The following is a 60,367-nucleotide window of genomic DNA, read 5'->3' on the forward strand; positions in this document are numbered from 1 at the left end:
CCGCACTAGGGAAACCCTGTGTCGCGGGTGCCATGGACACATAGACAACCACAAATTACACCCAAACTCACGAGAGAAACAATTGTAGGCCATACAACTATTTCTCCCGGCACGGGATTCGAACCTGGGAAATATCGGGAAATATCGGGAAAATAAAAAGAAGTCATACCGTGGTAAGAAACCTGATACTAGTGATAATCATTAAGTACAATATTTGGCTTCTTATCAATTAGTTTTGGAAGACTGTTGGCAATATTTTTTTCTTCTTTGTTTTTTGACAGAATAAAAAATTATTACTGAAAAAATAAAAACAATTTGAAAATCGAAGGGGTTGCAGTAAGAGTTGTTTTTATATCAATTCATTAATTGTGAAAGCTTTGTAGTTACTCACGTGTAGCAATTTATCCACGTATAAGATGTTTTGTGATATGTAGCTTCGTAGTAATCTTAATTCAAGTAAAGATTTAATTGATCGATGGTGTACTTGGAGTTTGCTTATCTCTGGAGACCGATCACCTGTTAGTCCTAATTAGATTTAATTAATAAATTAGTTCTGATGTCTCTCCCAAAATCGGCATTAAACTACAACTGCACTTTATCGGGGTTAAAGAATTTAATGTATTGTAGAAGAATGCATTTTATTCTCTAAAACAATAATAATAATAATAATAATAATAATAACGTTTATTCCTCCACAAAAATACGTACATATATATCTTAGTAATTAAGATACATCCAATAACTTATTTTTGGGAGCTGGTGCTTGTTAAAGGCTTAACGCCTGTACTACAAGTCACCAGGCTCTCACCCTTGGAAATGACACATGACAATCTTAAGGTATTACTAAGATTAATTATTTATAAAAAGAAAAACATTTAAATAGCGAAAAAATACATTTGACATTAATACACCTAAAAGATCAAACTTAAATTAAAATTAAATTTAAAAACTTTTTTGCACGTAAAAGATATTTGACCATGAGTGCGTGTTGTATTATGTGTGTGTTTGTGTATGTGTGTGTGTGTATGTACGTGTGTGTGCTCGCGTGTGCGTAGTTACGGATATATATACATATACATATACATATACATATAGAGATCCTACTCTACCCAAAGCTCCAAAAATAAATAAATAAATAAATAAAACGATAGGATCTTATTATTTTTAATGGATAATAGACTCTCGGTTCGATTATTGGCAAAAGTATATATTTTGTTACATATTTCTTTCTTTTTTGTACTATGTTTTCCATTCTTAAACTGGAAAAGGCAAAGGCGCTTGTGCGCCATACAGCCAAGACTGAGAGTAATTTCTTTCTTAACTTTCATTACAAATTTACAAGTCTCCGACAGTGCTTCTTAAAAAATAAAATAAAACTGGATATCATTCTTGATTTTTCAGGAGATTTGGCAAAAGAATGTAATTCTCAGTTTGGGACCATCGGCAAACAGCAAAATTGGAGGTTTTCTCGCTTTGGAAGACATGCCTGCTTTCCAAAGCTTGTACATTTGTTTTAAAAAAGATTCTTAAGGTTTTCAAAATGTTGGTTTTCTTTCCACTAATGTTTTTTTGTTCAAATTCGGAAATATATGAAATTTCTAAGGTACTTACTAAAGACGAGAAATGAACCGGGTGATGCAGTAATTCGAAACCATAATCACGTATTTGAGCCATGATACTGATATACGTGTGAATGCGAGCATTATCCTGATGAAACAACAATTTCTTTCTGAGTAACCCTGGGACTTTTCCGTTCATTTCTTCACGTAAACGGGTCAAAATTGCGCAACAGTACGCTGAGTTTATTATTTCGCCTTTCGCAAAGTTCACCATGATGACATTAACATCCCAAAAAGTGATCTCGCCGGCCGAAAAGTTGCTTTCGTTTCGAGTCGATTCACCAAATTTTTGTTCATTTTTTCGATAGTAGTTTTAACACTGGAGTACAATGATAAACTCAACCAGTGTGTAAAACACTGTCCTAAATCTGACTGTGAAAGAAATCTTACAAACAAAATATATACATATCTATAAAAAGTCGCGAGATATTGCGAGTTATTTCCTCAACTGAAACCAATCTGGGGATCCACCTAATGTTAAAAAATTCGAACCGTTGAATCTCCTCGCTTAATTTTTTTAAAACCTTCAGATGCTTCCACAGTTTAATGTCATACGGCATTTTGTTTTGAAACGTGAGGTTAGGGCAATTTACAATTTGGGCTTTCAGAAATAAGTTTAAAGAGATTAACATTATTACACTAGCGTTACCGTACATTTATAAAAATGTAATTATATGTTAAGAAGAAAAGTAACTTTAAGTAAGTAACTTTTTTAATAAAAACTAGTGACAGACATAACATTAATACGAGGATTTTTTTATAATAAACTAACTGGTCTTGACAGACGTCTTCACAAAGTTACAAATTCATCTAAGGGGCCATGTATATATACCCTTCTATAATTAATAAGATTCCGAGTGATTTTAAAAATTTGCCATATACAATGTGTAAAATTATAGTGAAACAAAAACTTTATACTAAAGGTTATTATATAGCTTCCGCGTACTAGAATGACAAGAATTTGTGGTAATTACCCGTTTAGCTCTTGCAGGCAGTCTCAATCTAAGATGTTTGAAATAAATATTGTAAATGATAAATGTATATTTACAAAGAGCAACCCCTGACGTTTATTGTTCATTCTTTTCAGGGGAATCTGCCTCACGAATGAGCGGTAGAGTTTAATCAGTATGATGATTTTGTTAGGAAATATGAACTTTTAAAATGAAACTAAGCTCTTAACGTATTAACTATATTCCAATCAATAGAGAAACCAAAATCACAAGTAGTTTTTTGAAAAAACAGAGACGGTTACAGGCGGTTGTAGGCGGCATGTAAGGCTGTAATAACATGCCACCTACACCGAGCTTACTTGCATCACAGTGTACTTCGGTCAAGTACATTGGGTCATACAAAGCCAAAATTGGTCTTTGAATAAGTTTAGTTTTTACAGTCTGAAAAGCCTGTTCTTGCTCTTGTCCCCACTTCCAAAGGACATTGGATTTAGTAAAGGTGGTAAGCGGTTTTACAATACTTGCGAAGCGTGGTATGAACCTACGGAAAAAGCTAACCAAGCCTACGAACTGTCATATCTGATGTACATTTATTGGTATAGGGAATGAAGCAACCGCTTCAGTTTTTTTGTTTCCGGGTCGTATCCCTTCTCTCGACACCTCATAACCCAGGTAATCTAGTTTCATCATCATTCAATCAAGTGTTTGTCGGCTATTTGTAGATTTAGCTCGTTTACTACGTCTGTATTGGCTATAGTGCACTGACTCCCAAAATCGATAAAGGCAGTCTTTTCACGATCGTTAAGTCTGACTATTTTGTTATAAATGTTTCCAGTTTCCTCTTGAGCGCAAATGTGTAGACCTTTGTTAATTGCTGCGTTGTCTGAGTTTTCTGTGTCCATTATCGATTTTACGCTGCTGGTGCTGGGTTCTCGCGTACAGTATTGGGCCAGATGACCTCTACGGCTACATTTAGTGCATTTCTGACGTTCCTTGCTATACCTAGGAGCAGAATGACCTGGTAGGGAACAGTCGTAACAAACCATTTTCGAGGTTATAGTAGTGGCTCTCTTATTGTTGTTCCTGTCACTATTCTTTTGTGTAGTCGCCGAAGCGTTGATTAAACTAGACTTTCTATTACCCCTAGTAGGAAACCTTGTCGTTATACTGCGTAGCTATTTAAGGAGCTTACTGGTTTTTTTTTTAAATTAGCTCCCTGGGCATTAAATCTAATATTGGAGTCGAATATACCCTGTATGATGCAGTCGACGGCATCCTTGCCTTTTATATTACAACAGTTCACAAGTTGGGATTTCGCATAAAAATATTCTTCGAGAGATTCCTCTCTGCGACTTTTCCGTGATAACATCTCGGTGAGCCTATCCGCATAATTCCGATCATCTGGGAAAATTTGTAATATTTTGCGCTGCCATTCCTTCCAGGTTAGATTGACAGACGATAGACCCTCATACCACCGACGTGCCAATCCCGCTAACTTCGGTAAAGCATGAAAGATCGTCTGCTTATCACTCCATTTGTAAATGACGGCAGTTTCATTTACTTTTCTCAGCCAAGCCTTACTTGATTGTACCCTTTGTCCCGGATCGAAAGTCGGTATAACGTTGTGAGAATCCTATGAACGTGTTTTGTCCATGATCGCTGAGTGCATTAATAAATCTTTCTATAATGTCACGACCACCACCCCAACGTCCGCGGCGCTGTGCTTCACGGGGTCGACGCTTTGTGTGAGACCGTCGGGTTCTTGAGCGAGATCTGTTTGTACCGTCACTCGAAGAACGATCTGAGCTGGTATGTATGTTAGTCGTTGTAGTATACCTAGAACTACTACCGCGGCGGGCTGTGCTTCCGCTAGACCCCTACGCCGCTCTACGCTAACGCGTACTGCGAAATCGTCGTGTACATCCGGACCGAGATCGGTTGTTGTTAATCCACGAGCGGCAGCGTCGACTTTTGCGCGTTATTCTGGGGTCGTCGGATTTACTCAATTCTCTTCGGGGGGCTGCGCTTCCACTAGAACCGGAAGTCGTCTTATGGCGACGCGTTCTGTGAGACTGTCGTGTACGTCTGGACCGAGATCGGCTTCTACTTAAACGTCGATCGTTCCTATTCTTGGTGCGCGAGCGGCACCGTCTATACCTGCGAAGTGTTCCGCGCGGGGTATCTGATTGGCTCCTGTCGTACGCCGTTGAAGTAGTGGTTGAGTCAGTCGTACTCCGTTTTCTCCGTCGAGCTCCATTAAGCGGAGGGGTGCAGGCGCTACGCTCAGATCGTGGCGTACTGCACGCCCCTCCCTTTGTTTTTTCAACTTCGAGCAAATTTTAATGATAAAAATAAAATACACACATCAAAAGTGGCTAGGGATCAAGGTATTTTTTTTATATTTGATTACCCTATTAAAGTTAAATAAAAATATCTAAATGAATTTATGAAATTATATATTTAGTTATATATTTTATAAATTATGACATTTACAAAAAAAAAAAACCAATGTAAACACCATTGACTTACAATTATATGGACGTCGGGTCCGCGCTAAAAAGTGTCCGAACTTATAGGGCGTTAAAATCGTATACAGAGCGTCATTCACGCTTTAGTCTTCGTTTGTTCGACTGACAGTGAAGCAAGCAAAATTAGACAATACTGCGATGACACTGCAATTTAAATTCAACGTTTTAGCTTTTTCATATTCCTTTACATGTCACTACGTTTAAATAGATTGACTTGGGACATTTTTTTCGTGGTTTTTGTATTAGACCCGTCGTCCATTTATTTGTAAGTCAATGGTAAACACCATTGGTTTTTTTGCAAAAGCCTTAACTTGATTGTCAGTAATTGGCAAAAACTGGACACTTTTGGTGTGTATATTGTAAAAACCTATAAATATATAAAACTATAGGTTTTTAATAGTACAGTCGGTGACCTCACTTATATATCCACTATTTGTACTAAGTACTATACAAATAGTGGATACCTAAATGAGGACACCGACTGTACTATTGAAAACCTACAGTTTTATACATGTATAGGTTGTACCGACTGTACAGTCGGTGCGTTCACTTAGGTATCCATTATTTGTACTAAGTGCTAACGCTATATTGACAACGAAATACTCGAAACAATATCGTTACGAAATAACATAATCCAACGCATTAATAGTTAGGTTATTTCCATATTTCCCCAACTGAAAATGTAGCTTGGTTGTACTGTAAATGAAACAATCCATCAACGCCGCCGTTAGCACGTAAATCAAATGGTTCAAAATTCCGAGCGATTGAGCAAAAGATTAACCTTATAAATGAGGTAGACGTGCAATTTATACTTATTAGCCTTTCAGCTGCAGCATTTAGGTTATAATAACGTTACTTACTTAGATATACGTCTTAACAAAAGGTCAAAAAAGAGCGATTTACTCAGTGCTGTGTAGGATCAATGACCCCAGAATATCGCGTTAGAAAGTAACAGAAATCCTAGGTCAATAGAGTTGGCCAGTAGCAACTTTATAAGATCTGTCACGTTCGATCTATCCATATTTACTAGATATATTGCGTTAGACTTTACTTTAAGTGAAAAGACACAATATGAACTATTAAAAATAAAAAATGTTTTTCCACTATGGACGTCGTTATTATTGCCAGTTGGAAGTTACAAAGCACTTCATGTAAAATTAGTTTATTTTAACCGCTACATTAAACATTTTTGGCAGCATTGAGAATTGCATAGTAAATTTTTTGCCAGTAGTATTTTTTATGATACCTAGTGACGGGACGAACAAGTCGTGTGCCTTGTGGTAAGCGATACGCTTGTCCATAGCATTTCAAGCGCCACTGATAGCTTTAATAACAAAGACTGCCACGGCGCATGTCGCCCTGAGATATAAATATCAAAGTCCATGTATCAATTTCATCAGCGCTATTACCGTTCAAAACCGGAACACAATAACGCTCACATTACAGGTAAATGAAGTAATTAAAACTAGTTTCAATATCAACTCATTTATACGTCTCATTACTGGGCACGGGTCTCCTTTCAGACCTGAGTTTTGGACATAGTCCGCCACGCTAGCCCAGTGGGGTTGAGGACTACATACATTATCCGAGAGTTGTGAACCTTATTCGACATGCAGGTTTTATCACGATGTTTTCCTTTACCGAGAAGGTCACGATATATTTCAAATTAAGTTTCGTCAAAAACTTCTGAGAAACTCAAAAGCTTCGAAAACTCACTCTACCATGGCTTCAAAAACTAGTTTATGAAATTCAACACCGTGTGTTTTATATAAAAACTCGAGTGAGGTCTTTCCTCGGCACAAAAGGTTGTTTAAAGCCGTATGTGAAATCATATACAAATAAATCTACAAAGTACATTCATAGAAGAATCACAATTTGTCACATGTGCGTTGGTAACGTTAAAGATTTGTGTGAACGAAATAGGAGCATGTCCCAAATGTAATATGTCACTTTTGCGACAAAAGGACGAAAAGTAATTTGCATTCGCAATATTCATAGAGACTCACGTAGAAAGGTATCGTCTACGACTATGTCCCGCATTCAGAGCACGTTCCAGCAAATTCTGTTTAGCCAGTCCACAGGCGAAAGAAAGGACTCGGGAAAGTTTATTGCGTGAACAGGCCCGAACAAGAATGTTTTAACAAAGATTCTTGAGATAGTTGTAAATGGATTACAAAAGTCAGTGGCGCGATGAAATTGGAAACGACTTTATATTTACTTACCTTAAGGATTTTTTACCTTATGTAAATATAAAATGTATGCCAATTTTTGTACTAAACGTTCTCGAGCGCTTGATTTTATTGGCAGGCAACTCTTAATTAATCTTTGTATTAAGCTTCGTCTGTGCCAGGAGCACTTGCTTGTAATTAACTTGCTACGTGGAATATTTCCACGTTGAATAAAGCATTATAAAGCTTGTAATGAGGTCGAATAATCGGCGGTGAGATGGTGAAACAATTAAAGAGGAATCATTTCGCACAGTTATTTGTTCTCAATGCTCCAACAAAACAATATGAAACGCACGTCTTCATTGAAAATTTGAAATTCGAATAATTGGTTTATTATCCTCGCACCTAATTAACCAATTAAACTAAAATGTTCCGTGGGATAGTTTCAAGTGGGATTATCAAATGTTCATTAGATGTGAATGCTCCCGGAAATGCGTCTATTAATTTGTGGTTACATGCGCTTCCTCGCTCGGCAATATTGCATTCTATTACGAGTGCACAAAGATCCCATTATCCTCGTTAGATAAATGAACAAATAAAATTAGCAGCATTTTTGTTTTAAAACAGAGTTCTATCTTTCCCAGAAGCTACCTCCTAATGTTTCCGCCTTAGGAAGGTTCCGCCGGATTTACGCAGAACTTACGATACGGCCTCAGATTTCTACTGTAGTTCCGCTATATTAGATAGTAAAACATATTGTTACGACAGCCAGTGGCAGAATGTTTTATCTTCTTACGCCGAAATGAGCTGAATATCAAGTTACAAAACAAGGTATCGGAGACATAATTTGATTTTGATCCAGATCAAATCTCTTTATAAAAATAACTTTTGTTTCGTGTGCGTTATGATTTCAAATAAAAGCAACAAGTTAAATGAACCTTTACACCTGTATTTGGTTTGCTTGTTTTGACATTGAATGAACTCATTTTTTAATAAAGGCAGCTTAATACAGGTTGCCTGATTTTTTAAATTTCTTTTTTAGGTGGAGAACATTGTAAATGGGATCATTTTGAACGCCCTAAGGCCCCGTGTATATCAAAATGTAATTAATAATTATGTGAAGTAATTCAGACTTGGAAAATATTATTCCTATGATCACTTATTCAATTCATTCAAATTTAGCGCTAATATTCTCTGTGATCATAGAAGAACTAGAAAGATACGGTTTTCATATAAAACTGAGGGCATACTTGCTTGGATCTGATGCATGAAATTATATTTAGTACATTTTGATGTGGCAGTTAGCGCTTTTCTTTTTTCATGGTAGTTTGCTGGAAGCTCTGAGGAGGTCAGCGTAAAACAAACATTACTTCTGTGAAAAGTAATGTTCAGAAGTTACAGTATTTTTGTATTCTAATTAAAAAATTATTCTTCTAATTCAAATGAATTTAATATGCAAGTATTCTGGTAATGTTGCGAGCATTCAGCAGACCATATTTATTTTTAGATGATAAAGTTGTTTTACCTTCCCGACATTTTTTATTTCTTCAAAAAAAAATCAATTCAATAAAAATTCCTATCGAAAAAATGTCTGTCTGTAATAGTGAAACTACTGCCACATCTATAGAAATTAGCATCAAGAATACTAAGTCACTTAAAATATTAATTAATAGTTTATACCATTTCCTTAAATAAAAAAAAATACTAAAAAATAATAATATAGTTCTTAAAAAAACCTTAGTTCAGATTTTTCTTCAGAATGTCAAATTTTATCCATAAAAAGATTTGTGTAATAGTTATTATGATAACTTCTAAACGATTGATATTTACTGAACTAATTTTATTTTAAATGTATAATTACGACATCCTTTAAATAAAAAAAAATTGAACCGCTGTAAATTGGCCAGCCTGTATACAAGTTAATAAAAATATACTTTATCTAAAAAATAACAACGACATGTAAGTACTACTGATTCTATTAACTTTGCTCACTCAATTATCCTACAACGAAATCAACTTTTTTTAAACAAAAAATTTGAATTTTTTCTCAATTTGGGTTATAAATAAGGTGAGATTAAAAACGTTGTCAATATCAATGACCCCACACAAAGGTATGGCTCGGTGTAAATTTAATTGAATAATGACTTCGTAAACAAAAGCTTAGTAAGCTATTAATTCAGCAGATAATGAAAACAGATGACTATCGCATGCTTCATTGTATTAGACAATCTTTTGTGCTCTATTTCTGGGCAATTTGCACCTTAGCTTTGTTTAAATTATGTAACAGTTAATTATTTTCATAATTTACCTTTTACACACCAGCGAGGGTATCATAATTGACATAAACTCATCACACAGATTCGGTTTCATTCATAACATTTGCAGCATTCAAATGTGACATTACAACATTAAAAATGACATTTCTTTTTAGCATCACCATCAACGTCGAGACGTCGAGAGGGAACGCAGGGCTTTGGCGGTCCGCGGGAATATGCTGGCCCGCAGGTTTGCCCGCTGTACGGACCAAGTAAAAATTACGCTTTTTAAAGCGTATTGTCAGGGTCTGTACACGGGCGGCTTGTGGTTTAGCTGTTCACAAAGGTCGCTGAATTCCCTTCGCGTCCAGTACAACAACGTGTTCAGGATGATGTTGGGACTACCCCGGTACTGCAGTGCCTCTGCAATGTTTTGCTCTTTCCCATACAAGCTGCTTTAATGCGGTCTTGCGGAGAAAGGTAGCATCTTTGGTTAGTAGGCTCCGGGGTAGTGACAACAGCATTCTGAGAGTTGTTGCAAGCGACCACAGAGCGCCTGTATTGAGGCATCTCGTACGGACAATGATTCCGCACGAGATGCCTCGTAAGTACATGACATTTTAGTTTCTAAGTAATTTATAATTTGTAATTTCATACTAACAATAGTCTATAAGTTTGTTTTCTTTATTTTTACTAACACCAATGGATCCTGTTATCTGAGAAAAATAAATAATTTGAATTTGAATTAATCAACACATTTATATGTTCCACTGCTAGGCACGGATCTATTCTCACAGTGCTTCTGGGACTTCACACGTTTTCCGGGAGTGAACCTTTGTGAATTTTCTTCAGAGTTCATGTTTTCTTCAACATCACCAAAATTTCAAATTAAGTTTCGCACATAAATCCCGAAAAACTCTGAGTGCCCAGATTCGAACCCACACCCCCTTTTTGGCATAATGAAACTATTCATTTTGTTACTGTCAACTCGGTTTTTCTCAAATAAATTAGTTATGAGTAAAATTTTAACCACTGTACTGTTCCACAAATTTAATTTTTTTTCGTCACGTACTATTTAAGTGTAACATTTTTATTTTTTTAATTTAGATGCTTGCCAAATATACAATTGTTATCCTTGTTGTAAAATTATTGTAACCACTCTGATTAGCTTCTGCTCGCGCCTTCGTTACTTTTCGAGATGAAAACTAACTCTTTTAGGCGACGATGAGAACTAACTCTTTTAGATGTTAAGCAACAAACACCTAAACTCCGTCTTCCTATTTCTGTGACATTCATATCGACGGCGGAAATTTGAAATCGACATAACCTAACCTCAGTACACAGTACTAAAAAACCTACCTCAAAAATCAGTAGTGCCCTAGTTTACCTCCCTTAGAGGTCGAATATTTTCTTCAAATTTAAATGAGACCACTTCTTCTTTCCAACAAAAAAAGAATCATCAAAATCGGTTCACAAACGGCGGAGTTATCGCGTAACAAATATACAAAAAAAAACATACAGTCGAATAGAGAACCTCCTTTTTTTGAAGACGGTTAAAAATGTCCCATATGACGTAATGTCTCTTACGATATTTCAAATTTCCACCTTCGATATAAAGTTAATAACTTTGAAGATGTCTCGAATTTTAAAATGTCGTAAGGGATTTTCACAAGTCTCTTACGACATTTCAAATTTGTACCGTTGATATATTATGTATTAGTCGGATTTGTACTAAAAGTATTCTACTTATTTAATACTGTTGAGTCATGGTGTTATGCCTGTAGTATCTTTTTTATTTCATTGACTGAAATTTATAACTAAATTGACTTTTAATGCGTTTGTTGCCGCTTTATTCAATTTCCATTAAATAATTTTTTTAGATTTTTCTTTAGGTTTTTAAAGACGTGTATGTTATGCCTAGTGCAGCCTATTGGTTTGACCTACTGCCTCTCAAGCAGAGGGTCGTCGGTTCGAATCCGGGCTCGCACCTCTGAGTTTCCCGGAATTTATGTGCGAATTTTAATTTGAAATTTATCATGAGCTTTTCGGTGAAGGAAAACATCGTGACAAAACCTGCACGTTGAAGAAGGTTGACAACCCGCGGAAAATGTGTGAAATCCCCAACCCGCATTGGGCCAGGGTGGCGGACTGTGGCCTAAAACCCTCGTCTGAAAGGAGACCCGTGCCCAGCAGTGGGACATATAAATAAGTTGATGGTGATGGTGGTGAGTATTATGGATAAGCTTGTCGGTGTCGCTTACCATTAGGCGTACAACTTGTTCGTCCCATCACTTATCGTCTTCTAGAGTGAATACCTCGTATGTGATTTCTATGTAATTTTTCAGGACTAAGACAAAAATGTGGTGTAAAATGTAGTAAACGCAATTATGTTTGTAGTTAGCATTTTAATTAGTTAAATTATACCTCTTTCAGATACCATATTACTTTAATAATATATTTGAGAAAGAAGTTTATAAGTTTTTCTTCTACAGAAATCAGTAAAAACTAATTATGTAAAACACTTATACGAGGCGATGTTATGTCCACTAAACTTAAGTATGTTTTAAACCAATGTTTGCAATGCAAAAGACGTTTTTAATACATTGTGTCTTAACAATTTAAGCATTGGTACTTAAGTTTAGTGCAAGTGGACGTTAGTATCATTAAAGAAATGTACAAACGAAAAAAGTAAATTTCATTCTATATAAATATTAATTGAGCAACGCTTATCTTTCTAATCCGGTAAAACGGTCACTTGTCGTTGATGTACCTGTACCCGTGCAATACAAGATACACTACACTACCACTACAAGACCACTTATTCCCCAAATGTTTATATTAATATTCTTCAACTTCATTTCATATTCATCCTATGTAAAAATTACATTAAAATCTAATAAACACCACCCCAACGCACAAAGCATAACAAATTATACAAAATTCGTCGTCATAATAGCCGTCCCTTTTGCCGTGAAGAAAAATTGCATCAATCTTTCACAGACTGAGACCGTTATTATTGTGATGTACATTACTCTACATACCTATTTTATTTAAATTTTAATATTAATATACTGTTTGAAATATTAATTAATTGATGATTAATATCGTCTTTAAATCTAAATGAAGGTAACATGTAGTGCAGAGAAATTAAAGCAGGAGGTTGACGAAAGGTGCCGAAAATATTATTCGGTCACAAGCTCCCACCAGTGCGACTATTAGTTCGCCACCATAGAAGGTAGTCTAATAGAGTCGAGGCGCAAACTTTGGCAAGTCAAACTAGCTGTTGTTGTTGATCAATGTAAAGATAATACGGTGATATGGGGCTGTATCAACCCGACTCAAAACCATCGTTCTTGCAAATCCACCACACAAAGTATGTCTCACGTACTCTCGTGCCCACTGGACCAGCTGCACTCGCGAAGACCTGCTAAAAGACCTGAGCAATATGAGATAAATAAACAAAAGTTGCTTTTTTATTAGGCTGCTGTGTCCTATCTATATCATTTAATGTTCCCCGCAGACTTCCTAGATTTTCCATAAAATCTCTTTGAAAGACTTCTCGCGTACTGTTTTAGGCGCGAATTCTGCCATTGCTAAGTTTGTCAGTTGCACGACGATCATAGAATTACGATTGATTTACACAACTTCCCTGCAGTAAAAACAAAGCGCGTAATGTTGACGACCTTTCGAAAACTCTGTCAAATAGCTTCTTTAATTATGCTTTTACATGATTACTTAACGTTTACACTTTTCTTTTTGTTACTTTTTAAATCTGCAATAATTTACTGTGCATGTAGTGTCGGCACACTTAGTTTTAAAATTTTGCATGTATTTTACAGACTTTTTTATTGGTGTAACAATGGCTGCCTGACCAGCTAAAAAAAGGTGGCGGAGAGGTGGCTGCTTACCGTTTCAAAGGAATATACCATCAGTTTATTATTTTACCTGTTTTTGTCATTGACTCGACAAGAAGGAGGAGCAAAATAATTGTAAAAATAAAATATTCAGCCGAAAATAATCAAAATAATGTGAAGCAGTCCTAAAACTGGTAATGAAAAATGTTTAAACAGGAGAACAAATTTGTAAGCTGAAGGAGATAAAAACAAGCGAACAAGAAGCACAAGGTCACAATATTCTCAAAACGGTAACAGCTACTTTCCAGAGTCCATGATTTTACCGATCACATCGCACGAGTTTCGCACCCGCACACCAAGAAAAGAGGCCTGTCCGTGATAATGCAGATGCGTCCGTAGCAGTGCATAAATTATTGCACAGCAAAAAATGAGCAGGGCTGGTGCACGGCCATGGGTTGTTGTTGGTCGTCGGCCGTGCGAGGAAATGTCAAAACCTCCAATGAACTCTACGCCAACTTCATTTTTTGGTCATTTTCTGTTATTTTTGTAAACAGCCATATTTATTTACTAATGTTATACTCCTCGAATTTGTGAGAAAGAAAAATAAAGAAACAAAATTGGAAAAAAAAAATCGAATTTTGTGGAAAAGAATCAAAAAACAAAATAAAAACAGAACAGTCCAAAAATTAAGTTGGCGTAGTGCTAATTGGAGGTATTGATCTGTAAAATCACGGACTGTGGGATTTATACGCCCTTATACTATCTAAAAGGGTGCGTTGCGCCCAACTGGTTTAACTAGATTTAAACGTTCTGGACAGTTTATTATAACTACTACGTGTTAAATGAATTTATTCTGTAGTGTTACATGAATTATAAATGTATTACAGTATGTAGCTTTATATTACAGTGTATGCTACAACATCCGTGTACAAAAAATACGATATTTTTGTTTTTATGTAGTATTACCGATCCCATCATAGATAACAAAATGATATAGTATTGAAGATCCTTGTTGTTTCATCATGTATGTCAGTCTGTCTCTTTGTATGTCACAGGCCTTTCGCTCACTGGTTTAGGCACGTATTGTCATGAAAGGGATGAAGATGTGTATTGATGATCATGGGCGTAACCGACAAGCTCTTTGCTCGTTTTTATTTATTTCCCGTAGTAAGATTTTAGTACACATTTACTTACATGAAAGTCAGGCAAGTTGTTTGTTAGTGCATTTTTCCAGTGGTATAAAAATTACTCATAACCGTTACTTCTTATTTGTATCCATTTAAGGATATAGTAAATAACAACTAGTACCTATTTGTTTAAATTTCAATATAAATTAATTTATTTTGTTTGTGATATATAGTTGCAGTAGAGCTCCTTGAGAAAGAATTCGCCTATCGAAGTGCTGCCACCTTACATATTTCTGCCGCCTAGCACTAATGTCAGCATTGTATTTGAAAAGTAAATAAAAAAAGTAACTTTCAGTTCTACGTCAACAAGAAAACATGACTTTGAAATTAATATCCAATATATCAAAATGATACAAAGAAAGAATTGTTAAGCACGAAACCCGACGGCATCAGTTCTGAAAGAGACGCTCCCACAAAGACGCTTATTTGTCTCCTAGTGACTGATGAAGGTAACCCAACGCTGGGAGGGATTACCTAAAACGGCAACGACCACCAGAAACAGCTGCATAAAGTTATGACCTAATAAACTATTTTTGATGTAAGTTAGTGCGTTTTCATTGAGGACACAGAGTTATAATGGTCGTAAATGTAGGCACTATGAAACATTTTCAAAAAAGAACCCTAACTTTTGAATTTGGGTCTGTGACCTGCGATAGTTCAGGTCAAAATTGACCACGTTAAGGCAGTGTGCTGAAATAAGAAAAAAAACCAAATACTTTCATAGTATTTGTTTATTTCATGTATATGTTTTTTTAGACGAAATACTTTCATAGATTTCTCATAGATGGCGCTACTGGCTTTAAAGTCGTTAAAAACCAAATACAAAGATCCGACCACAAGCACATAGAAAAATTCGTGAGGTCCGCTGGTTCGTTCCGTGTCTTAGCTGGCATAGCGTCTGCCACGGCTTGCTAGAAGACGTCGGTTCAAATCCGGCCGGATCGAATAAATTTTTCGTCTTCGATCTTTGTATTAATAATTATTAAAAAAAAGTTATAAAGAAGTGCATCGAGTATAATCAGCCCCTTGTAGTAGCTTCCATCGATTAATAGTACCTGGGCTGTGTTACACTCCCTATAGAGAAGCCTAATATGTGGAGCTTCTACGCGAAATTTACAGTAAAGCTACATTGCAAGTAAGGCTGCAATAGCTAACTGAGCATATCTCTGTGTGGAGAGGCATAAGGCAGGGCGGTAATATATCTCTCAAATGATTTACCTCCTCGACTGGGCTGATAGGGGTTTAAATAAAAGTGTCTCACCCACATCCGCTTTGCCAAGGACATTGTCATTTTCGCCGAAACTGCTGAATAACTCCAAAATAATATGATAAAATTTACCTAGACCACAGAAGATAAATAAAACGGCGATGTGGGCGGGACACGCATCGATTCTTGCTACAGTACACTTGAAGCAAATTCCATGCATTATGCTATAATATGCTGTAACTCTAGCTGCCTAAATAAAAGTGCGACTATCAGCCTGTCAAAAGGAGGTAGCTTTCACGGTTAAGTCATTTTCAATAACTTAAATCCTGTTTTAATTAAGTTAACACGAAAAAGCGTAAAATAATTAAGAAACTTTCATTACAATCACAATATAGCTAAACTGGAATTATGCTAGACTAAATGCATTCTGCGCTAAACGCTCTACGTAGCGAGCAGCCTATAACAAATTAAATTGACATCTACTATCATACCCTTATCATACCTAACGTCGTCGTGGCATTCCGCGATGTTCGGCATAAACATATTATTTTGAAATAAAAAACAAATATATTTTAATTTTTATTGAATTGATATTCAATTATTTTTTGTGAAATCACTCGTTTGTTATAATTATTAATACAAAGATCGAACACTCAGAAAAAATTCCTGCGATCCGGCCGGATTCGAACCGACGTCTTCTAGCTTACCGTGCCAGACGCTAAGTAAGTACGTATACCAACTAAGCAAAATATATTGTTATTGTAAGTTTTTTATTAGTAAATAATTGCAGGGTAAGGTTGCGTTAGTCGTACCACCGCCTAAGTCGTACTCCAGCGATATCTGGTCTCACTGCGTGGGAAGTAATATCTAGTAATATAAATTTGAACTATTAAGTTAAACAAGTAAACAAAAACAAACCGGCGGCCGGCCGACGTTCGTGTTGGGAAAAATATGGGAAAATAAATTTTTGCATTGTTTTCTTTAAAATTTCTCAATAATTCGGAAGCAATTCCAAGGAAGTGGTGGTAAACTTATTTTATTGGTATTCGCCTATTTTTCACGTATTTTAGCATTTATTTAAGCACAAGCAAACGGCAGATCTTTTTATCTATTAACAATAATTTTGATTTGAAATTTTGAAAGTGTCGTTGCTTAAGTCGTACCCGTGGAAAATTCCTTAATCGTACCGGTACGACTTAGGAATTTATGAAAATTATTTCTTAGTTTTTTCAGCTAAATAATATATTTGTGATATTTGTGTTCAACAAAACTAATTTTGTAGTGCCTTTATTATATAACATGCCTTATTTGATTACCGAAGCATGTTAATTTTATTTTATTAGAATTTGTAAGTTCATTTCAGGAGAATTTTAATTTTATTTAATTAAAATTTATAATTTTATATCAGAAATATTAACTTATAATTTTATTTCATCACAATTTATAATTCTATTTCTGAAGAGTTTAAAATTTTTGCTTTCTGTGTTCCCTTACACATGAGATTTTGGGGTTGGTCTCTCCTTTCAAAAATACTAAGAATTATTTGATTTTAACCACCTTAGAACTTAGTAACTGTTTCTAGATTCTTATTGTTATTATGATATCTTTTTATTAGTACTCTACTATACAGTTTATAATGTCCTGACTGAAGTGTTGTTCTAAGTACGACTTGGGTTATATATGGTACGATTCGTACCAAAGGAGCTTTTTTGAAAACCTTGTCAATAGCTAGTTCAATAAACGTTTTTCGTATTTTCATTAAAACACATTGATAGTAAATAAATAAAGTTCTCGTAGACGCTAAAGGTTTTGTTAATTTAAATAACCTTAAATATTACAGCGGTTTTTTCTTAGGGGATACGACTAACGCAATCTTACCCTAATGGGCAATGAAATAAAACATTATCGATTAAAATATATTTTATTGTGGAAAAATAATAGTTTTACTAACCTACAAAGCCCAATTTGGTATTTGTATGTGTACCTACTCCTAAGGTGTTTCATGTACACTACGTATCTATTAAAATGTAATGTTACTATCATATTGCGCTTTTTCTTAGAACATGTATAACAAATATTGATATCGATAGATTTCAATGATTTTGCCGGAATTTCCGACCGAGTCGTGCACAAACATAGATATATGTCTGTGGAGTTGTGAAAATTCATGCGGGACTGTAAGCCCTAACTGCAAATGTTTAGACGCGTCAGCTGTACCTTAACCCTTTCTGAAAACATTCCAATGTGCATTCGTAATGCAGCTCTTGTAGTTATTTAAACAAAACAGTTGCGTAAATTTTTTTGCCACAAACGAATCCGACTGCTTCATAATTTTCTAGTTTCGTTGAAAGAAAACGATAAAGTATTACAGCGCCAGCTATTGAGAAACTGTTTGAAATACGAGTTTATATACGTCGTAATGGTGCCATCTAACAGCTAAATAAAGAACTACTTTGTACCGAAGGTAACTCAAGTAAAACAATTTTTTGCGATACTTGCTCTTTGCTGGTTGACGAGGATGGAGTTCAAATCTTTAGTCATAGATGGCGCTGAAACAATTATTGTCCCCTTGAAATAAGTATTGTCAGTAAAGTATGTATTATAATGAGTAGTACAATAATAGACAGATATCGAAGGGTGGTGTACCTATGTGTGATACTTTAGGTCATTAGAGGCTTACTTGCAGGTTGAAATGTGAATTAGAATTAAAACCGTAAATAGGTACAATTTTAAATGTAAAGACGCACCGATTATAGACAAACACTATTCAATCGGAATTCTTCTCGACATGTCTAAAGCATATGACCGAGTTTCACATTCTATTCTACTCAACAAGCTGCACGGAGTAGGCATAAGGGGCGACGCTCTGAAATGGATCAAATCTTACCTATCAAACCGCAAACAATGCGTCCAAGTAGACCACCTTGATGAAAACACAGGCGAGCTGAGAAATATACTGTCAGAAGTATGACTACTTTACTTTACTTTAGTAGTGACCTACTACCTGCTCTATCCCACAAGGTAGCGTTATAGGATGTGTCTTGTTTTTAGTCTACATCAATGATCTACCTAAAGTTTCAAACACATTATGTGTAATGTTTGCCGATGATGTATCATTATTATTTAAATGTAAAAACTTAGATTACAATACTATTACCATAATTAACAATTCTTTTAATATTGTGAAACACTGGCTTCTGAAACAAAACCTAGAAATAAATTTCAAAAAAACCAAATTAATTCAATTTTGACCACATCAAAAACACTCATTAGATTTAAATAAAATTGCAAATAGCCTCAATATAGAAGAGACAACACATTTTACACTATTAGGAATGACATTATATTCACATTTAAATTGGAAAAGCCATATTGAAACGATCAAGTCTAAATTGTCCAAGTTTATTTACGCACTAACCGTACTAAAAGCCAACACCAAACGCGAATGTGCACTCTCTGCATACTATGCATATGCCTATGCGTGGCTACGCTACGGCGTTATTATGTGGGGCCATAGTACCGACGCAAATGGTATTTTTACCATCCAAAAGAAATGCCTACGCATCATAAACAATATACGCCCGAGAGATACATGCAGGCCACATTTTATAAAATAAAAAAATTTAACTCTTCCGTCTATATACATTTTGGAAGCTGCCATGTTTGTAAGACAACATGTGGATCTTTATGAATTCGTAGAAAGTACACGTCGAAACGCAAAGCTTGTATTACCAACTCCAAGATTGGAAATGTTTAGAGATAGCCCGCTATATAGATGCATACAAATTTATAACAAAATACCATCCTCAAGAAAGTAGATAGTGACAACGTGTTTAAAACCAAGTTGAGGTCTCTCTTGTTAAGTAAATGTTATTACAATGTGGGAGACTTCATGAACTCTCCTATAAGCTAAAAGAGTCCAGTTTCAGACAAGTAATTTTAAGTCTATGTAATACTATGATCTAAAGTTTATTAATGATAATTTTAAGATCCTATATGTATTAGTTCCTAAATGTTATTATTATTATTTTTTGCTATTATTTTTATTTTTACAATTTATTATAATTCCGTTTAATAATAATTAATTACTGCACCCCAAAGGGGTATGTATGTGCTTATTACCTATGTAATTTTTGAACCTACATTGTTTGCAAATAAATAAATAAATAAATATTTTTTGTTACTGTACTCACAGAAAAAGATGGCAATGTTTTATTTAGACCTGACCTTTTTCTATCACAGTCGATATACTGAGCCTAGCCTATTCACTTAAGGACATTCTGACGACAAAAAATACTTATTCACTGATGAAAATGAAAATCAAATTACTTTGAGGTAAGTAGGTACGACACTGGTAAAAGGATTTTGTTTGATTTTATTAATTTTTAGATTTGCTACTCAAGTAAAGAGATTACTTACAAAATAAAGATTTATTTTTTTAACTTTATCAATAACTGATTAAAAATCAGTTATTGATAAAGTTTTATTATAATGGGTGTTGATGGATAATGAAAAGAAAGGAATGAACTAAGAATTTTATTGGATTTTACTGCCCGGAAAATGTAGAAACTAAAAAGTAAAACCTTGAATTTATGTCATTATCCAATATATATAAATGTTTCAAGAAATTTTTTTGTAAATACAAACATGCTGTCAACAATCAGTGAAGACATATTTTATGCATATTTAAATTGTGAGTGTAATACGACTCGTATTTCCACCAGTAGTGTTAGCACGACAGGGCGCGACTTGCGGAAAAGTGACATACGGCCCGTGATCTCTATGTGACAATAGCAGTATATCTGCGTTTTTTAAGCGATTTTTAAAACTTGTATGGCAAAATATCAATTATCTCCTAGCGCATCTTCGGTGGAAATGGTCGGGATTGACGAGTGTGGGCGAGACGAGATTTGAAATATTTGTTGTTGTAACCGTATTGCTGCTTAAATAGACTCTTTATTAACTCTGCAACGGAAACACGATTCACGATGTCTCGTACGATATTGCGCAAGTTCGCGCGTGCTTGCGATGGCTATTGATGTAAATCGCGAGATTGCGGGATACGGTCGCGTGCATTGAAATGTAAACGTTCACACATTTTTATTAGAAATTATGTAAATTAGAATTATATTAGATATGTCAAAAAATGTACCTTGTGCTGTTTTCAAAAATATGTCATCACGACACCATTTTAAAAAAGGTATACAAAAGTATATAGCCGTAAATAAAAATTTCAGAGAAAAATTAACAAAACCGTAAATGAAAGATATATAGTCCTGGTGTCATACATGTATCCATATCATTTTCGTAAATATTTATACAATACATATTATATATTTATAATTGCATCAAAATGTACACGATTAGGATTGTGATTTTATCATAACAACTACTTTTAAAACATTGCATCGTTTTCAAAAATATATACACAATATAGTTGCAATATAACGTAAACATACCAGCGACAGTTGTAAACTTTTTTATGTATATTTTGCTAGTTCGTAATATTTGCCCTGGGATAAAAGGTTATATAAAAAAGTTCTTAAACTTATATTACAACATGATTATTTCTTCTTACAGTATCTTCACCTGATTCTTCTTCCGTTAAAATATTCAATAATAACAATTTACTGGACTTGGTACTTTAGCCACGTGTTTATGGCTTAACGAATTGAATAGCACTGTGTCTTCACTATCCATAACCCTAGCGCGAGACCGCGAGTGCTCGCGCAAGCTCGCGATGGCAATTTTTGGTGGAAATAGGTTTGGCGGAAATAAATTTTTCAATTCACGCCTCGCCTCCTCTCGTCTCGCCTCGCCGGTGGAAAGGCACTTTGAGGCTTTGTTTCAACAACCAACTCAACGCCTTTCAGAAAAATATAATATGCAACAAGTTGTTAAAACACGGATAGATAACGGGTCTTACACACATGCAGCAACACGATCTTCTTAAAACGAAATATCTGGAACTAATGGCTTACTTACTACTTTAGTAACAGTATAGATCCATGTGAAAGAGTTCGTGCAGCGTAGTACTGCCATCTCACCTATTTCTGCCGCCAAGCAGTAATGTCAGCATTACTGTGTTCCGGGTTTGAAGGGTAAGGGTGCTGGTGAAATTACATATACATGGGACTTGTCAACTTATCTCAAGGTGACGGGCGCAGTGGCAGCACCCCTCAGATCTTTGCAATTTAAAGCACTGTAACTGCTATACACACGAACGGATACACGCCTGTAGCTTGCCATCAGGGGCACGACATGTTGGTCCCGTCACTTGATGTTATATAAAAATGTTGTAATTTACGTGTAGGCAGACAGAGCCAGTACAATCACCGGCACTGAGATTAAGATCTTAATAGTCTTAAAAAATGACGTATAGACGACAATATTTCAAAAGGTCAATTTGTCCGAGTGTTTACGTTAATAGTATTCAATAAAAAACATTGTGTTTGGCTTTATCTACAAACACTAAACGTCATTGGGAATGTCTCTTTGGTGAACTAACACGGTCCATTTAATTTTGACTGGGGACCAGGGTCAGCACTTAACACGTATTGAATCGATAGAACGCATTCAGTGATACGGAACTATTTAACAGACCAGAACTACAGATCAGATTTTATTGCAATAAATGGTAAGATATTCAATAAAATTTAAGATAAGACATGATTTTTTTTTATAATACCAACTGACGTAACGGGCCAAAAAAGTCGTGCGCCTGCTGACAGATTACTTAATAGTTACTACTGGTAGTAAACTGCTTGCCTGTCTTTAACAGTTGCACCACTTACAACTTTCACACACAAATCACAAAGATCTGGGAGGCACTGCCACTGCGCCCGTCACTCTGAGACATAAGTGACAAGTCCCATGTGCCTGCAATTTCATCAGCCTTCTAAAACTGCAACGCAGCAATGCATACATTACTGCTTGGTGGCAGAAATGAGTAAGGTGGTACTTCGTTGGATAAACTGTTTCACAGGGAGTTCTACTGCTACTAAATAAAATAAAAATTTTAGGAATGATATGAAATAACACAGAAATCTAAATAAGATGTCCTGTGCCACCTCCCAGCCTGTAAAGTGTATATTTTTGTAATTAGTTCTAGACAATAATATACATGAGAAATCTTCTTTTTGATGTGAATGCTTTATTATGTAATGAAGTAAATTGTGAGCGATGTAAGGCTGTTGCGAAAATAGAAGATTTTTTATTTATAAATTTTATAAGTTAACCGATAGGTTTCTAGACAGTGATTATGTAAGTAAAATGGTGTTAATGGTAGTAATGTAGATTATTTTAATTTATGTTTATAAATTTATGTTCAATTTGTCTAGATTTTGTGGTCGAAAATAAATTGCTTCTATAACGTTAAGTGATTTCCTGAACGCATGCCATAGTCAAGATAAATTATGAAAAACAGGGTCGGGCTTAAAAAAAATACAGAGTCACTTTTCGAATACATTTGATCCAATGTTTTTTTTCTCTTATAATTTTTGCGAGATTGTGAAGTGTCAATAGAATGCGTTAATAGTATCTTAGCGTATTTTCAATTTTAATGCTTCTCGCGGGTCTCCTGGTGGGCAACGTTTTACAGTTGTTAACATCGACGTGGATATCTGCAAAGTTATAGAAGTCACCTTTATAACCGCTCACGCGATTCATGCGTCTCTGGAAGCATACTACACCTAGAGGTGCCGGTGATGATTTTATACCGATTTATCGGATATCGAAGTTATAACAGGTAAAAGAACTAATACTAATTGCTATTTCGGTAACTACTCTAGCAAACCATAAAGTTTATAAAGCCTGGATCTGTCATTTAAAAAAAATAAACAACTTCAAAAATACGTCACGACAATCGTGTGTGTCATTGTTTGGGCTGGTGATGTCGGTGTTTATTTATTGAAAACATACCGTAAGTTGCGTTTTTTAAGTTTACCCTGAATATAAATGTTTATAAACTATACTTTAAGGAGTAATTTCATGGTAAACATTAGAACCACTCAAACGGAATATTATCATATTTACCCAAGTACACCAAAAATTTCATTAGTGCTTTTTAAGTGCAGGATTTGCGGTGTATTACTGCATTTTATTTGAGATATTTTTGTTGTAGTACGGAGGGTATTTATTTAGCAATGCAGAATAATAATTTTTGTTCATAAAAACTTGTATTTAAACTGAATCCTTTTCTAATTTGCGAAACCAAATAGCCGCCATTTTGCGGTAGGATGAGCGCATCGCGTGAGCGGCTAAAAGCTCAAGTGTTTGAAAGTTTCCAAAGTATACTAGCGGAGTTAACTTTAAAATTCATCATCATTTGTGGAACTTAGTCCTAACAACATATTAACTGTCAACTGAAATGTTATCAATGTTTCTAAAACAAAATTAGAATTTAAATAACCATCGCGTTTCCCGACCGCATGATTGTAGTAAAATATTTATGATTCAGAAAACAACTCGAGGCCATTTTGTAAAGTATTAAATGAATGTTTTAGATTCACGGAGAGAGTACAAGAAAATTAAACTGCTTAAAATGTTAGTTTTAAAAGATATCCTACATTCGAGGCAAATTTTTGTTTTCCATTTATTTCATCAGGCATCTATATGCCTGATGAAATAACAATATAACAAATAAGCAAATCAAACAAACATAAATACTCTGTGGGGATGTTACAATCTAAGCATAGGTACGTGTTTCTGTCGGCAAGCAGTAATGTAACCATTACTGGTTTTGAAGGCTAAGGGTGCTGGAGAAACTACAGACACATGGGACTTGTCAACTTATGTCTCATAGTGACGGGTGCAGTGGCAGTACCCCTCAGATCTTTCATGGTGGGCGTGTCGCTTACCAGTTAATAGTCTCAGAGACCTCAAATGGCTTTGGTTGATTCCACATAGGGTAAGGTTGCGTTAGTCGTACTACCACCTAAGTCGCACTCCAGCGATATCTGGTCTCACATGCGTGGGAAGTAATAGCTAGTAATATAAATTTGAAGTATTAAGTAAAGCTAGTAAACAAAAATAAACCGGCGGCTGGCCGATGTTTGTGTTGGGAAAAATATGAAAAAGTAAGTTTTTGCACTGTTTTCTTTAAGATTTCTCATTGATTCGGAAGCTATCCAAGGAACAATATGGTGGTAAACTTACTTTTTTGGTATTCGTTTATTTTTTATGTATTTTAGCATTTATTTAAGCACAAGCAAACGGCAGATTTTTTTAAGTTATAACAGTAATTTCGATTTGAAATTTTCAGAATGTTTGCTTAAGTCGTACGCGTGGAAAATTCCTTAATCGTACCGGTACGACTTACGAATGAATGAAAATTATTTTTTAGTTTTATTCAGCTAAACAATATATTTGTGATATATTAGTGTTCAACAAAACTAATTTTGTAGTGCCTTTATTATATAATATGCCTTTATTTGATTGCAATTTGTAAGTTCATTTCAGGAGAATTTTAATTTTATTTAATTAAAATTTATAATTTTATTAAAGAAACATTTACTTATAATTTTATTTCATTACAATTCATAATTATATTTCTTAAGAGTTTCAAATTTTTGTTTTCCGTGTTCCCTTACACATGATTTTGGAATTGTTCTCTCCGTTCAAAAATATTAAGAATTATTTGATTTTAACCACGTGAGACCTTAGTACCTGTTTCTAGATTTTAATTGATTTTATGATCTCTTTTTATTAGTACTGTACTATACAGTTTATGATGTCCTGACTAAACTGTTATTCTAAGTACGACTTAGGTTACAGGTGCATTTTAAAAATCTTGTCAATACCTGACTCAATAAACGTTTTTGCTATTTTTATTAAAACACATTGATAGTAAAATAAATAAAGATCCCATAGACGCTAAAGGTTTTGTTTAATTTAAATAACCGTAAATATTACAGCAGCCCTAACGACTAACGCAACCTTACCCTAACAGTGAAAGTGTTGAATGTATCACTTTGGAAAAAATATGTAGTAAAAATGTGGATATACACTAATTACTATACGATGTGAAAAAACGATTCTTAAACATTTTCACGATAGAAAAAAAAAACACAAACTTACCTCGAAATTTTACAAGAAAACCGCTGTCATTGGTATTGGTACCTATTGAATAATAGGTACTTTACATATACCAATGATTTTTTTTAACATCAACTGAATTAAATGGAATACAAACTATACGATATACAATTTTCAAATTGCTTTAATTTCATTTGTAGAAAAAAAACTCTTAGTATTTCAGATTTATTTTTTCGCACACACCACTCAATATAGCCCCACACTAAGGAAACCCTGTGTCGCGGGTGCCATAGACTCACACATACACATAGGCAACCACAAATTACACCCCAAATCACGAGAGAAATAAATGTAGTAATCAAACCTGGAACCTCTGCGCGGCATGGTAACCGTTCGGTCACGGAGGCAGTTTAATAGAGAGACAAATAAAGCCAATGTCCCTACCACTCGATTTAAGGAAAATAACCGTATTGGAATGGGAAAGTTTTGAATTCGATCTAAGGTAGTATCGACACTTAACGTTCGACTCGTTCGTTCTGTCACTTCATGACATAAAAAAAATGTTCTTTTATATTCTTATACACAATAAATATTCAAAAACAATTTTTGACTATTAATTTTAAAAATAACGAAATAAGAAATAACGACAATAAAAAAAACAATATAATGAAATATAAATACTTAACGATAACATTACGTTTAGACAAAAATATTACCGACTGGATTTAACTTCGTTAGAATTCGCAAAGGGGCACCAGTATCTGTAATGTAAACAATACAGGGTAATAAGTTAGGTCAAGCGAAACTTGTACGGTCTAACAAACTTTTTAAAGCCACGAAGGAACTATTGCGAATTTCTGATGAAACCATACAAGGTTTAATTGCGTACGTCACTGCTGTCAAGTCAACCACTTGAAAACATGCATAATTTTATGGTTTTTACATTGACTTACAATTATATGGACGTCGGGTCCGCGCTAAAAAGTGTCCGCACTTGTAAGGCGCTAAAATCGTATACAGAGCGCGACACTCCGCTTTAGTCTTCATTTGTTCTACGGACAGCGCGATACTGCGATGACATAACGATTTAAATTTCGAATAGGTTGACTTGGGACATTTTTTTCGTGGTTTTTGTATTAGACCCGTCGTCCATTTATTTGTAAGTCAATGGGTTTTTAAGATTGTTTTATATACATAGATTCTTTACTTCTACAACCGAAGAAGAAAACCGTCTAATGGCAATCGTTATTTAATTTATGAATATTTCACACACCGCAAATATTCTTCAAAACAGTACGATGATTAGTTAAAATGAAAAACATCAGCGGTCCTGGGAGACGCCCTTGGGCGACTCCACAAAAACCATCTACAAATCCGGCAGGGCTACAAACCGGCACCATGTGTTCACATAAATTCTCTGCACCATCTAGTTACGGTGTTTACCCGGGGGCGACGAATCGCTAAGTCAAATAGTCGTACATCAAACAATGTACCCAGAGGAATCCTGTACATGCTTACCGGGACCTTTGTCAGACTTCATTCTCTTTCAAGTTCCGTTTATCGAAGTCTTTTAAGTTTTCGACTTTTGTAGAAAGGTTTCAGATCGGGATTTCAGTTATACTTTTGATTTCCTTTATTTGTTTCCTATTTGGTTATTCACACTGTTACAGCACTTCAAAGTCGACGGGACAACTTTTGTTTATTTTGCTTTTGTTTATTGAGTCTGCATAAAACATAAATGGAGTTTGTATCATAAACATTAATTTGCGCCAACTTTTAATATCAGTACCAGTGTAGTAAATTTTCATTTCAATTTCCAATTTACTGTCTTTCGTTTTTAATAAATTCACTTTTATTCTATGAATATTTGGTTAACTTTTAATATTAACAGTATGTTTACTCGAACAATTTATATGTGGAGTAAATATTACCTATTCAGTATTGCCTCTTAAGTTAAACATTAACCTTTTTTCCTACGTATGTTGTCTTTAGATACATGCATAATCCATTATTTTCGAAAACTATGTATTACACAATTATAATTATTATATTTTATATTATTAATTATATAACTTCATAAAATTTTTGGGTACAAGGTCAAGAGTACGTCAAGCTTTACACTCAAGACTTAAATCCAACTCTAGCCGCTTACGATAAGAACGGTCCAAAGTACAATGTGTCAAGCTTGATGTGCTCTTGACTGTACATGCCTTGTCTCTTTCATTATATAATGTGTGTGCGCTCTATATTACCTGTTTAGTTTTAGCACACATACAACAGATGCATAGGTACTTCAGGCCTCATAATTGCTTTGCAAATACAGAGGGTTTTCTTTTGTTTTGAAACTCAGGTAGATGCCTAGAGTTCATTGGTCGTTTGGTTGACTTTAGCATACCAAACAACAAATGCATATGTTAGTATAGGCCTCACAATTGTCTTGCAAAGCCCTTGGATTATCCTCGTTTCTAAAACCCATTGCTGATCCGGTGTACGACTGCAGACATCTAGGGTTGTTTTTAACTTATTTACCTTATGACCTACATAGCAGATCCTCCAAAAGGTTTCATCTAATCTAATCCCTAGGAATATCTATGGATTACATTAGATAAAACCCTGTATAAAATTTTTCCAAAGAGATTATATTTAACCTCTGTAGAAAAATTTATAGCCTTGCTATTGAAAATAGGTAACAATCCTCAATGTTAGAGCTATACGCTTTTTACATTCTACAAACCACTTATTATAAATTAGTACAGTTTTAATTACAACCTGCCCCACATTACACTTTCACGGCTGTCTAACTAGATTACTTTGTCACGAGCAATGAGTAGGATGTATATTATTATGAATGAACAATGCGATGAACAAGGCCTTTGTAATTTTATTTATATTTTGACGAACCTTTGATAAACAAGTGACAAGTATAAGTTCATAAAGTTTGTTTTGGCAAAGAAATTGATCGCGAGTTGAACGCAGATATGCATAAGGGTCTGGTGGACTCGACGATTCAACGAGGCAAGTTGGTTGACCTTTTTTGGTTTTTTTTGTTAATCCGGAGGAATCTGCTTACAGATAACCCGGCCCCGCGAGGGCAGAGCCGAGGTTATGTGGGTCTGGACTGAATCCTGAAGGGGAGCAGCCCGACCGCACTAAACCCCCGGAGTACTCCTCCTCTCCGCTGTAGGTGGGGGTACGGGTACGGTATTACACTCGTCCGCGCCCCCACCAGCGGCTGGCCGGGCACTGCGGAGCCCATCCTCGAGAAGGGAGAGAGACACATCGGCCCCCCGACTCCGAATGTGAGGCTCGCCGAACACCAGACGAGCCTTCCATCCCGGGCCCCTCTACACTGGGCAACGAACTCCCTCGAGTCTGCTATCCAGGGGCCATGGGGGTTGCCAGGACAGCATCCACTCAACCATGAAGTTTAGTGGCTGCCCCCCAGCCCCCGCGGTGGATCTGATGGCAGGCTCCGCCGCAAAACCTAACGCGCATCCACGTGCACTCTCCGAAGAGAGTCCCTCGGAGCGCCCACCACGGGCCAACTGCCCAAGTTTGGCCGCGGAGGAAAGGATGAACGGTAACGACACACCGACGCGTCTCTTCCCCCGCGGCCCCACCGCCACTGCATCTCCCTAAGCGGTGCAGCCCCGTCAGGGTCGCAAAGGACAGGACGAGCGGCAACGACACACCAATACGTCTCTCACCCCGCGACCAGACGAGCCCGCGCGGAACACCCTTATTCTCGGACCAGCCTACCATCATCGGCCGGCCCCGTACGTTCCTCTTAGCTTCACTGTGGGATGAAATCGACCACAGCTACTAGAGCCCCTTCGCCACGACAAGGCGGGAACCCCTTCGGGGGAAAGTTGGTAGAATAAACATATACTATCGATGTTATTAAGTAGCTTTGTGATCCCAGAAAACTAATTTCAGTGTTCTGAGGTACACATATTGAACACAGAACAAAATACATAAAGTTTAGCCAAAATATTGGCGCGTAATGACCATTACGGTTAACACAAGATAATACTAATGCCCGACCTCGAATAGCATTTCCTTTGTCACACAACCATGACATTTCGAGAATAAACGACTCGTAAATAAACAACATTTTGTGCATGAAAGTGACCTAAGTCTTTACGTATTCTCTTTTTTCGTTTTATTTCGTAATGGCTTTATTCAAAATTTTCTTTTGGATACTTTGGGTGATGTCATTTACATGATTCTGAAATGGTTTTGTTATACATTGTTTTATGTTAATGAACATTGTTTTAAATATTGATTAACGCGTGTTATGTGCATGATCGTATTATTTTAAATTTAATATAATAAAACTCCTATAGTATTAAAAATGTGTACACAAGTTTCAATTAAAGCTGGCAATTTGATTTTGTAAAATAAACGCTTCAAAGTCTACAACCATTCAAATCTTAAAAAGAAAGATGTTTTACTATGTAAAAAATCAGAAACACTTTGTCTACGTCCTAAAGAGTACTTGCTGTCTAAGCTTGCAGGTAAGATGAAACGTTCCAAATTTCCAAAGTATAAATTTAAAAAGTATATTCGATTATAATTTATAATGAAGAGATGTTGTATAGCTATACGATAAAATTTCACATAATTTGTTACAAGTAGTTCTTAATAGTTTTATGACTTTAATGATCTAAAACACTTTTTGACTTGTACATGTGGCTAGACTGTACCAGGGATATGTTTTGTTGCTATAGTCTATTCTAAAATTCTATTCTTTATTTATAATAATAAGTGACGGGACGAACAAGTCGTGCTCCTGGTGTTAAACATTTTTAGGTTACGTGACTTGCAAGGTTAAGGACAGGTGAAACTATTCAATGAAGCGATTTATTATATTTGCAAATTAGGATATTTAATGGAATCCTTTGCACAATACAATTTGGATTATTTTTATCGATCGAAAGACAATTGTGTGATGCACGAGCGATCGATGTAATGTCGTCGATGAGAGTTGAGATAGTAGTTGTGGAGTGGTTGAAGCCATGGACCATGTAACACTTCACATCACGTCACAGACGTCTCTCGTTGCGCCTCATTGCGGATCACAGGAAAATCTTGTGATGCCACCGATGATTACTGAGCTCTTCTATCGCCGCCATCACTTGCAGTGCCACACAGAGCTTTAAATCATAAACATCTGTGAGACACTGCCATTGCCCCCTCACACTAAGATATAAGTCGACAAGTCCCGTGTGCCTGTAATCTTACCAGCACCCTAACTCTATCCGCAATGCAATACTCGCAAAACAGCTTGGTGGCAGAAATAGGTAAGGCAGCAGTACTTTCCTGGACGAACTCTTTCACAAGGACCTCTAGGTACTGCTACTAATAAAATCTGATATGCTTTTAGTAGTTATTGCTTGAGTTCTTCGTTGGAAGGTAGACATTCTTTGTAGGACATTTACGAGTGTATATGGATAACAAAACTCAAGAAAGTGACTCAATTTTTGTCAAAGTTTGTCCACAAGTTATTTCATTATTTTCGGGTCCTTAATCATCTTACTTTGCCTTTGCCCAATTTTATGTATAGACTAGTCCTTTAAACTCCGTCAAACTTTTTAGATGATAAAATATTTATACTCCTTTGATGAATTTTTTACAAAAAAACTGAGTTGTTTTCTTGTAGCGACATAATTTTGGACAAACAAAATTTGCAAAATTTATCATAAATTCATTTCAACCATTGAAACAATGATTTTCGGTAATAAAACAAGAAAATGATACCAAAGGTAGGTGTGTGTGTGTATGTATAGCGTGTGTACGTGTTCCCGCGTGTAAAGCTATGGTCTTTTATTTCTTTACACGTTTGGTATTGCCATTAGCCTGGACTGGTATATTACATTGTGCGCAATTTGATAAGCTCGTACATTATGAATAATGGCCAGTCGGTATTAATAATGCATGCATTAAATGGACAATGTTATAAAAACTGCACGTTTATTAAATATCACTGATGACCACTCTATCTTGGTCAAAGTAATAAAACAAATTGTCAGTAGCCTTTTCGGTTAGGTTAATTTAATGTTAGGTTATAGGCTCGCGAGGAGTAAGGAGAAGAGCATTTTTTATTTATTTTATTTTTCATATTTTAGGAAGGTTTACGACTATGAGTTAAAAAAAGTGTATAATCTAAATAATATTAAAAAGCGTATTACATACCTCCGAACATTATAGATACTGTCCGGTCCGATTGATAAATTTACGCCATCTTACGCCTGGTTTTGCTGAATCATGGATCACGGGCAACCGGGCATTATTAACTTGGACCGGTCAAAGTAATAAATGTATTAATTAGTCGATGCTCTTGGCCATTCCCAATAACCGGTCCGTATTATTAATGACCAATGGATCAAATAGCCCGTCACATATACTTAAAAGGCAGAACTTTCACAAAACCATTATATTTTGGAACTACAGGTAAGTACTCGTATATAATTTCCATCGTAAGCCACCCATTGAATTGGCACTTCATCAATGGGTTTCACACTACGTTTTATTGTCGATTATTTGTAGCATTACATTTATTGTCTTCTTAATATGTAATACAGGATAACATTCAGTACTGTATATACTCATCGACAGTCATCTATATTCAAATTAACCTAAACTAGACTTCAGAAACATCTAAACTGCAAATTGAAACTGCGAAATGACATAGTTAGAACAAACATAATAATAATATTGCATGGATTAATCAAAATAATTTGTATAATTAAAGTTGCACATACGCAAACTTCTGCGGACTTGTATTACAACGAAATTGTAATTTGCTAAGTTGTAAAAGTAGGTATATCAGACTTGAAACAAGAATCTAAAATAAGCAAAGTAAAAAAAAATTTTTTCGGTCTTTGTATTAATAATTATAACAAACTAGTATGGTAATTTCACAAAAAATAATTGAATATCATGGTGGTGAAACATTATGACATTCAATAAAAATTTAATTAGTGATTAAAATGTTTATCTAATATATCTTTTTGTTTTCACGGTTGACTTTTTCAACCCGTGACAGTCCCAATTCAGCTCAGTCAACTCGTTACCATGGAACGTGTAACCGTTACGAAATAACGGGAAAACAAAAAGGACTCATACCGTGGTAAGATACTTGAAAATAAGTGATAATGATTTGGTGAATAACCACGAAAGCCTTTAAATGTGTAAAATGTTTATCTATCTAAATAAAACGCTGCTATTGTGGTGTAACGCACCTTTTTCTTGATTGGATCGACGAGCATTAAATTATTCAACTACCTTTAGATTAACCACAAAAAGATTTCCTCGTTCTGCCGTGTAGTCTTAATCAACCATTGAAATATATTTTAGCTTTAGCTTTTGGCGTAGCAATTTGTTGCAATGAATAAATAAATAACTGCCAGCGTGGCCGAACGGTTGCCGTGCGACACTGCCACGCAGCGGTTCCGGGTTCGATTCCCGTGCCGGTAGAAATAATTGTAGGGCCTATATTTATTTCTCTCGTGACTTTGGGTGTAATTTGTGGTTGTCTATGTGTCCATGGCACCTGCGATACAGGGTTTTCCTATGAGTGTGTGCGTGTTATTATTATGTGCGCGATAAATACAAATTTTCAAAATGTAAATTCTCAATCTCGTATACAAGGAACAAAATGCTGTACTTTTAGTGGAACGTCGCACTGTCAAATTAACAATGCGTGAACTTTAACATTTCATGAACAAAATTTGGGCTCCAACTGATTTACCCGCAAACATGTTCCTAACGCTGGTTTTTGGTGTCCAACTTTACAACACGGTTCCAGTTCATGGATGAAACTTTTTAGCCCGTCGTGAAACGAGACTGTCAAATGCACGCCGTCTCGACAAATCTCGATTTCGAGATCCTACTAAGGGGTTCAACATTACAAGTCGAAAGGCATTGGCAAAAACAAGAACTGTAAAAAATGTACTCATTTCTGTAAAGGATATATACCTCAAAAATAAAACTGTAAGATACATAAATATTATATTGTATATTGAAGACTCGCACATACATATATCTCATATACATTAATATTATAATTAAATTTATTTTTAGTTTGTGAAGTAAATAAAAGATAATATTATATAATAAGTTATGATAGTTTTAAGACTAGTTCCAGAAGAAGTAATATTCAAATAAAATTGAGAGCAAATTATAACTATCTATGTATATAAAAGCGCGGTGTCTCTTAACACTGGCTGTGTCAAACCTAAAAGGAAGCATCAGCCCCTGAATGAAGCATAAGAGAAATAAACAAATAACACATATTTTATACAGGTTTGTTCATAAACTTTAACACAATACGTTAATTTGCATAGCTTATGAAATATTATATATTTGTTTGTCTTTTTTTTAATAACTTCAAGTGACGGGACGAACAAGTCGTGCGCCTGATGGAAAGCTACAGACCTGTCCATAACTGTTACAGTGCTACTCAGAGCTCTAAATTGCAAAGATCTGACGCACTACCACTTGATAAGTCCCATGTGCCCGTAATTTCATCAGCATCCTTACCCTTCAAAACCGGAACACAGTAATGCATTAATAAGACGAACCTTTCACAAGGAGCAGGAGGAGGAATGAGATTTTAAAGCAGAAAAAAATATAGTAATTGCTTTGCTTGGCACAGAACGGTTCACAGTCACTATGGCAATAAATTCCTTAAATTTATTTCCTGGTAAGGGAAGTGAACTTCTACTTCATTTCTATTTGTTTTATGACAAAAGTTTCTAAAACTTTGCTTTTACGATTTCTCGAATACAATTGAGCAACTATTCCTTATCGAGTGTTGTGTACTGTGCGTTAGGAAAAGATGTGACGGCGAAACGCGAAGCTCTTTTCAAACATTTTTGATATTTTTATTTACTTACTGTGACTTGAACGTGAAAACGAAGTTATTTTGGCTATTTACGAGGTTAGTTTTGTATTAGAATATATTGATGTTATTATCATAAAAGCAAACCTATTGTTATGAATACTTTAGAAAATATAGGATATGACGAGACAAGAAACTATATCTTCACTTAGTATCATGTAAAATTTGAAAAAATAGAATAATGATTAAATCACAAATACTGACAGCAAAATTATATTAACAAATAAATATAATAATAAAAATTAATAGCTGTAAATACATTATCCTCAAAAATATTCATAACACGAGTACATTATAACCAGAAATAGAGACGAAATGTCATTTAATTTGTTTGAAACTATTCTGCCAAATCATGACTGTGACAACTGCGTTCCGATTGGCCAGCCCGCATTCGAGACAATTGTCGGGTGTCGTCAATTGTTTCCCTTCAAATCGACCAGTTCAACTTGAGCTTGATGCTATAATGAACAAAAATTGCAAAATTACATATATAATGTTTAATTACCGATGAAATGTGATTAGGTTTTCTTTTATAATTAGATGTTTGCTGTTTCTTCCACACCACTGAATAGAACAACCCCCATTGTTAGAGATATTATGTTTATTACAATAAATACAGAATATTTCTGGAATATACGGAGACTTACACAGGTCAGTATTTCAGTTTTCTAATTTGTGATTTCAGCGCTAACGAGAGTTGATATTTAAAAGTGATATAAGACCCATTTACCTGATGAGTTGCCAGGGATGGATGGCCCTTATTTCGTCTCTACTTCTGGTTAAATAGTCGATGATTCATAAGGATTCTAAAATAATGCATAAAACAATAACAAAAAACCATCTATTTAAAAAAAAAAATAAATTTGAACCATAACTATAGCTTATCTGCTTCAAGATTCAATGACAAATGTTAGTTAAGGCGAGGTATTTGAATGCGAGCTTAGATTTTAGGAGGTGAAGTGTCGGGCCACCACTCGCATCCCGCAATCTATGCGTTTAAAATAATATGAAGAAAATAAGAACTGATGGAGAAAATTTTACACAGATACGACGTTGACAAGCGCCCCGTGGTGACGGACAGGGCAGCGGGCGGCGCTGCGTTTCGTTAAGCCGCTGGGAATTTTTCAAATTTTGGGATAAGCGTGAATTTAAGTTTAAGGGTTTTAGTTTAACCAAACCAAAATTTAGCAGGTTCTCTGCAGAGTTTAAAGAGAAATAACTCCAACTATAAAAATTATGTACAAAGTGAGATATTTTATTCTTAAATAATTTGTTTAGACTTTTGTCTTAGCCTGTTTTCGGAAATTTGAATGATCGAGTAAAGTTCCTGTAATGAATTAACACATTCTTTAAACAATATCCTTAGGTGTATCGTATATTTTTTATAAGACCATTATTTTACAGTAAATACCAAAATATAGTAAGTCAATGGACTTACAATTATATGGACGTCGGGTCCGCGCTAAAAAGTGTCCGCACTTGTAAGGCGCTAAAATCGTATACAGAGCGCCAAACTCCGCTTTAGTCTTCATTTGTTCTACTGACAGCGCGATACTGCGATGACATTACAATTTAAATTTCGATTAGGTTGACTTGGGACATTTTTTTCGTGGTTTTTGTATTAGACCCGTCGTCCATTTATTTGTAAGTCAATGTAAATACCTGAATAATTTTTTATCTATCAAAACAGTTTTTCCCGCTACTCCTCAGGTGATTCGCCTTAATTTTTTCGCGAAACGCCTTTCTCGATCCATTTAACATTCTCACTTTGCTGCCATTTCTGTCTGGCATTAAAACCTGTAGGCGAAACGAAAGAATATTAACGATAATAAGTAATGTAAAATGCATTATACACTGAGCTCCTTGTAAATTTATTAGCGTTTTAAAAATAAAACACTTGTTTATTACAGTTACGAAATGTTTAATAATTAAAAGAATTTCAAAAGGAACTAAAAATGTTTAATTATCAAAAATAAAAAAAAGAATAAAATTAATGTTGCGTAGTCTCGTGGGCTGGGTTTATATATTTTTCACTTTCGCGGTATTTAAACAAAAAGAATGTCACATGTATCCTTTTTTGTCAAAACGGGACATTGTTTGGGGACACGAAGCTTAAAAGCGGGACGTATGGTCACGTTAATTATATTACAAATCTTGAATGAATTACTGAAATGCACTGATATATCAGCGATTCTTGTTATTCATTGTGAGTTGTAGTGTAACTGCGTAGTACAGGCAAAACTAACCACCATATAACGACTGGAACTGTAACACGGACAAAACTTTATTCAAATTCGTATCTTTAATTGGTTCCTTCCTACCTCTGGAATTATACCTGGAACACGCGATGCTACCGCGAGCTTCGCTTGCAATTCGGCATTTACACATGGTGAAGTTAAAATTCAATCTTCATTGGAAATTTTTGTTGAAATTTATTTGTTGGACTTGCCGCCTCTCAAACAGAGTCCGTGGGTTCGTTTGCTTGAAAAGTCATATTAGAAAATTGAAGACCACGTGTTAGATAAAGATATATGGAAAGACGTCATGGCTCTAGATTCGACACAAATTTGATTCAATGTAGTCTATAGCATTTATGTATAATTGAGGGCAGTCCCTCGAGTTTCTTGCTCGTTCTTCTTAGGGAAGTCAGTGTAGTGAACGAGCAGTAGCTTAAATGTGCCTTGAATCCTTGAAATGATTCATGAGAATTACGTATTAAAATTAGTGACAATATTATTTGATACTCAAAGAAATAATTAATCTATCCTAAATGTGCACTTTTTTAAACAAATTATATTTATATTTTTTTATCTTTGATATATAATATTATTTGTTCCGTCTATATTAATTGTTCTACGGATAAACTATAAATGAACTCCATTCAAGGTAAAACTATTATTTTATTTAAGCATACTAAATTAATATTTGATATTCAAAAATAATATCTAATAATAATAATAATAATAACGCTCACACTCAACATAGCCCCGCACTAGGGAAACCCTGTGTCGCGGGTGCCATGGACACACACATAGACAACCACAAATTACACCCAAACTCACGAGAGAAATATTGTTGTGTGCACATGTCATAAACAGAGTGATCTTGAAAGAAAACGTGTCAATAAAATAAAAAAATGGTTATAATGTATTTATACATAACTTATTTATTTAATTCAATTTATTTAAACTTAATTGCACATAAAACAGTACAAATGGCGGATTTAATACCATTAGGTATTCTTTACCAGTCAACTGGAGAGCTGGGTTCAAAATAATTAACAGGGGTGCATAACATGATTATTAAAACAGATAGGAAGAAGTTTATAAATAATTATGATATATAGTTTAAGCACAATAAATATAGCACATAATATTATATGACTAACTATACTTATATAAGCAACCTATATACACATAAATACATAACATATAATACATACACATATATATTTAATATACATATTTATATATAACAATGTCAGACTATTAGGAATTAAAAGAGTCAATTTGCTGTCTGAGCGAAGATTGCGATTACGGGATGTACCCAAATATTGAAATTTGCATTTCAAATATCCAGGCGCACGTTTATCATTAATGATAGAGTAAAGAGTGGAAAGTATTCTCAAATCAAGTAAGCCACTTCAGTTCACTGTGACATGCGGACATATGATCAAACTTTCGAAGTCCAAAAATAAAGCGAATGCAACTAAGCGATCTAATTTGTTGAGAAGTTCCTGGGTGACATCAGCATAACACACATAAAATAAGCATAATCAAGGACAGGAAAAATAGTGGCCTGTACTAAGAGGATTTTCGATGAGATGGGAAGAAAGTGTTTGAATTGGTAGAACGACCTTAAGGTACCAATGATCTTTTGACTAATGCAATCAGTCTGAGGTTTCCAGCTTAAAATACTATCAATGTGTAGTCCCAGATTCACAACATTTATTTATTGTTAAAAATTCCCTGTAAATATTCCTAAAAATAAATAAAAAAGAAACGCGACAGAGCTCATGTCTAACCTAGTCAATGCTTGAGAACTACCCACGACAATACCTTGACACTTACATGGGTTGACACTGATGCCAAACTTACTCTACCAATCAGCGATACGCCCCCGATCTTCATTACGAGCTTGTATCGTATCATCCAGGCAATTAATCTTGGCCTGCGCATATATTTGCAGATATTCTGCATACAGATGGTGAGAATTGTGGTAGATAGGAGAAATTAAATTGATGAAAACGGAGAACAATAGAGGGGAAGAATTCCACCTTGGGGAACCCCTGCCTCAAGGTCTGACCAATGTAATAATAATAATAACTTCGCAGGTTCCAAAGAGTTTCATTAGGAACCAAACAATTTTTGTCTAATTAGAAGATAATCGTCAATGCTATGGAATTGATTACAAAGTTAATTTAATATAAAAAAGTATTAGAAAAGTATTGTACTTCATATCAAAATCAGAAACGAATGCTCGATGTATAGCGAAATGGTAGTATTATAAAAAACGTGTACAAACTCAAGGTTATTAAAATATCGCTACTGTGATATTAATTAATGTTTTGAATTATCAAAGTTTTTCAATTTTAAAATATCACAATAAAATATTTTTTCCTCTGTGTGAAGTAAATCAAATAATACCGTGTACTGTCTAGGCTCTCGGGTATCTCTCAGAGAAAAGTTTAAGGAGACTGGTATCATGACTGTGGCATTACAGTACGTTTACTCAAATATTTTATATGCCCGTAAAATATACATAATTTTAATAAGAAAGAAGATATCCATAATATTAACCTTAGAGCTAAGTCCAAACTCATGGTACAACGATTTCGTTTAACCAAGGTAAACAACTTTTTTATGGGGAATTGTATACGTTTTTACAATAAGATTCCGGAGCATATATTAAGTTTATCATTTCCTAAGTTTAAAAACTACATTAAAAATATTTTGATCGAAAAATCATATTACAAAATTGAAGACTACGTGTTAGATAAAGATGTATGGAAAGACGACATGGCTCCAGAATCCACACAAATTTGATTCAAAGTGTATTCCATAGCATTTAAGTTTATTTGAAAAGAGCAATCCCTAGAGTTTCTTGCTCGTTCTTCTCAGGGAGGTCAGCGTAGTGAACGAGCAGTAGCTTAAATGTGACGTTTTCAAGTGTAAATTTATTTTACCTATGGAATAAATAATCTTTGACTTTGACTTTGACTTTGAATAACAGTAAAATATTAACTTATGTTGCATATAATTTAATTAAAACATTAATACCACTTAAGTACCATATTGCGAAATAAGATTTCCAGTATGTAACATTAAAACAGAAAAAAATGCGCCGGCACGCACACAATAAATGAAAAGCGGCTTCACATCGTTGTTGCGTATGCTCCATTTGCCTTTTGTTTTGTAATCTGAGGCTCATGTGTCTTAGTTTTGAGGTCCAACATAAAATTATCGAAGTTAATTTATACATATCAAACATTTTTTGCATAGCTCAGAACAGATTAAAATATCGATTGATTTAATTTATTTTATATCTCAGAGAATTTTTAAATTATACTATACGGGACAGGGAAATGTTTTTAATTTAATTTAATGTCACTATTCTTCATAGAATGCCATCGATATTGTAAGAACTTAATATAGTAAAGGATTAACGAAAATCAATCGGTTTTAATTCCGTTTAGCCGACTGAATATGGCCGTAGTTTTGAGAAATTGCCATAGATTCACAAAATCCAGTCATAAAATGCAATATGTGCTCTTCACACTGCAACGAGCAATATCCAGTTATGAGAAACAACAAGCCATTTCATCATACGCGCCGTAAACTGGCAAACCAAGCCATTTCTGCATTTCATGACCCCGCGTTCGAGAGCTTGAGCCTAGTATAATATTTGAGCGGTGAACCAACTACAGCAAAATTTTTCCGGTGACACCATTGACTTTTAATGGGTGACACGTAAAAAAGGGTAAAATAAAATAAAACATATTTATTATCAAATAACAAAGTCCATACAAGTTATAGTGCTCACAAAATAAGAGGCATCTTTTGACACTTGTCATCGTAAATAGGGATGTGAACTAAACATATTTTTGAAATAAAGAAAGAAGCGTTTATTCAGCTTAAGAAAATTCAAACAAAACAGATAAAACAAATTATTGATTACATACATCTATAAGCTGAAACGGATCCAACTCAGCATATGTCACAGCTCGCCTGCTGTAAAGCTGGTTTTCAGTTGGAACCGCTTTTACAAGATGAGATGGCACGTAAGTACTAGTGTAGTAAACACTAAAATTATAAAATGTAACTTAAATATTAATTAAACACAAGAAGAAAAAATATATGTATATGAAATACTGCATTTCATCATCATCATCATATCAGCTGGAAGACGTCCACTGCTGAACATAGGCCTCCCTTAAAATTTCCAGACCAACCGATCGGACGCGCCGTGCATCCATCGGTTACCCGCCGATACTGCTCTAGTTAGGAATTATTCCATTAATTGAATGTATATAAAATGAACTGAACTTGTTAGGTAACCAATTAAACGATATCGAGTTCTTAGGTTTTCGCGATTGTTACACGTAGGAAATGAAACTATTTTTCCGGATTTAAATCGCGTATATTTGTTTTTTTCAAACAAACCAATGTTTCGGGCCCTTTACAGGTCAAATGGTCACAGTTGACTCGCTTCGCTCGTGGTTCAATCTTAGCTTCCTTTGCTTGTTCAGGTTTCAATACAAGCACTCGCGGCAAACAACAACTTTGCAGCCTTGCACAACAAATAACTATTCTCTTTGACATTTCAATGCAAGAGTTTTGTTGCATTGTTATCGGTTTTTGATTGCGTATTTTAAATCAGGTTATACTTCACCCCAAAATCGTATTTAAAAAGGACCATTATGTGTCTAGTCTATGTAGTGCATGCGCCATTACGTATTCTGTCACGGAGAGTTTGTCGGAACCTAGATCAGGTTAGCTACAGATGCATGTAATTACAAGTTTAACTGTGTATTTCTAATAAAGTCAGTTCTAATAGTGAGTAAAACAAAAATGTCATATTTTCCATGCCAGGAGACGGTATTTCGTAAGGCGAGTCTTTAGGTTCAAGTTTTAATGACACAAATCAATTATTTATCATCCCCAGTCTGCCGTAATATATATACTCGTAATACAAATTCACCGAATTATAATGATTTAACAAAAAAAATTCTTTGTATAATAATATCATTCTATTTCAATTATAGTATTGTATCTCAATTTTAAAATTCATTTTATTATCGTAGAACATCGTACACGTCAACATAGGTATACTTCGTGCCCTTTACCATGCCGGACTGCCACGCAGAGGTCGCAGGTTCGATTCCCGGGCCGGGAATAATATTTGTATGGGCCTACATTTATTTCTCTCGTGAGTTTGGGTGACATTTGTGGTTGTCTATGTGTGTGTCCATGGCACCCGCAACACAGGGTTTCCCTAGTGCGGGGCTATGTTGAGTGTGTGCGTTATTGTTATTATATTTTTATTATATTTTCCCATCGGGGTAGGTAGAGACAACAGCCTTGCACTTGCTGCGATCCTTTTTTATGATAGTAAGTGACAGGACAAACAAGTTGTACGCAGCAGAGCTTTATATCGCAAAGATCTGAAGGCCACTGCCACTGTACCTGTCGCTATGAGAGACAATTTAACAAGTCCTATTTGTCTGTAATTTCACCAGCACTCTCACTCTTCAAAACCGGAACGCAATAACGCTTACATTATTGAAGTGTCAAATATTTTTGAAGTGTCAAGATTTGTAAAGTACAAAAGTAAGCTCTTTAAAAAGACTCGGGATATTCATAGCAGAAATGTAAGAAACCAAGACAGGTTAGTGTATAATAGTACTACCAAATTAAGTTAATACCAGAAACAGTGCGGGGTTATGTGTGTAAAGATATATAACGCCTTACCGTCAGACATAAAACTGATAAATAATAATCATATGTTCAAACGTGAACTAATGTCATGGCTAAGAGACAAAAATTTCTACTCCATTAAAGACTCATTTTCATACAAATTTCAATAAATCTGACTACTTAATTTAAATTAATTTAATTTGTTTTGACCAAAGAGAAAGAAAACTTTACTTATTAACTATTTTTTTACATCTTCATGACATGATAATAGCTTGCTATGATAGTATGTTAATATTTAATTAAATTTATTTGACCAAAAAGAAAAAAACGATATTTACCAATTTTGTTTTTTATTTTTTAATGACATACCAATAATGTAGTATTTTAACCCTAGATCACTAAACTTATTTTTCAACGTTTAATACTAACCTTCGTCGTTTCGACTACGCTGTCAAAAAGTAGGTTTATAAGGTATTATTGAATGAAATATTTATTTGTTTTACATTATTTATTTATTATAATCTTTTATTAGGAAAAATATAACATTTTTATTTATTTAAATCACATATTTAATACTTAATCAGCCTTTTAACTGAGACCATATTTTTCGCTCCAAACTATTTACGCGCGGTAATTACGCGCTTACCTATGAAAAACTAAAACACTGCACTTCGACAAAAAGTCAAATAATCAAAATTTACATATAGAATCAACAAAAAAAAATAACATTTTGGTAATAAAACTATGAACTAATACATTTGTGACACACATCAAGTTTGTGTTCGCCACACAATGATTTATTGCACTTGTAGCAACTAGACTTCGTCATCCTTCGTTTGGCTGACGGGCATATGGCACAAATTTTTCGTTTTTTCGCGATAGGATTATCTGCAGCTTCCCTTTCTTCAGTCTCAAGTGTCAAACCCGATCTACTACTTCCTGGCATATTCAAAATGTGTGTAAGAGAATCGCGCAGGCCAGTTTGAAGTGTGGGCATAAGTATTCGTTTTTGCATATGTGGCTCGACTAACTTATGATGCAAGCTTTTTATATATTCACGCCTCGATAGGGGTTTTTTATTTGCCTCCATATTGTTACTTACGTATACAATGTAACTATTTACGAATGCTATATTGAGCATTCCATAAAAATTGCATAAAGGCCAACGTCGAGTTTTGCGGCTGCAAGAAGCAATGGAGCACATCTGATCCAACTTATCGACTCCACCTTTGGTTTGGTTATAAAATTCAACCATTGTTGGTTTCTTAGAAGTCTCATCCAACTTTCCTTCTTCATCGCAAGTTGAAAGTAAGAATACTACCTTTTGAGGTTTGGGCTTATACGAGAGCAATGTGAGTTCATTGTCATAGCAGAACATAGCAGTACCAGTTCCACGTGTGCGCTCGTTTTGTAACTCTATCGGTATTTCTCGTTTGTTTGCTCTTAGAGTTCCAACTAAAGTCAGCTTGTACGGTTCTTTTAGTAAGCTTTTGGCTAATGGCACCGAAGTGAACCAATTGTCCATAGTTATGTTCCTATTAGTGCCATGAACAGTGCGTGTCAATTTTTTCACAAAATATTCCCCGAGTGGCAAGCCGTCTGTTTTAGTACAAGAACCCAGATAAGGCTCTGCGTCTACCATATATTTCGTCGAGTTATCTACCACCATTACAATTTTAATGCCATATTTATTTGGCTTATTCGGGATATAAATTCGAAATGGGCATCTTCCTCTGAAGCCTAGCAACTGTTCATCAATAGTAAGGTAAGATCCTGGTTTGTAGTTTTCTTGACAGGCAGCAATGAAAAGATTCCACAGGTCACGAAATGGGGCATAAACATCAGTCTGTCTACGTTGTTGGCGCGTAGACTTGTCGTCAAATCTAAGGCAGCTTATTAGAAAATCAAATCTTTCATTTGACATTGTACTACGGTATCTATTTCCACAAAACGTAGTATCAAATATCTCCTTTGATGGCAAATGGTTATCCTTCATTGCTGCAGTTAACGTTAGAATACCGATAAGAGCTCTAACCTCACCAGCATCTGTGGGTCTTTGAGTGGCAGTTACATTTTTGTATTTTTTAGACTTTAGTGCAATCTCAGCATTGGTATAGGTGACAATTAGATTTACCATATCTTCCGTAATAAAAGAAGAAAAGCAATACAAAGGATCTAATTCATTTTTGCACATGCGAGTAGGTCCAGGTCTAATGTGCACGATGTTTCTTGCAGCTGTTCGGCTTTGTGATCTTGGCTTTATTGATGACCATTTGTGCTTATCTTTTCCGCGAAGTACGATACGCGATGGTATAATAATCAAGTCGTTGTCATTCTGTGCCGAAGTACCAGGTATCTGATCTTCAATTAATGGAGCTGCATGATCATTTACTTGGACGTCTTGACCTGGAGGTGGATGTAGTGTCACAGAAGAGACCTCATCCTCATTAGCTGACTCATAAGCGGGATCAACCTCGATGTGGTCTTCCTTCTCACTCTCTGATGAATTTTCTTCGTCACCATTATCTGCCAATAATAGCTGAAGAATCGTACCTAAAATAAAAAATACATACATTAATTTTATGGTGTAAAAACTAAAAAATAAACTTAAAATATTAGAAACACAATAGTACAAAATATAACGTTAACACTAACCTTCGTCGATGCGACGAGTCATGGTTGCTGATCCGGCGCACACAGGCCTCTCGCACGACAAACACTACCGTCCGTCGCGGGGGCAACGGGTCAACTGAGATTACACGGGAGCTAAAATAGGTGCGACCGCGCACTCAAAATGTACGACACTTTTTTCGAATTCGCGTCGTCGTTTCGACGAAGCTTAGTGATCTAGGGTTAATTAAAGTTAATAACTCTGTACTGCTATTAGAATTGCTTTAAAACTGTTAAATTATGAAATATAGATTACCATAATTATATTATTTGCGTGCCAATTTTGGTGAAATATGAGGACTGTCCTATTATTATATATCATATGTACCATCTTTTGTAAACCACTATTCAGGCAAATAAATTTCATTTCCTTTCATTACATTACTGCTTGGTAGAAATTGGTAAATTGGCAATAGTTCTCAAGACGAACTCTTTCACAAGAAGCTCTACTGCTACTAAATCTATGAATCCTGACACTTATCTTTCGGTTCATCAATACGAAACAGTGCTGTCGTACAAGTTCATCGATTAAAGGTATTCTTGACCTTATCTTTCTTTAGAACGTCCTCAATTTGGTCATGGTAAGTTTGCCATTGTCAGCTTGTATAAACTTGCCGTCTCACTTTCGCTTTCTAAATAAATCTGTTTCACCAATTTTCTTTCATTCGCTCTGTCTTCATATCCAAGTCATGTAAGCATCCCTTTCTCTTTATTTATCACTTCTAACTACTTATAATACTATCCTCTTCCACACCGCAACACTCTCGCAATATTAAATTTATCTATTCAACATAGACTTACAGTTCGGAGCACAAAGTCTAGACTTCTAGACACAGGTGTACACTCAACTCCGTAAAGTTGTGCTAAAGTTATGTTATCAAAACGCTGCTTATGATTTCATAGAACTTCGTAACGTTTAGCACTTAGGTGCTTTGTTATTCAGCAATTTTAAATTTTCGCTAACAATACAATTCAAAGAGCAAAATATAATGTGGTTGACTTATAAAGTCCACTGCAACCACTTTTACATTGAAATATTTCAGCATTCCAAAATTATTTCAGGCTTATAATAGCGACAAAGTCGTAATTTAATTTCACTAATAAATAGATCTCGTTGCTCAACTCTTGGAATTTACTGTCGTAACACCAGCTTGTGTATACCTTTCCGCCATATAATATTAGAATAGGAGTTCTGCTGCAACAAATGTACGTATCTGTGTTTGTAAAAGACCACAACGTACACTATACGTTGGAGCTAATTTGTGAGAACAGAATTATAAAGTATTTCCTGTAATGCTCAAACGTGCGTTTGTTTGACAGATAGTAGTTGCTGTTTGTTATATTCATTACATAAATTGAACGTAATGAACAAATAATATTTAAATATTATAATACTTATTTATTGAATAGTGAAAATAGTACAAGTTATTATTAATGATGCAAAGATACAACAACACAAAGAAAAATTCCTTCTGTTTAACTGGTTTCGATACAGTGCCTGTTGCCACAACAGGACTACTTATCTTAACTGAGTTACAGATCGAGACTGAATTACAGGCTCGGTTGCTAAGGAGGCAACAGAAAGGTGTTTTATTAAATTTGTAACTAGAATGTTATAATTATTAATACAAAGATCGAACACTCACAAGAAACACTCAGAAAAAATTCCTTCGATCCGGTCGGATTCGAATCGACGTCTTCTTGCATACCGTGCCAGACGCTATACCAACTAAGCCACGAAACGAACCAACGGACCTCACGAATTTTTCTGTGCTTGCGTCGTGTCTTTGTACTTGGTTTTTCAACGACTGTTTAGTCGTAGCGCCATCTATGAGAAATCTTTGACAGATTTATCACCCAGTTAGTACCTTTACAGCTAACAGTCCTGGCGAGAGATGTCGCTGTTCACTGTATTAATTAAATTTTTATTGAATTGATATTCAATTATTTTTTGTGAAATTACTCCACTAGTTTGTTATAATTATTAATACAAAGATCGAACACTCAGAAAAAATTCCTTCGATCCGGTCGGATTCGAACCGACGTCTTCTTGTATACCGTGCCAGACGCCTATACCAACTAAGCCACGGAACGAACCAACGGACCTCACGAATTTTTCTATGTGCTTGCGTCGTGTCTTTGTACTTGGTCTTTCAACGACTTTTTAGTCGTAGTGCCATCTATGAAAAATCATTTAACATATTTATCACCCAGTTAGTACCTTTATAGCTACCAGTCCTGGCGAGAGATGTCGCTATTCACTGTATTAATTAAATTTTCATTGATTTTAATTTTAGTTGTTTATAATAATTTGTTTAAGTGGAAAAAGACACATAAATAAATAAACTAATTTGTAAGTGATCAAATGTATATGTTGAATATTAATAATGAATTCTCGATAAATAAAAGACTACATAATGTGAAAGTCTTTGATCCTCCTTGCGTATAACTTTTACATGGCAATGCACTATAATTTTGTTAAGGAACTTCTCAACTCTATACACTTTGTGGTTCTACGCTCCTGTCATGTCCCAACAAAGCTATGTCACTTTGTTTCGTGTTTGTTTCAACTTCTTCCAGAAAAAGATATGTTACATTTTTGTTGCGAAGGAGAACAATTCCACTTGAGCTTAAAAACTTACCGACTTTGTAAAATTGTAATATTTGTAGTGTTCCTTTCTCTGCTTTGTAGAGAGTGTGTTTAAAACTAGTTATTTTATAAAATGTAGAGATATATTGGTGTATCTGTAGTTGTGTGACTCGTTAAACCATATTTTTTACTGTTTGATGTGTCCGCTGAATCCGAACAAAATTCACTATAACTATCGGTTGTTTGGTTGCTCGTACTTTTACTATTTTATTTACAATTTGGAGCCATAATATACTAAGTGTTTTTTTCTTAAAATAGGACAGTATAGGGAAATCCAAAACCATAGAACATACAAGGAAACTGTCTTATGAACCATTAAGTCTTTTTTTGTGAAACCAATTTTGGCATAGTAATTTTTTTTGGTCCATAAAAATAAACAAAATTGATCAAAATTTTTTAGTACTAATCGACTCAATTTCATGAGGAGATAATAATCATAGTATGGGACTATATAATATTCTAGAATAAGCAAATAATAAAAATTGCCACCGAAATTAGATATAGAATATTCTAAATACAACTATTAAATAACATCATCCTCGTCGCCAATATTTAGTCGGTTAGCGATTTGAATTATGGAAAGGTGCGGGAAGCAAAGACGTGCGCCTGAGTTTAAGAAATTTACTCGACGGCCGTTAAGTTGGTGCCGGACGCAGCCGTTTACCGTTTATGTCTAATTTCATACTACTTACATCCCTCCACACTTATCCTGATATTTTGGGTTTAAAAACCTTTAGGTCTTAAAACAGTAAAAATTTATTTATTTGAAATTTATCCTTTTTTCAGAGCCATGAGTATAATAAGAACGTTGTCCTTATCATGGGCAGATTAATTTAAATATCACTAAGCTTTTAAGTTTTGGTAAAAAATTTTCATTAAAAATTGCAAACAAGCGCGCTAAATGTTAGCTAAAACTATATAAACAATTCGCTACAGCAATTCAGTAGTCTGAACACTGGAAAATTGCTACGAATTTTCACAAAACTTCTATCTAGTTTTATGAGTTAGTTTATTTTAGGAATGTGCCAGTTTATTTTAACTAGCTTCAACTAGAGTAGAGTGAAGTGTCGTAAAAGAAATTTAAAAGGATAAAAACTATGCATGGACAACCATTTTAAACTGAAACTACTTTGATAAAAACACGTGAAGAAATTGTAGAGGTGTCAAAAAATAATAAGTTTAATTATTACTACGGCGTTGAAAGCCGTAAAAACGCACATAAAAATCTATAACAGATACATAGAACTTTTAACTCATTCCGTGGCCGAACGGTTATCACTGCCACGCAGAGGTCCCGGGTTAGATTCCCGGGCCGGGAGAAATAATTATATGACCTATTTCTCTCGTAAGTTTGGTGGTAATTTGTGGTTGTCTACGTGTGTCCATGGCCGCAATATAGGATTTCTCCAGTGGGACTGTGAGTGTGTGTGTTATTCATGTTTATGTTATGAATATTTATTTATTTAACTTTATTTATAGAAGAATTTCGTCGGCCTGCTAACTCGACCCGTAGCTCAGTTGGCAGAACGACCTTCGCATTTTATGTCAAAAATTATTTTATTAAATTTGGCCGACTTCTGCTGTCCCGATTTTTTCTTTCCCGTATAATAATTTTTTTCGTCTCATGCTATGATTATTATCTCCTCATGAAATTGAGTCGATTAGTACTAAAAAAATTTTGATCTATTTTGTTCATTTTTATGGACCAAAAAAATTACTATGCCAAAATTGATTTCACAAAAAAAGACTTAATGGTTCATAAGACAGTTTCCTTGTATGTTTTATGGTTTCGGATTTCCCTATTCTGTCATATTTTAAGAAAAAAAACACTCCGTATATTATGGCTCCAAATTGTAAATAAAATAGTAAAAGTACGAGCGACCAAACAACCGATAGTTATAGTGAATTTTGTTCGGATTCAGCGGACACATCAAACAGTACAAAATATGGTTTAACGAGTTACTCATCTACAGATACATCAATATATCTCTACATTTTATAAAAAAAACTAGTTTTAAACACATTCCTCTACAAAGTAGAGAAAGGTAACACTACAAATATTACAATTTTACAAAGTCGCTAAGTTTTTAAGCACAAGTGGAATTGTTCTACTTCGCAACAAAAATGTAACATATCTTTTTCTGGAAGAAGTTGAAACAAACACGAAACAAAGTGAAATAGCTTTGTTGGGACATGACAGGAGCGTAGAACCACAAAGTGTACAGAGTTGAGAAGTTCCTTGACAAAATTATAGTGCATTGCCATGTAAAAGTTATACGCAAGGAGGATCAAAGACTTTCACATTATGTAGTCTTTTATTTATCGACAATTCATTATTAATATTCAACATATACATTTGATCACTTACAAATTAGTTTATTTATTTATTTGTCTTTTTCCACTTAAACAAATTATTATAAACAACTATACAATATTATTCGTTTGAGGACCTCCGTGGCCGGTCGGGTCAATGTACAACTTTGCTATATTGTGAGGTATCACAAGTGCTTTAGTTACTTACATTGGGATCGGAGCAACGTAAGTGATGTTGTCTATTTATTTAATTTATTATTTATATTAAATTTACATTTTTGTATAAAGCTTAAAACATATTTTTTTCTACTCAGTATACAACTGTTTTGCTGTAACAAAAAGTCATTTGCTTTTACTAAAGTAAAAACATTTCTCTTATTATTTTTGAAATGCTGTTTCTTGACGTGTTATTTAGTTTCTTTCCTTTTATATGTCCTTCTCCATCACAATTAGCCATCTTTCTTAGCTTCTTGTCATAGAAGCGTACCACAGTTTCCTCCGGCTTCCATTTGTCATAACAATCTCTTCATCCTGTCTGACGTTTATGTTTCGCCTTCACCTCAGAATAAACGGCGGCCCATATTTTTTATTTGAGGTTAAGTCTAACTTTGAGGGAACATACTATTATTATAACTGGAATATTTTACAACGGAACAAACGGTTCGTTCAATTGGATACAACAATTATCTGTATCTAAAAAATTAGAAATTATTTTCACAAACTAATTTTTCTGTTCATTATAGTTTACAAAAAAATGCCGTAGTAGCCTAATGGTTCGACCTACCACCTCTCAAGCAGGGGATGTGGATTCGAATCCGGGCTTGCACCTTTGAGTTTTTGGAATTTATATGAGAAATTACATTTGAAATTTTATTATGCGCTTTTCGGTGCAGGAAAACATCTTGATGAAATCTGCACACATCTGCTTGTGAGAGGAAGCCTGTGCCCAACAGTGGCTTAACTTTATAACCTATATATGGGCTTACTAATTATTTTTATTTTATTTTATAGTTACTAACTAGTTAGAATAACTAATTAGTTAACTGATTCTGTTAAAAATACTCAAGATAAGATGATTTTCCGTTACCTAATTTTAGTAATGTACAAAGTTGTAAACAAAATAAAAAGGACCAAAACATTCGTTGCTATGTTTGCTACACTCTTTTGTATGTGGTACTTTTATGTGATTGCTAAGTTACTAAGTGGCTAAGTAGACCTGCATTTTTCACTTTCTTAAGAATTTTAGTTTATTCACGGGTCAGCTCAATTTTATGTGTTATATGTATTACAGGCTTATATTTTGCTTTGGCTGACTTCAGAAGGAACCTTCTTACTTTCGTTTTCTTTAAGAATGACGAGCTTGGTTAAGGCTAGGTATATTTTTGATAAATCGTACTTTTTTCTCTATATTACAGAAGACAAATCATTTCTATGAATGAATTATTTTTTTTTTTTTTATAATTTCTTTTGTACACTTTTTATCATTCGCATATTTTTTTTCCATTGGAAATTAAACTATTTTTAAAAGATTTCGAAAAAGGACGAAGTTCTCAATTCAACTGTATTTTTTGTGTGTATATTACGCGATCACACAGACATTTGTGAACCGATTTTGTTGATTCTTTTTTTGTTGAAAAGAGGGTATCACTTTCCAATTTTAGATAGATATAAGTAACCTGAAAATTACTCAGATCACGATACACAGTAATAAGCACACTTTTGAAAAGGACCTGATGCTTGGGCTTAGAAGTTTTATCATTTTAATTATTATATAATAAATGCCAAACTGCACTAATTGTTTTCATGAACCTCTTTTTAGACACGCTAAGGCGACAAACTGATCCGAGTCCAGTTGGATTTGATGAAATTTACTTTGTGTTTGTTGGATCTATGTATGAATAATAATAAATTAGTGGAATATTTTCACAAAAAAATAGATAAATATCATGATAGTAAAAACATCATGATATTCTAAAAAAGCTTTCGTAGATTTATCACAGATGGCGCTACGGCAAAAAAGTCGTTAAAAACCAAAAACCAAGATCTACTACAATTCCGTAGCTCAGTTGGGAGACCGTCAGACACGTATGCTAGGCCGAGCCGGATCGAAAGAATTTTGTTTAGTGTTCTTTGTATTAATAATTATAACCAACTAGTGGAGTAATATCACAAAAAATTATTGAATATCATAGTAGTAAAATATCGTGTTATTCAATAAACTTATTACAATCATGATATTAATAAAAATAAAGATTCGTATAATATGTCAAGAAAGCTAATCTTTGTATCACATTATGAATGATTCTTTATGACTTGATTTTTATCTACCAAAGTATTATTACACCAAAAACTAACGAGCAAATATACGCGGCCTATAAATCGAGGAAGGCAACAATATATCTTGTTAAGGATTAGCACCATCGTCGGGAACCATAACTCATCGTGGCATCGGTATTGCCAGACGAAAGAAATATAGGCGTCTACGTCTACGACTTGAAAAACTAACAGAAGACTCATGTCAATATACTTTGTAAGTTTATTAGACTTTGACCTAGAAAAATAAATGTGAGTATGGAATATTTATGTGACATATTTAGTTTCACGCTTTCTTGCTTAGTGATTGATTTCAATGTTTTCTGTGTTAGTAAGTCTTATAAAGATTCATCAAACATTTGAAAAATCTTAACCTCGATGTAATAAAGGCACATCTATAAAATGACATCTTTTCAGGACTTATTATACACTATCTATATATACAGGATTAACTTTTATGCTTTAATAGGAGTCTTTTTCTTGTCGTATCGATGGCCGGCATACTATAATGGTTGCCATTGTGGCGAAAGGATTTCCCAGTCAGCGGTAGGCTTTTTTTTAATGATATTCAAGTACTCGCTGATTGTTGTCCTGGGTAAGCTAGACATACAGGAAAGGAATGGTATGTTCGTGCGGGGAGATTCCTTTCGTGCACCCCTATATTGCACCGTGCAATACGAGAGTTATAAAATTCCACATAATACATGATCTGTTTCATGTATTTCGTATTATTTTTATGAGTTTCATGTCATAAAAGCATTTTTGACGTATGTCACATGACGCTTTATTATACCTACCAAAGGTACGAATTTTGAGCTCGAAAGCCCGACTAGGGTAAGAACTCTGAATCAAATTGCAATAACACCTCGCGCACCAAATACTGTCGTAACTCAAAATTGTGCAATTGAAAAAACTCTTTTTTTATCATAATCAAGTGACGGGACGAACAAGTTGTGCGCCTGATGGTCTGCTTTAAATTGCAAAGATCTGAGGGGCATTACCACCATGCCAGTCACCCCGAGACACAAGGTGACAAGTCCCACGTGCCTGTAATTTTACCAGCACCCTTACCTTCCAAAACCGGAACGCAGTATAATGATCACATTACTATTTGAAGGCAGAAATATGTAAGATGGCAATACTTCCCCGGACGAACCCTTTCACTTAACTTAATTTTCAAATTGAAATTATCAATTTGAAAATTTTAATAAACTGAATTAAACCAATATATTTACCCTCGTTTATAAATAGATAATTAAGTATTATGTATAAATAAAAATAATCACAGTATGCGCAATAAGATCCATTCAGTATTTTTTTTTTTCAAATTATGTTTTCAATTCCCTAATTTTGAGTTACGACACTATTTGATTTCATGTGCGAGTTGTGACCTATATTTTACCATTTCATCCAATAAATGTTCGTGATTTCTATTTGTGCAAATATTCCTCGTCTTGCTGGTTATTCAAACTAAAGCTAGAATAACTTCAACATCCAGAATATATCACTTCAGTGCTACTAAGTTGTGTGTTTATAGTTCGCCGTAAAGCAAGTGAAGCAGACAACATATCGTATACTCTAGTACTATACTTGACTAGTTAAGCCGAGGTATTTCTACACGAGCCTAGATTTTAGGAGGCGAAAATAAGTATAGGCGGAGAAAATATGACACAGATCCGACGTCGACGAGCGCCCGATAGCAACTGACGGGGTAGCGGGCGGCGCTGCTTGTCGTTAAACCGTTGGGCTATTTGCAAATTTTCGGATAAATGTAAATTTAGCAACTATATGACTTCAGTTGGAAGCCAAAATTTAGCAGGTTCTCTGTAGTACTTAAAGAGAAATATCTTCATATAAAAAATAAATAGATACAATCTGTTCCAATCCATTTTCAACAAAAAGTAAACATAACTGTTTGGTTAAAATTCTAAAGCAATCACTCAATAAATCGAATACGTAACATTTTCACGTATATTTCGAAGATTTCAACTAGATATCTCATCACTTTTGCCAACAATATTTATTTCAATAGCATTGTAAAATTGTATTTGGAAAATGGTAGTCCAAAAGTTAGGTTTTTTCATCTATAGATCTATGACTTGTCTGTGGTTGCATAGTGCTGTACGAAAAAAAAACATTCGGTTCATTCAATTAAAGTTTTTGTACTAAATCGAATATTTCAATCGCAATCGAACGAGTATCTAAGTTTAAAGATTTGAAGGAGGACTTAAAATTAAGATTTCGAACATTAACAATATGAATGAAATGAATGAAATGAAAATGAAACGAATTATAGATATTTTATTCTTAAAATATCGTTTTAAACTTTATTTTAGCCTGTTTTCAAGATTTTGTAAGATCGGATAATGCACATCCTGTCGTGTAACGAATCCCTAGGTGTATCCTCTACTTTTTTGAACGACCATTATTTAATAGTAAATACCTAAAACCTAGCTAGACAGTTTTTTCTGCTTCTCTTAAATTGAAAATGGTTCATACCGTTTCAAACAAATTGTAAAAGTTTGTATTAATATCCGATATAGCCAATTTAAGAACGCCACATAAATGGCAGTCAACAGAAAAGAAAAGTACGAATATTCCTTTTTACTATTGTAAAATTGTATTACCAAGTATTGTATTGGTATTACTAGGTGACGGGACAAATAACACGTACATACGTACATACGCTTGGTGGTAAGCGACACGCTTATCCATAGCAGTTGTAGTACTACTCAGATCTTTAAATCGCAAAGACTTGAGGGACACCACCAAAGCGCCCGTCACCCTGAGACATAAGTTCACAAGTCCCATGAGCCTGTAATTTCACCAGCACCCTTACCCTTCAAAACCTGAACACAGTAATGCTGACATTACTGCTTGGCGGCAGAAATAGGTAAGGTTGCAGCACTTCCCTGGACGAACTCTTTCACAAGGACCTCTACTGCTACTAATATAATATAATATTGTGTTTACACAGGTGTATATTTTAACAAATTTGTTGTACAATAATGAGTTCCCCAGACTTTCTTCACCACAGCTCGGGTGGGCTGTTAGAGATCTTTTCTAAAAGCTCACATTTGATTACATTTTGAATGTTTTATATTCGTGCATTAAAGAATTTATATATCAATAATATAGAAATCAAATTTAAGATAATATAATACAGACATCGTGTAAAGTCGCAAAGGCGTTTTCTTTTTTCGGTACTGCAAAACATTTCAGTTTCCTTTACGTTCTTCGTAATTTCTTTAAAAGCTTAAGAATTACTGTAATCTTTTTCGCATCAAATGCCATTACGTTACCGGGTGGTGTTTGAAACTGGAAAATGATGTTATAATTTTGTTCATTCTTTTTTCTCTTTTGTATTTTTATACCTTATCATACTACATAATAGTTTATTACGCATTAACAAAATTACTGCTTTTTGATTCAGTTTCCCAGTTCGCAACTTTTTCATTATTCATGTAATCTATGTAGCGAATAAAACTAAATTTGTCAAAAGAATAATTCAGACCCTGTGTTTAGTTGTCTCGCCACGCGTTCTAGAAATCTATATCCATAACGATTCTGGTAAAAACAATATAAATTTATTTATATATTCTTTTCAGATTTTAAAAAATGTTGGTGATGCTGTGTGTCTCTAGAACGCTACAGTACCAAAATCGTTAAGCACTCCGTGTATCTCTTGAACGCCACAGTACCAAAATCGTTAGGGACACCGTGTGTCTCTTGGACGCTACAGCATCAAAATCGTTAGAGACACCGTGTGGCCTTATGATGCTATACGGGTTTTTTATTCGAATAAGAATCAACTATTTATTACACTCAACAAGCAAAGTGTTTTTTAGTAAATTCACTTGCGCATAAATTAAAATATAATCATTAAACAACAAAAATGCATTTAAAAAATTCGAAATCGAAATTTTTATGTTTACCAATCCGTTGCCGTCAGTGCTCGTAGCTTTGCGGTTCATTCATACAAATTCCGCTTTACTCTGTACTTGACAACTTGTATTCACCGCACAAAATGTAAATTGAAGTTTATTTAAAGTGTCAATTTGAATAGGGCTTAGACGACAATGCGTGGGTTTTGTACGAAATCCCCGCATGTGTGCATGTGTACACATTGTCTTCTTGTTTATGAAGACAAAAACTAGGTTAGTGGGTATTATCCTTGCTCTCTCATTCGCGTAATTCGTAGTAAAAGTTACTAATTTCTATTGTGTAAGATATTCCAATTTGCATCAGTTAAAACTTACTCGTATTCGAAGAGGTAATATTATAATCGCCTCTAATTGAGCCACGCAACAGCCTGTACATAACATTTACATGTACATTTCTGGCGTGTATAATAAAATATAATAAAAATTTCCATTTTTTATAAAATATCTAAATGCTTTTTTAAAAACTTAGTATTATGACGAGTAGGTGCCAAAGCTCGCGTGGTATGTACCTGATAAAAATTTTACTTAAATGTGGAAAAGTGTAAGTTGATGACACAATGTGCAGCACACATATACAATGCTCACATAAGTGAATGGGCATATACACGTTTTTTGAGTTGCGGTTTTATTATTTTTTGTCGTTATAATTTTAGCTATTATTATATTCGTCCCGTCACTTGATATCGTATATAAAAAAAAATGTGCAAAATGTTTAACAATGTTAAAGGGAAAATATTTGGACATTTGTTTTATAATAGAACAACAATGTGGCGTGAAAACTTTACATCATTTTAGTAGATTTTTATAAATATTTTCTGACGTACAGATTTTCTCAGAATCTACATTTATCCAGGTGGCACAACTTTTATTTTAAATTTTTGTAGACGCTATTTAACACGCAACTTTATTATTATATGATATTCTCACAAGACAAAAGACTGATTACGCTTACACCCCTTTTCAATTTTGCCACCATCGTTCACGAATTTTCCATTAAAATGGAAGCAGCACCCGTCCCATCATAACAGGGTTTGTAGAAGGCTTTTCTTAAGTCTTTTATAATTCTTTGCAAATGTATGTCTCCGTTGCGTCACTTTACTTCGTTTTAAAACCACACATAATCTTTTCATTATAATTCCTTATTAGTTTTTCTTTGTATAAAAATGAGGAAAATATGTATACATAACTGGCTCCAAAAGTGTATCCTACATCTACGTTTCGGATTAAGTTTAGGACCTTCTTCTTACTTTTTATGGACAATTACTTCGCTTCTTCTTCTTATATTTATTGACAATTACTTTCACTTATAATATACCTTCAGTCTAAGACATATAATAAGTGTTCCAATGTCATAAAGGGCACAATATAGTCTTATATAAATTCTCTCCCATATAACTCTAATTTTCTGGTGAAAATAAATTGCAAAAGAACACAATTTTGCTCAAGCATCTTCGCAAAATGTGATATGACGTCTTTTCCGAGAAGCGACTAGCATGAGGATGTGACATCACTAAGTTCAAATCCCCGTAAATTTTCATTCTCAATGTTGGCCACAATCCAGTATTCGAAGCGATGCGAGAGATTTTGTCAGTTCTGTACCGCAGAAAGGAATATCTTTGGAGATTTAAAAGTTGCAGATGTTTGATGATTAGATTTGGTTTTTTAGTACCTATACATTTGCTTTTTGAAAAAAATATTCAAATGCCAGTGCAGAAAACACACTACCGAGAATTAATCGCTAACATCACAGTGGTCGAGTGGCTCGCCCTCCGGTTTTTATGGTGTCCCTCCCTGCATCCCTGCGGTCCCGGGTTCGATCTCCGCCCGGGTCAGATGTAGTAAAATTAACATTTGTATATTTTTTATTTTATTTATTATTACTTTTCAAAAGCAATAAAAACAAAACATTCCAGTATAACATAAACTTAACCACGTTTTTCCGTATAGCGGTATATCATTCGTTGTATAAAAACATTTCTATGTGTAGTGTGCTGACATTCCTCTTAGTGTGCTTGAGAGTCGTTAATAAAGTGTGTCACCAAACTAATCCTTGTATGTACATCCCGCCGCTGAACACAAGTCTCTTCTAATAAATGGTCGCGAGCAGTACTTTAATATAATATTATATTGTTTCGGGTGTTTGTGGTACCGTCGTTGTTTCCGATGTCCATGACACAAGTGCTTCAGCTACTTACTTTCAGAGCAACGTATGTGATGTTGTCTAATATTTATTTATTTATTTATATATAATTGCTAATTCTATGATCAATGGGTTGTTATACCTAGGTAGTTATACCTAGGTATAACAACCGTGGTTCTTAGCTTTGTCTTAGATTATTATTAATAAGCTCAGAAAACAGGTATAACGGTCACAAGAAAAACCAAAATACAACTATTTATCACTATTATTAGTAAATAACGTCGTTTTTTGTATCGGACAACGTTACACGTTCATTTTGTTACTTAAATTAAATAGAACAAGAATAAACCCACGTCTTTTACAGCTCTTTTAAAAATGTCTTCGATATGTTTCTCACCACTTACATTGTTTCAAACGAAGTGTTTTCAAGTAGGCGCACCTGAGACTTACTTAAGCACTCTCTTAAGAAGTTTATTTTAACTTAAACAAGATCTAGTGATATACTTAGGCAAATTAAATTCACTACGAAATTATTTACACGGAATGATAAAAAAGCCTATCCCTTTTTAAGACAATGTGTTCTATAATAAAAATTAAAACATATTCTGTTTATTTTCAAAATTCAATAAATAAGTCATAAAATCTTAAAGTTTTCTCAAAATACCGAATATGGTTGACACCTCGCTACGACAGCGACCGTACAGCTGTGATATGACAACAACTTGACTGCGGGGCCGCCTTTGTAAATTTTATTCTAAATCTCCTGCTAAACTTTCTACGTGTTTGCAATGACTTCAATTGCATTTTTTCTTAATTCGCGGTTTTGGCAGATTCATGAAGAAGTTGTTGTTGTTGATACATGTGTATACATAATTATTAAAACAACCCAAAATACACATACTCAATCAGTAATACATTAAATAATTATTGAAAATGTAGTTAATTGCCCTGTATACAGAGTCTAGCACGTTTAATAACGTTTCTGCGTAGTCTTATTAGCATAAAATATATACTTATAATGTTTGTTTTTGGCTTGTGACGATTTAGAGCTTTATTGAAATAAACGCTTTCGCCCCGTGATGAGAAATTGGTAAGCAACCTTTAGATATTAGGTACAACCCTCCCACACCTTGTACGTAGGCGTACACAATTATTAGTACTATTACTATATGTTGTCCATGCTTTAAAATTATTGGGCACATTTTTATAGTTATAAAATATTCTGCGAGTGATTCATATGAAAAAAAATAGAAGGTGTTTATTATCACATTGTCACCGTATAACAAGAAACGTGCGGCCATATTTCATCCAGGTTTCGTACAAGGTAACTGAATTATCATCATGGGATGCTCTTCTTGTTAAATTAATTTTAATTGGGAGTAGCATAGGCTTGTAACGGGATTCAGATCAGGATGTAGCAAAGGACTCGTTCTGATGGCGAAGTAAAATGCGCTTTGTAGAAAAGCGAAATTTTATTGAGTGTTGTGCAATAAAAGGTTCAGTAGTAGAGCACCTACTACACAACCCGCACGCTTTTTTTTATAATATTAAGTGACGGAGTGGACGAGTGGTGCGCCTGAAGGTGAGCCTATACATACGCCATAAGTACACGCGTGTCCATAACAGTTGCAGTGCCACTCAGAGCTTTAAATCGCAACTATCTGAAGGTCACTGCCACTGCGCCCGTCACCCTTTTTTTTTTTGACGGGGGGG

General features: G+C 34.7%; 1 protein-coding gene across 1 annotated transcript; it reads right to left on the minus strand.

Moving 5' to 3' along the window:
• Positions 1–35,982: 35,982 nt before the first annotated feature.
• On the minus strand, positions 35,983–45,372 carry LOC113229236 (piggyBac transposable element-derived protein 3-like). The gene is made up of 3 exons (XM_026462763.1): positions 45,280–45,372; positions 43,792–45,177; positions 35,983–36,035 (listed from the first exon to the last, which is right to left on the minus strand). Exons 1-3 carry the CDS (start codon positions 45,299–45,301, stop codon positions 35,983–35,985), a joined length of 1,461 nt encoding a protein of 486 aa, XP_026318548.1. The 5' UTR covers positions 45,302–45,372.
• Between the last annotated feature and the right edge of the window lie 14,995 nt (positions 45,373–60,367).

This window comes from Hyposmocoma kahamanoa, unplaced genomic scaffold (genome assembly GCF_003589595.1).
Source record: "Hyposmocoma kahamanoa isolate Upper Pololo Valley unplaced genomic scaffold, ASM358959v1 296, whole genome shotgun sequence".
Taxonomy (NCBI): domain Eukaryota; kingdom Metazoa; phylum Arthropoda; class Insecta; order Lepidoptera; family Cosmopterigidae; genus Hyposmocoma; species Hyposmocoma kahamanoa.

What these genes read in the sequence shown, in the direction of transcription:
- LOC113229236 (XM_026462763.1), bottom strand. Translation starts at nt 45,301, where the DNA reads ATGACTCGTCGCATCGACGAAG. An exon ending in GACTCGTCGCATCGACGAAG is followed by an intron (nt 45,178 to 45,279) that starts GTTAGTGTTAAC and finishes TTTTTATTTTAG; the next exon opens with GTACGATTCTTCAGCTATTA. An exon ending in TTGCAGCCGCAAAACTCGAC is followed by an intron (nt 36,036 to 43,791) that starts GTTGGCCTTTAT and finishes AATTCATTACAG; the next exon opens with GAACTTTACTCGATCATTCA.